The sequence below is a fragment of the Electrophorus electricus genome, chromosome 2 (genome assembly GCF_041902795.1).
Source record: "Electrophorus electricus isolate QZ-2024a chromosome 2, ASM4190279v1, whole genome shotgun sequence".
NCBI lineage: Eukaryota > Metazoa > Chordata > Actinopteri > Gymnotiformes > Gymnotidae > Electrophorus > Electrophorus electricus.
In genome coordinates this window covers 1,747,203-1,815,000 of record NC_137498.1, presented here as the reverse complement: position 1 = coordinate 1,815,000, position 67,798 = coordinate 1,747,203, and the positions used below count along the sequence as shown (strand labels likewise).

The following is a 67,798-nucleotide window of genomic DNA, read 5'->3' as shown; positions in this document are numbered from 1 at the left end:
AAAACTGCATTTTGTGTTTACTTGTGTTATCTTTGTCTAATATTTAAATTTGTTTGTTGATCAGAAACATTTAAGTGTGACAAACATGCAAAAAAATAAGATATCAGGAAGGGGGCAAACACTTTCACACCACTGTGTGTATGTATATGTATGTATGTGTGTATGTATATATATATATATATATATATATATATATATATATATATATATATATATATATATATATATATAAAACATCCAGCCAATCACCAACCATATGCATGTTCATCATCACCGAACTTTAATATCACCTGCTATTCATCTGCACTACCTATTTTTACATGTTATTACCAGACACACTCTGTGAAGTATTGCTACTTGAACTGTCAGTGCATACCGAGCATTATTTCTGATTGTCTTATGGTATTCCTATTCTTTGTCTGATTACTCTTCTCTGTTTTTTCCTGCCCTGTTTGGATTTGTCTGCCTGATTAGATATCTGGATTTCAACCTTGGACTGTTTATACCCTGTTTGTGATGCAATCTGGTTCTGTTACCTCTATGATTCAAGTTCTGACCTTTGCCTGTATTTTGGTTACACCAAGATTGAAGGAACAAATCTGCCTGGAGGTTGAATGCGGAAATTTTATATGTATATGTAGCCGGGAGAAGAATACGAAGAGTACGTGAGCCAGAACATGAGTGTAGCAATAGGTTTCGAGGATGCAACTGCATGATGTCATCATTCCCCGTGATGTTGTAGGCCTGACAGAAGGTGGAAATGGGATTGATGGTTGTTTTATAAGTGTTATCAAATGTCATCCTGACTAGACGTGGCTAGAAGTAGGTAATAAAATTGGATGATGTGATACTGCTTGTTTTCTTTTCTTTTTATTGTTTTTTTCATTTCTATTCAAAATCAGTTAATGGGATCTGTTGGGATGAAGACCCAAAAGTGTTCATAAGCTGTTTGTGTGGGGGGGGTTTTTTGCCAGTGACTACAAAGTGGTACCAGGAATGGGGTAGTTGTTCTGACAGTTAGCTTAGCATGAGGTTGTGTGTGGGGAGGCACGGATCAATAGAGTGGTAGAACTAGTGGAGTGGAGATGGACCAGGAGCCAAGGTGAGTGGCAAAGGGTGCACAATGAACTAGCTATCGGAGTGCAGAGTAACAGACTGTGAGGCCAATGGGACCACAGAGGAGTTTGTCTTCTTCAGAGTCTAGAGGACAGCCATCAAACTTTATCCTTTGCAAAGTTTTCATGCACATAATTTTATAGAATGTCTGAACATCCACATGAGGGTGTGGAATTAATCCTGGCCATGGCTGAAGAAAGAGTAATAGACATTCAAGTCCAGACTGAGGAACTAAACAGGAAGCCTGATATGACCATAGAGACTACACACTCTATATAGGGCCCAGGATCTTTTGTATGTTTAGCACCTTTCTCTGGCAATTTAGCTAGAGACAGGAGATCTGTAGAGTTCTTCATTGAAGAAATTGAGCATGTGCTCTGTGCACGTAATTAATCTGAGTGATCAGTATGCTTTTTGTAGCAATATTGAGAAGTGCTGCATAAGAAAAATTTGGTTACAAAGTGACAGCAAAATGGATCGGGTTCATGATCTTTTCACTTACTTACAGGAAGCCTTTGGTGAGAGACGTAACGGTGCCCAGCTGTTATGCAAGTTCTATAGCCACAAGCAGCGAGAAGGGGAAGACTTGCTCAAGTTTTCTCATGCCTTGTCACAGTCTCTTAGTAAAGTGGTGAAAAGGGCACCTGATGTGGTATCACACATGAAACTGTTGTTGAGAGACCACTTTATGGAAGGGGTTCATGGAAGAGTGCTCCGTAGATATGTGAGGGCTGGGCCTTCTTCTTCACTGGTGGAAGCGCATGAAGAAGCTTATTTGGGGAGTGGCGAGGAACCCTCCATAAGCTCAAGGGTTTCCAAATCTAGAGGTAAGAGCACTGAGCAAGGAGAGATGACTCAGTGTGCCATAGGCAGTGCCCACAAAGACCAGCCATGCACCTTGGAAGACGTTGTGTTAGTGGTGTCAGAGTAAGGGAAGCAGCTCCACGAGCTGTTACGCTAGTGGTAAAAGAGTTGGTCTTTCAGCAATCAGCTGTGAGCAAGCCAACTAACAGTAAAGCACAAAGCCAACTCCGTTTCTCTGGTGATGGTAGGGCTATATGCTTGAACTCTCAGAAGGAGGGGCACATAGCGAAAAATTGTCCCCAGTATGTAATATAAAAGGACAGGATAGTTCTAGGGCTCAAGGAAGTGAGATGCTGCAGGTGGTTGTGAGCCGGGCGATTCGAAGGCAAAGCATAGATTCCTATGACACTAGACCATGTCTAGTGTCCAGCTCTGTGTAGGAGTAAGCAAACTAATGCAGGTCAGCATTCAGATCCTGAATCATGAACCAAGGTCAGTTGTAGGATCTTGTTCAATAGACCCAATGATGGTTTCACAGATGTTAGCTAATCTAGGTATGGTATTCTTCAGAGAAGCTGTGAACGAGGTTTGAAGGTCCCACGCAGGCTATGAGGATGCTGACTGATGGGCAGGGGAGAGTGTAACTGGGTAAAGAGCACGAAGTGTGCATGAACCAGAACTAAAGTGTAATGATAGGTTTTGAGGACACAATTGCATGTCGTCATTCCTTGTGACGCTGGAAGCCTGACAGAAGGTAGAAATAGAATTGATGGTAAAGGAAGGATGGTTGTGCTATAAGTGTTATCAAATGTCTTCCTGACTAGATGTAGATAGAAATAGGTAATAAAATTGGATTATGTGTGTGTAAAAGGGTAATGAACTTCAGTATCTGTGTATATTTGCATATAATGCTTATTGATGGGAATTATATGAGTGAAGGAAAAAATGATCAAGTACCTCAGGAGTGGTGCATATTCATTCATGTGGCTGACTATGTTGTATGTTTGTGGAGTACAGAGTGAGATTCTGCTGGAGCTGTGTGAACATTGTGTGTGCATGTAGGGATTGGGAGTGGTAGCTCACTGGTTAAGGTACTTGCTTTGTAATCAGAAAGTTGCTTGTTCAATCCCCACTGCTGCTAAGTTGCTAGTTTTGGGTACCTGAGCAAGGCCCTTAACCTTCAGTTATACTTGTAACTTACTTTGGGTAAATGTGTCCAGGAGAGTATAATTATTGTGTGTGTTTCAAACTCCCAGCAGGTTGGCACTACTGCCCTATTGTTCCATGCACATCTATGGAAGCGTGTGTGCATATTTCCCCATGTATGATGATTATTCCATGCTAGCATATGGTATCATGCAAAATTGTGTAATGGGAGGGTACCTAGCTAGGGGGATAGAGTTCCCTTGGGGAGGTTATTTTCTTTTCTGTGTTTTGGGTGGATTATACAATGTTGGACCATGTCTGATGGGGAAAGGGAGCTAATTTTGTTGGGTTTCACTGGTTGGAAGAGAATACCATGTGGAGTAGCACCATGCACAGGCAGCTGAGTAAGACCTACCTCAGAGGCAGGTGATACTGATATGGAGTGTTGGCAATAATAATATGGTATTAGGGTTGTTTTCCTTATTTTGATTAAGGGTTTTTGACTTAAACTCACTAGAGAAGTGAATGATTAATTTAGATTTTCCAGGTGTATGGATCCCCTGAAATAGACTGACACTACTTGTTTTATTTTTGTTCTGTTTTTTTTTTTTTTGGTTGTTGTTGTTGTTGTTTTTTTTCTTCTAGAATCTGATTCAAAATCCAAGTTAATGGGATCTGTTGGAATAAAGACCCAAAAGTGTTCATAAGATATTGGTGTGGTTTCTTCACATATCCCAGTTTCTTTGTGATTTTCTATTTATCTTTTAATTGTATGTCATCATGTAATGTAAAACGTCTCAATATATTTGTTAAAATGGGTAAATGAAACTGCTCACAGTACAATGAAACTGGCACTTTTGCCCACATTTACCAATGAAAATAATGAATCATGTTTGTTTTGCAGACATAAACAACATAATGAAGTTTCATCTGAATTCTTGTTTCTGTTTTCTTGTGTGTATGTGGAAAACATGATCAGAAATAACCAGTAAGACCTTGTACAGACAGACACCCAGATAAGGATGCAAATGTAAGGAGTTTAATAAAACCATGCTGGACTGTGAGAATGACCTCAGTTAAACTCGACCCAACACTGGGTTAGTTTTTCAACCTCATAAATGTGTACAGAAAAAATGGAGGATTATAGGGAACTGGCATTTGCACTTTTTTAAAACTTTAGCTATTGTATCAAGAAACCCTACCTTAATATCAATTTTGGATGTTATCAATTTTATTAATCAAATTAATTATAGATAAAGTCAAACAAACAGTAACATTACAAAGTGTCAAAACTAAATAGGCTAACAAAATTGAAAATGACATATACAAAAAATATAAGGCTTTGCAGAGCATTGCAGGATACAGAACCTCACTTGTCAAGCACTCTATGTGCAGCACGTATACTCCTAGTTCACAACATAATAACAACTGTCACAGAAGCACGCAAAGAATCACAAGTGGGGAACCACAAATTTGGGGATTAGGGCTGGCTCACCATTTTTTTTTGGGGGGGGGGGGGGGGCGGTTACACTACATATGGAATCAGACTCAAATATCACTTCTGTTCAATAACATGCATTTGATCGTTTTGTTTGGGTGGTGAGGGTGAACTGTAAGGGATAATGTATAAAATATACAGATTAAGATTAATTAATCTATTTGACTACAAGTCTATTGTTGTAAAGTTGCTCCTAAACCTTTGCCACATAGAATAATTCTTAGAGCTTTTCTAAACAAGGGGTAGAAGAATGTATACACAAGAGGATTACATGCTGAATTTGAATAAGCGATCCACCCAAGTACCTCAAACAACTGAGGTGGACCGATAACACCTAAATATGAAATGATGTTGATGTAAATACAAAATGGCGCCCAAGACACTAAAAAAGCTCCCATAATCATGGCCAGTGTTCTAGTGGCCTTTCTCTGTGCCTTAGTAATAGTGCCTTTACCTCTAGATGTGTGGATTGAATGTGACTGTCGCTTAGCAACAAGGAATATTTTTAGGTATAGGCTAAGCATGACAACGGTGGGGAAATATAAAGAGATCACTGATACGGTCAGAGTCACCGTGGGGCCTACAAACACTGGGCAGCTTCCTTCACAGTTGACGTCATCGTAGTGATCATAAACCTGAGTCTGGTAGTGCAGAAATATCAACAGAAACCCCAGAAGAAAAGAAATGCTCCAACAAGCAGTGATCATCAGTGAAATAGAAAAAGGAGTCATTTTCTTGTGGTACAAGAGAGGGTGACATACTGCATAATATCGATCAACAGAGATAAATGCAAGGTTTAAAAGAGAGGCGGTACACATTGTGGTGTCAAGACTGGTGTGTATTTTACAGAATAATGTCCCCAAATACCAGCAGGTTTCTACAGTGTATATCATCCTGGGAGGCATCACAACCCCTCCTACAAGCAGATCAGCTACAGCCAGAGAAAGAACGAGGTAGTTAGTTGGAGAGTGGAACTGCTTGTGATGAACTATGATTGTGATCACGAGAAGGTTTCCAAATAATGCAATAAATACAATAATGCTTATAACAAAATAAGTCACAATTCTCATAGGCAGGGGATAAATCAGCTTCTGACATGAGTTCAGATTATTTTGATAGCAGAAGGAAATGTTTCCTAACTCCCCATTTTGGCTTTGGTAGTCAACTGATCCCATTCCTTCATGGATGTTCTTCCACTGTGAACAGAAACTGTTCTATTAGAAGAGATTTTTTTTTTTTAAATAAAATAAAAATACATTTTATGGCATATCCAGCACAGCCCTGTTGAAGTTTATATCATAGAATATTTGTCAAAACATTACATTTTTATTCAGTGTTGTACATACAGATATTTTTAATTATTAGTTATAAATGTCCCTGAAGGTTAAATGAGTTTTATTATAGTCTTGATACTAAAGGGCTGAAGGATCTCTGTCAGGCCTTACCTGTGTCTGTATGAGAGGCCAAAAACCACACAGAAGAGAGCGCAGCTGTCATTTATAGATGTGCACTGCTCTCTACTCAAACACTCCTCCCTGCTCCCTGATCAACTAATCCCCATATGATTTTACAACCCCATGGAATGAAGTTTATGGTTTAAACATCTACTTTTTCTAACACAAACCAGTTTCACCTGCTACAATTTTAGATTGTTTGCACAGCTGTCCAACATGTTCTGTTTCTCTGGAAACCTTGTGTACTTAACTGCAGTATATATATTTTTGTTTTTCAGGGGTTGGAATAGGCCCTTTATTACCAGTGAAAGGAAATCTTAATGCTTCAGCATACCAAGACATTCTGGACAATTGACTGTTCCCCTGGTGCAAGGTCCATAAAGGCATTTTAGGTGAGTTTGATGAGGGAAAACTTGGCCTGCACAGAGCCCTGACCTCAACCCCATCGAACACCTTTGGGTTGAACCAGAACAGAGATTACGAGCCAGGCGCTCTCATCCAGCACCAGTGTCTGACTTCACAAGTGGAAGAGTAGAAGCTGTTATAGCTGCAAATGGGGGACCAACTCTATAATGAATATGGATATAGAATGGGATGACAGGTGTAACGGGATGACAGCTCCTGTAGGTGTAATGTGTAGATGTCCCAATTCTTTTGCCCATATGCAGTGTAGTATGAATAGGTAAACAGTATTTTAATGTATTTGTTCTATGTTCAACTACTCTTTTTTAGATCTGAATCAAGAGTTGAAGTTCACACACTTGAAGTTCTTCAACACAGACTTGTCACTGAATTTATTTTAGTTGTTAAAAGCGTCTTTGTTCTGTGACCAACGTTAGAACAAGCCAGAAACTGGGCACCATTTTATTTTCTTTGTTATTCATAGGAGAACCAAGATATCACCTCCCCTTTTTCACACACACACACACACACACACACACACACAATGTTGTAACACTGCTGTTTATGTCTTAAAGTACTTGTATAATTTATTCTCACCAAGTTGTTGCTATCATACTGGATTCTGGTTGTTACCAGTATCTTCAAAGAAATCAGTTATTTAAATCCTTCAGAGATCAAATCATTAATGTTACTTTCTTTCAGTTAGGAATTGTGATGATTCTGACTTCATTACCGTGATGTGACGGATGAACTGAGACTTATTAATCAATGGGATTGATTATAAGCCATAATAACTATAAGACATAATAATTATGTGATTTAGTAGGTAAAAACTACTAAAACTTTTGGACATAAATAATAAATTCTATTTTTGGACATAAATAAGAAATTCTATTTCTTTTATCTCATGTCAGTGTTACCATTTGACATTTATTATTTTTTCCAACATAAAATATTGCTATTATGTGAATTATATTTTATACGTGATTATTAATAAGAACAAACAGAGTTCAAATCATGGAACAAAGATAAAAGATTTTACAGATACTCAAAACAATTTTATTCTGGATGAATCAGACTGAAATATTTGACCCATGAGAATAATTCGAAATGACTTTCTAAACCAGCTATAAAAGAATGCATACACAACAGGATTACATGTGGAATTGACATAGCCAACCCAAGTAAAGAAGTCAAACAAAATGGGTGGTATTACATGCCCAATAAAAGGATCAATCAAAGCACAAATAAAAAATGGGGTCCAAACTACAAGAAAAACCCCGATGACAATTGCTAATGTTTTAGTAGCCTTCATCTCAGTCTTTCTCACTGTGTGTTGTTGAGTCTTGATTTGGCTGCACTGAATCACCCGTGCTTGTCTTTGAGCAATGTGGAATATTTTCAGGTATATGCTGACCATCACAACAGCAGGGATGTAGAAACAAAGCACTGTGAACACAGCACCTGCTGTTTTACTGAGAAACAGGACACAGCCCCCCTCACAGGCAATATTATTGTAGTAAAAATCTTCAACTCCCAGAATACCGAGCTCCAGAAATATCATGCCAAAACCCACAAATACAGAGAGGGTCCAACTAACAATAATCATAAATAGAGTCATATTTGTAGTCATTTTACTGTGGTACAGAAGAGGGTGACACACTGCATAATATCGATCTACAGAAATTATGCACAGATTTAAAATAGAAGCAGTAGACATTGTGACATCAAGACTGGTGTGTATTTTACAGAATAATGTCCCCAAATACCAGCAGGTCTCCACAGAGCGTATCATACTAGGAGGCATCACAAGTCCTCCAATAAACAAGTCAGCTACAGCCAGAGAGAGAACGAGGTAGTTAGTTGGTGTGTGGAGCTGCTTGAAATGAATGATGGTTATGATCACCAACAAGTTTCCCAAAAATGTGAGAAGTGATACAAAGCCAAATAAAACATAGAGCACTGACTGCACCTCCTTCGGGTAAACAGTCTTTAGGCACGATCCAGTGACAGATGCATAGCAGAGGGTGGGAGTTTCCAGGATTACGCTGTGGTTAAGAGTCGACTTGTGGCCCATGGCGTTTTCCTAATTATGAAAAAAAGCTGAATTCATGTAATTAATTCAAATTCATACGTTCACATCCACTACATTAAAAAAAACTGCTTATCAGCCCATCGAGCATAACTATAATCTGAACTGGCTGGTAGTAATAAAAGTTACTTAAGAACACATTGCAAACTAAATGCATTCATGTTACTTTAAAAAAGACAGAAGTTATGCTGCATATTGTCCTATAATTGTAAACAGGACATGTGTATGGAACACGAGCTGAGTCAGACCTTACCTCTGCTTTCCGAGGGCAAAGCTAAAGAGAGGACAGGAGACCACCGATTTATAGGCTGACACGACTACATCTCCTGTGCCCATTCAATCACGTGCTTTGAATTGTCTCTTGATACTCCCTTTGGTTCGTAAACATTAAAGTGTACTTCTGTGAAACAGAAATTCTAAGTTAATAATCACCTATGTTAATTTATTTTCAATCAATAGTCTTCATAAACATGCAGAATTTTGTAACAGCACATCATGAATTTACGTTTGTTATGCATTCTGCTTAGGTTAGGAACCACTTTGTAGTATAACGTTTAGGGCATTGAGGCAGGGGACAAGTGCAGAGCTGAGCAACGTTTTTTAACGGTAATCTCAAAACTGTCGACTTTGTCACAGTTAATGGTCAGTGAGTGGGACAGTTATTATGCTGTCACTTCACCTCTCTTTTGTCATTCAAGTTTGCTGACTGAGAGCGGTGGAGTGCTGATGCTCCAGGGTGTCTGCAAGTAGATCATAAAACGCCTGACTCTACAGCTAGATTTCATCCTACCCTTAAATATTGAGACTGTGTCTGAGTCTCAAACATTTACAGGAAGGTTATTCCATAGTGTGGGAGCTTTATAGGAAAAGGCTCTGTCCCCTGCGGTAGATTTTCTTATTATAGTGAAGAGCTGCACCTTTTGATCTAAGCAGACATGGTGGGTCGTAATGCACTAGGAGTTCTCTAAGGTACCGTGGAGTAAGACCGTTCAGTGTTTTGTAGGTTATTAGAAGTATTTTATAATCAGTACGAGATTTTACTGGGAGCCAATGTAAATTAGCTAAAATAGGAGTGATGTGATCAGATTTTTTAGTTTTAGTAAGAACTCCTGGCTGCTGCATTTTGAACTAGCTGAAGCTTGTTTAGGCACTTGTACAACCTGATAGTAAGGCAGTACAGTAGTCCAATCTTGAAGTAATGAATGCATGGACTAGCTTTTCTGCATTATGTGAGGAGAGCATGTTCCTAATCTTTGAAATGTTCCTAAGGTGAAGAAAGGCAGTCCTAAAATATAATTTACACAAGCTTCAAACAAGAGACTCTAAGATCTTTAACTATTATAGAAGATGTGATTGGGAGACCATTGAGGTTCACTGAGTAATTGAAGAGTGAGAACTTAGCTGTCTCTGGGCCTAATAGAAGCACCTCTGTTTTGTCAGGATTAAGTGAAAGAAAGTTCCTCAACATCCAGTGTCTGACATCCTTTTTGCATTCCTCAATAATACTAAGTTGATATAGGTCCTCTGGTTTGGCTGAGACATATAGCTGAGTATCATCAGCATAGCAGTGGAAACTAGCACAGTGTTTACGTATAATGTCACCTAGAGGTAGCGTATATAAAGAAAAAAGCAAAGGTCCTAGAACAGATCCTTGTGGGACACCATAGCTAACCTTGCTGTACGCTGAAAAGTCTCCATTTATATTAAAAGAAATTGGTAGTGGGCAGCTCAATAAGATTTACACCAGGAAAGGGCTATTCCCCTAATGCCAACAACATTCTTGAGTAAAATGTACTCAGATCAAGCAATATAAGCAAAGAGACATAACCCTGATCAGAAGCCAACAACAGGTCATTAACTACTTTGATCAGTGCTGTCTCTGTACTATGATGAGGCCTAAACCCTGAATGAAAGACTTCATGTATCTGGTTTTGATTCAGGTATGAGCTTAGCTGCTGAGCTACAGCTTTTTGTAGGATCTTGCAAATAAATGGAAGGTTTGAGATTGGCCTGTAGTTTGACAGCTGATATGGGTCGAGGTTAGATTTTTTGATAAGTGGTGATTTGAGTGATTTTGTAACGTAGCCAATGTATAAGGAGAAGTTTAAATTTTTAATTTAGTATTAAATATTGCATTTAATATTAAATATTATGTTTAGTAAAGGCTAAATTACTTCAGGTAGGATTTCCTTAAGAAGGTGTGTGGGTGAGATCAGAGAAATAAGCTCTGATTCTTGGAGAGGTGTGAAGGATTCTGGAGTTGTTTTTGGCTTGGTTGTTTTGATCTCTAAGTAGCTGCCCGATGTCACGTTAATACTCTTAACGTTATCTCTAATGTGCTTAATTTTCTCATTACAGAAATTCCTGAACTCATTAGTACTGTGTGATGTTGTAATCTGAGCAATGGTGTCAGTTTTATTCCTAAATAGATGTGCAATTGTACTAAAAAGAAATCTAGGATTTTTTGTTGTTGTTGTTATTTTCTATTAGTTTCGAAAGATAAGCTGTTCGAGCAGTAATAAGTGCTTTTCTATACTTGAGAAGGCTCTCCTTCCATGCAAGCTGGAAGACTACAAGCTTAGTGTGGCGCCATTTACATTTATTTTGTTTTAAATTGCAAATGTGATCATTATACCAAGGTACTAATTTTTTGTCCCTAATTTTTTAATCTTAAGTGGAGCAACATCATTGAGTGTGCAGCAGAATACTGATTCTAAGCGTTCAGCTATTTGATCAAGTTCCGTGTGGTTTGATGGTATTATAGTCGCAAAGGATAAGTCTGGGAGATTCGCAATAAATCATGATTGTGTGTCTGGTATGATAGCGAGGTGATAGCGAGATGGCATATGACTCTATATCTACACCATATGTCAGTACTAAGTCAAGCGTATGTCCACTAGAGTGTGTGGGTTCTCTTATACATTGGGGGAAACCAACTGATTCTAACATAGAATTAAAGGCAGATCTCAGAGGGTCTTGGGCACTATCAAAGTGAATATTGAAATCATCAACAATAATGGCGCTTTCTACTAGTGTGAGGATAATAGTTCCTCTATTAGAGAGGAAATCTGCAAATTCCTTAATAAATTCTGAGTAGAGTCCTGGTGGCTTGTAGATGCCAATTATTGGAAGAGGCTGGGTGAGCTTCTTATCGCTGGATACATAATTTATGCTAGTAAAAAATCATTTTTCAAAAGGATTTGAAATCATGTTAATAAACCTCAAACCAGAATAGTTAAGAAAGTGAAAATGAGGTTTTGGCTTTCTTAGGAGAATATCCATGTGTGCATGATTACTGGGCAACTATTAGTGTGCAGAATTATTATGTAACTAAATGAAAAAATGAAAGTTTTCCAATCTCACTGGTTTATTTTCATCTGTTAAAGTGAGAATAATAAACAACTCAAAATGTACAAATAAGCATTTCTGACATAAACATTTCTCAAATTAAAAAATCTGACCAATATAGCCACCCAAATAACAATCATAAGCCTTCCATTCATGGAATCTGTCAGTTTCTTAATCTGTTGACGATCAACTTTTTGTGCAGCAGCGACCACAGACTCCCAGACACTGTTCAGAGAGCTGTGCTGTTTTCCTTCACTGTAAATCTCCCACTTAAAAAGGGCCCACAAGTTCTCAATAGGGTTTAGGTCAAGTGAGGAAGGAGGCCATGTCATTATTCTTTCATCTTTAAGGCCTTTACTGGCTATACATGCATTGGAGTACTTCAACGCATGCGATAGAGCTTTGTCCTATATAAAAATTAGGATCTTCTTGAAAGACTTTTTCTTGTACCAGAAAGTGTTTTCTAAAAACTGGCAGTAGGTTTGGAAGTTGATTTTGAGTCCATCTTCAACCTGAAAAGGTCCAACTAGCTCATCTTTAATAATACTAGCCCATAGCAGCACCCCACCTCCACCTTGCTGGCATCTGAGTCAAAGTGGGGCTCTGTGCCCGGTACTGATCCAGCCACGGGCCCATCCATCTGCCCTGTCAAGAGTCACTCTTGTCTCATCAGTCTATAAAACCTTTGAAAAATCTGTCTTCTGATATTTCTTGATCCAGTCTTTAAGTTTCACCTTATATGTCTTATTCAGTGGTGGTCAGGTTTCAGCCTTCCTTACCTTGGTCATGTCTCTGAATACTGAACACCTCGTAGTTCTGGGCACTCCAGGTAGGTTGCAGTTCTGGAATATGACAGTATAACAGGTTCCTGGTTGCTTCACATTTGATTCTTCTCAAATCTTTGGCAGTTAATCTGTGTCTTTTTTTCTCAACACGTTTCTTGCGAACCTCTTGACTATTTGCAACAAAGATTTTGATGGCTCTGTGATCATGCCCAAATATATTAAAAATTTTAAGAGTGCTGCATCCCTCTGAAAGATGTTTTACAATTTTTGACTTTTCAGAGTCAGTTAAATCTCATTTTTTGCCTGAAGAAAAGAAGCAGCCTAATAATTATTCACACATGGATATAGGGTGTTGATTTACTTAGGCCACACCCTCCCTCACTACACAAATACACATCACCTGATATGCTTAAATCCAATAAGCATTCAAGTTTATATAGCTTGGAGTTGGAAAATATGCATAAAAATGATTTAGTCAAAATACTCTCTTGCCTAATAATTATGCACACAGTGTAAATACCTGACACCAGACATACACACCTGACCATGTGCTAAAATGTGCCATGTCACATTGAAAAGACAGGTGTACCCATGATAATTAGGAATACCTACATTATAGGTGCCTCTAATTGGCCACAATACTATGCATAACAAATAGTGTGTTGTAATACATGAATAAAGCTTAAAGCATGCAATGTGTTGTGTCACTATCTCACCACTAGGTGGCATGAGAGTTTTTATATTTGCAAGTAGAAGTAAGCTGCTGTTGTAAAAGTGCACATAGTTTTTAGTAAAATAAGGGTCCATCATCTGTTGTTTCTGTTCTCCATGTTATTCATAACACACTGGTAATGAGGTAAACAGCAATCATCTGAGCCAATATGGCGACAAAAAATAACATGGATAAAATTGTTACGTGAGTCCTCCATGCTCATACTTTCCAAAGGAGCCCAAGCTGTTGGACTGTCTCCCTACCAGAGATGGGCAGAACGTTGGAGACTGGCCTTGTTGCCATGAGTAATCACATTGCACCTGCTGTAAAGCCAACTGTGGCATGTTATACTTTACATCTGCTGTAAAGGCAGATGTGAAATGTCATTGTAACAAAGGCTAAAGGCCCCCACTTGAACCCAGGGCCAACAGGAGGTAAGCATGAGACCAGCTCTCTAGCAAAACAGCTAGATTACCCATGTAACTTTAAGTGATAATCTCGGTCACAGTCCTACTTTCTAAGATGTTGATTCAGTCTACTCTGGTGGCTGGAGAAAAGAGAAGTTGAATGCATCTTTCAGTGCTCAGACAAACACACTGGGCCATTTTGTGTACAAAGCTATTAATAGTCAGCTTCCTTCATATTTATGTGTATTTTCATTAACAAATAAGACTTCTTATAATTTTATCAATTTGCTCCATCAATTTGGATGCACTGAAGCAAGTAATTAAAAAATTAATTAATGTCTTTTACTGATTTGCTGATTGCATTTGTTATTAACTGATAGGTGGCCTCCCTACACCTCTTTATTATATTGTTTTCTTAATTGCAATATTTGGTTCATGGTGTGCATCCAGGGCTGATTGGTCAAAGATTTTAATCTCAGTATGACTACCCTGGCTAAAATATTTACATACAACTAAAAAATAACTTATTATTCATGTTGTTGTTGATGATGTTGCTGTTGTTCCTGTTCTTGTCAGACACATTTGTGAATGGTCACTGATTAACAAAAAAATTATTCCAACATACTAAAACTCATATGTCTAGTAATATATACATGCAAGTAAAGGTACAGAGGTTATTATGAATATCATCTTACAACAACACATTTCCTCGCTTATGGAAATTGCCTGAATATATAATTTTGACTTCAGTGTCTGAATATCTGTGGGGAGCACTGTGATGTGTGGGTTAAGTGTACAGAGAAGAATTTGCCAGGCCATTGCATAGGGACAATGTAGTCTTCTTACAATTAAATCCAGTCAGCAAGGATTTGTCATGGTAACTATCTGTGTGCATGAAGTGCAAAAGTGCTGAGCTTGACACCTGTGTTATACTGTGCATTCATAGGGATGTCAAAGAAATAAACACAGGCATAGATGTGTAAAATAATTACATATTTTAACATCATAATTATCTCAACCTAGAGGTATGTTCTTTGGAATAAGTACTCTCACAAAGAGTTTGTCAAAAGGACTTGTTCTGAATCAGCATTCAGAAAGCACATGGCTTGAAATCCCATCACTGATGAGCAGTCAGATTAAAACAGTTAAAAGTTTGTAATGACATGGCAGAACATTCTGCAGAGAAAAGTAACATAACAGACATTCAAAACAATTTAATTCTGGATGAATTAGGCTGAAATATTTTTCCCAATAGAATAACTCTAAACGATTTCCTAAACCAGCTATAGAAGAATGCATACACAAATGGATTAAATGTAGAATTGGAATAACCAACCCAAGCAAATAAATCAAATACAATGTTTGGAATTATATATCCAATAAAGGGATCAATTAAAGAACAAATAAAATATGGGGTCCAAAATAAAAGAAAAACACCTATGACAATTGCTAAAGTTTTGGTGGCTTTTATCTCAGTTTTCTGCTGTGAAGGCTTCTTTTGGATGCACTGAATCGAGCGTGCTTGTCTTTGAGCAATGTGGAATATTTTCAGGTATATGCTGACCATCAGAGCAGCAGGGATGTAGAAACAGAGCACTGTGAACACAGCGCCTGCTGTTTTACTGAGAAACAGGACACAGATTCCCTCGCAGGCAATATTACTGTAGTAAAAATCTTCAACTCCCAGAATGCCGAGCTCCAGAAATGTCATGCCAAACCCCACAAAAGCAGAGAGGGTCCAACTAGCAATAATCATAAATAGAGTCATATTTGTTGCCATTTTACTGTGGTACAGAAGAGGCTGACACACTGCATAATATCGATCTACAGAAATTATACACAGATTTAAAATTGAGGCAGTGCACATTGTGACATCAAGACTGGTGTGTATTTTACAGAATAATGTCCCCAAATACCAGCAGGTCTCCACAGAGCGTAACATACTGGGAGGCATCACAAGTCCTCCTACAAGCAGATCAGCTACAGCCAGAGACAGAATGAGGTAGTTAGTTGGTGTGTGAAGCTGTTTGAAATGAATGATGGTTATGATTACCAGGAGGTTTCCAATTAATGTGAGAAATGATATCAGGCCGAAAATAATATAAAGTAATAACTGAGCCTCTTTTGGAGAATCAAGTTTTTGGCATGAACAGAGTTGAGGGTTTTCTTGTATTACACTATCGTTGAGACTTGTTTTGTGGCCCATATTGTTTACCTAAAAATCAAGAAAAGAAAATTAACATCTAAAGTAAATGAATATTTTCAAACTGTTTAAACATATTACATGCTAAACACATTCTGTTATTTAAAAATAGAAAAATCCGAGGCTATATCACATATTGTTTTGCAATCTTATGCAGGACATGTGTATGTAAAATAAGCTCTGAATCAGATCTTACCTCTACTTGCAGTGGGCAAAGCTGAGAACAGAGGACTGGAGAACTCAGATTTATAGTCTTTACACACCTGCATTAAATCACATTTAGACCCCTCCCTAGACACTCATCTCAGCTGGTGAACACAAACATGTGCTTGTATGAAACACAAATAACTTTTCTGCTCCTGTTCTGCACCCCGTGGTGTCAGGTTTCCCTGCCCCAAACTCTCAGTTGGATAAAAGAGGTTTAGAAAATGAATGAATGAATATCGCTACAGGAATGCGAGTGCATGGAAGGTTTCTGCTTGACTCCTTACTTGTTCTGGAAATACATTCTACCTTATGTCACCTTCTAGATAAATACTACAGAGTAGAGTTCAGCTTTTTACGTATATCCTAGTATACAGTTCAGTACTTTACATATAGAGTATATGTACAGAGTTCAGTACTTTATGTTTAGAGTATACTTATAGAGTTCAGTACTTTATGTATATCCTAGTATAGAGTTCAGTTCTTTATGTATAGAGCATAAATTCAGTACTTTATGTATAGAGTTCAGTGCTTTACTTATATATTAGTATAGAGTTCATTTCTTTATGTATAGAGTATAGAGTTCAGTACCTTAAATATATATCCTAGTATAGAATTCAGTACTTTACATATAGAGTATATGTATAGAGGACAGAGTTCAATCATTTATGTATAGAGTTCAGTACTTTGCATATAGAGTATAGTGTCCAGTACTTTGCATATAGAGTTCAGTGCTTTGCGTATAGAGTATAGAGTCCAGTATATTTTGAATAGAGGTCAGTACTTTGCATATATCCTTGTATAGAGTTCAGTACTTTACATATAGAATATAGAGTTCAGTACTTTACATATAGATTAGTTTGTATAGGATGCTTTAAAGCATTTGCACAAGAACAGATTGGTAAAAAAAAAAAAGTTCTAAAAAGTTTGGTTCTTGAATATCTGTGCATCATCTACTTTAAAGTATGTTTGAATAATTATTCGTTAAATATCCTAGTGTAGTAGTGTAAATGTTTCATTGTAACTTCACAGGAAAAATATGTAAAAGTGTTATTTTCAGGAATTCAAGCAATTGTGGTGCTAGAGCCCTGACATTTATAGCCTTTTTGTGCTTTATTTATTTATTTCTTATTTAAATAAAGATCCAGCTCTCTAGCAAAGCAGCCAGATCATCCATTTAACCTTCTTAAGTGACGGCCTCTGTCAGAGTCCTACTTTCAAAAATGTTGATTCAGTCTACTTTGTTGGCTGGAGAAAAGAAAGGTTGGATGCAGCTTTCAGTGCTCAGACAAATACATTGGGCCATTTTGTGTACAAAGCCATTATAATAAGCTTCCTTTATATTTCTAGGTATTTTGATTAACAAATAAGACTATTCAATTTAACTTCTTATAATTTTATCAATTTGCTCCATCAATTTGGATGCACTGAAGCAAGTAATTAATAAATTAATTAATGTCTTTTACTGATTTGCTGATTGCATTTTTTATTAACTGATAGGTGGCCTCCCTACACCTCTTTATTATATTGTTTCCTTAATTGCAATATTTGGTTCATGGTGTGTATCCAGGGCTGATTGGTCAAAGATTTTAATCTCAGTATGACTACCCTGGCTAAAATATTTACATACAACTAAAAAATAACTTATTATTCATGTTGTTGTTGATGATGTTGTTGTTGTTCCTGTTCTTGTCAGATACATTTGTGAATGGTCACTGATTAACAAAAAAATTATTCCAACATACTAAAACTCATATGTCTAGTAATATATACATGCAAGTAAAGGTACAGAGGTTATTATGAATATCAGCTTACATCAACACATTTCCTCGCTTATGGAAATTGCCTGAATATATAATTTTGACTTCAGTGTCTGAATATCTGTGGGGAGCACTGTGATGTGTGGGTTAAGTGTACAGAGAAGAATTTGCCAGGCCGTTGCACAGGGACAATGTAGTCTTCTTACAATTAAATCCAGTCAGCAAGGATTTGTCATGGTAACTATCTGTGTGCATGAAGTGCAAAAGTGCTGAGCTCGACACCTGTGTTATACTGTGCATTCATAGGGATGTCAAAGAAATAAATACAGGCATAGATGTGTAAAATAATTACATATTTTAACATCATAATTATCTCAACCTAGAGGTAAGTTCTTTGGAATAAATACTCTCACAAAGAGTTTGTCAAAAGGACTTGTTCTGAACCAGCATTCAGAAAGCACATGGCTTGAAATCCCATCACTGATGAGCAGTCAGATTAAAACAGTTAAAAGTTTGTAATGACATGGCAGAACATTCTACAGAGAAAAGTAACATAACAGACATTCAAAACAATTTAATTCTGGATGAATTAGGCTGAAATATTTTTCCCAATAGAATAACTCTAAATGATTTCCTAAACCAGCTATAGAAGAATGCATACACAATTGGATTACATGTAGAATTGGAATAACCAACCCAAGCAAATAAATCATATACAATGTTTGGAATTATATATCCAATAAAAGGATCAACTACAGCACAAATAAAATATGGGGTCCAAAATAAAAGAAAAACACCTATGACAATTGCTAAAGTTTTGGTGGCTTTTATCTCAGTTTTCTGTAGTGAAGGCTTGTTTTGGATGCACTGAATCGAGCGTGCTTGTCTTTGAGCAATGTGGAATATTTTCAGGTATATGCTGACCATCAGAGCAGCAGGGATGTAGAAACAGAGCACTGTGAACACAGCACCTGCTGTTTTACTGACAAACAGGATACAGATTCCCTCACAGGCAATATTACTGTAGTAAAAATCTTCAACTCCCAGAATGCCGAGCTCCAGAAATGTCATGCCAAACCCCACAAAAGCAGAGAGGGTCCAACTAGCAATAATCATAAATAGAGTCATATTTGTAGTCATTTTACTGTGGTACAGAAGAGGATGACACACTGCATAATATCGATCTACAGAAATTAGAAACAGATTTAAAATAGAAGCAGTAGACATTGTGACATCAAGACTGCTGTGTATTTTACAGAATAATTTCCCCAAATACCAGCAGGTCTCTACAGAGCGTATCATACTGGGAGGCATCACAAGTCCTCCTACAAACAGATCAGCTACAGCCAGAGACAGAATGAGGTAATTAGTTGGTGTGTGGAGCTGTTTGAAATGAATAATGGTTATGATCACCAGGAGGTTTCCAATTAATGTGAGAAATGATATCAGGCCAAAAATAATATAAAGTAATAACTGAGCCTCTTTTAGAGAATCAAGTTTTTGGCATGAACAGAGTTGAGGGTTTTCTTTCATTACACTATGGTTGAGACTTGTTTTGTGGCCCATATTGTGTACCTAAAAATCAAGAAAAGAAAAGTAAATGAATATTTTCAAACTGTTTAAACATAATGCATGCTAAACACATTCTGTTATTTAAAAATAGAAAAATCAGAGGTTATATCACACATTGTTTTGCAATCTTATGCAGGACATGTGTATGTAAAATAAGCTCTGAATCAGATCTTACCTCTACTTGCAGTGGGCAAAACTGAGAACAGAGGACTGGAGAACTCAAATTTATAATCTTTACACACCCGCATTAAATCACGTTTAGACCGCTCCCTTGACACTCATCTCAGGTGGTGAACACAAATGTGTGCTTGTATGAAACACAAATAACTTTTCTGCTCCTGTTCTGCACCCTGTGGTGTCAGGTTTCCCTGCCCCAAACTCTCAGTTGGATAAAAGAGGTTTAGAAAATGAATGAATGAATGAATTATTTATTTATTTATATTTATACAGGAATGCAAGTGCATAGAAGGTTTCTGCTTGACTCCTTACTTGTTCTGGAAATACATTGTACCTTATGTCACCTTCTAATAGATAAATACTACAGATTACATTTCAGTACTTTGCATAGTTTAGACTAGAGTTCAGTACTTTATGTATAGAGTATTTGTATATAGTTCAGTACTTTACATATATACTAGTATAGGGTTCAGTACTTTATCTATAGAGTATATGTATAGAATATAGAGTTCAGTACTTTACATTGTGTATATCCTACTATAGATTTCAGTACTTTGCATATAGAGTATAGAGTCCAGTACTTTATATATAGATTATAGACTTCAGTACATTTTTTATCAAATCCAGTACTTTTTGCAGAGTTCAGTACTTTCCATATATATCCTAGTATAGAGTTCAATATTTTACATATAGATTATAGTTTGTATAGGATGTTTTAAAGCATTTGCACAAGAACAGATTGATAAAAAAAAGTTCTTTCAGTGCTCAGACATCAGGCTACTTTGTGCACAAAGCCATTATTAATCTGTTCACTGTTTACATATATCCTAGTATAAAGTTCAGTACTTTATGTACAGAGCATAGGTACAGAGTTCAGTACTTTATGTATAGAGTTCAGTACTTTATGTATATCCTAGTATAGAGTTCAGTACTTTGCATATAGATTTCAGTACTTTATGTATAGAGTTCAGTATTGTACATATATCCTAGTATAGCGTTCAGTACTTTGTGTATAGAGTTCAGTACTTTACGTATAGAATATGAAGTTCAGTACTTTATGTATAGAATATATAGTCTGTGTAGGATGTTTTTAAGCATTTGCATAAGAACAGATCAATAAGTTCTAAAAAGTTTGGTTCTTGAATATCTGTGAATCATCTACTTTAAAGTTCGTTTGATTAACTACTCATGAAAAATCCTAGTGTAGTAGTGGAAATGTTTTATTGTAATATCACAGGAATAATATGCAAAATTGATTTTAGGAATTCAAGCACTTGTGGTGCTAGAGCCCTGTCATTTATAGCCTTTTTACACCTTATTTATGTATTTATTTATTTATTCCCTTAGATGGCAAAACATGAGGTGTTTGTGGTTTCTTGGGGTTTGTATGTATCAGACAGGAGACATACACCTCAGTTCACCATTTACTGAGAATGCGTGAAATTACACTAAATTCATCCAGTGTGTCACCATGTGACCTGGTAGGCTAGGCAGACAGCTCTTCCAAAGATGATCACAGGTAGCTGATTAAAAACTAAAGATATAGCAGCAACTGAGCAGCTCTGTCAACACGGGGACGCACTGGTTGAGGTTGAGGAGGAGTTTTCTTCCTGATAGGACAATAAAATGGCTTTGATCAGTGGGGATGTAACACATTGTTTTATGCTTTGACAAATGTCTCTAAAATAATACTGCATATTTAAACAAAAAAAAATGAATATGCCATTCAATTGATCTCCATTAAAATCAGCTCTAAAGTGTGTGAATCCTAAGTGTAACCTTAAGTAATGAACTGAGAAGGTCTCATAGATAAAGGGAGAGGATATTTTATTAAAGTTTTGATATAGACAAAGCTGAAAGAACAGTGTACCACTGTTAAAGGAGCAATACATAATTTTTCCCACCAATATGTAGCAATATTTAATAAAGTGGTTATTTATTATTTTTATTATTATTCTGTTGTCCTCAAATGAATCATTTTACGCTCCACAGAGCAGGTCCCCGAAATTGAGGCGGCCATGTTAAAAAATTGATTTGGTACAGAATATCTGACACATCCAAGTCACTAGGTGTCAGTACAATACAGTACAGTATAGTACAGGAAAATACAGACACAAACACTCTAATATAATAATAATAATAATAATAATAATAATAATAATAATAATAATATTGTTTTGTGTATTTTCCTGTACTGAATTGTGTATTTTCTTGTACATATCTGTGACAAGCCTCAAGCTTTATGATATGCTTTCAAATGAAAAGCAAAGGCACATCAAATTCAAAACAATTTCATTCTGGATGAATTACGCTGAAATATTTTCCCCAGTAAAATAAATCTAAATGATTTTCTAAACCAACTATAAAAGAATGCATACACGACAGGATTACATGTGGAATTGGAATAACCAACCCAAGAAAAGAGATCAAATAAAACAGATGGAATTACAGATCCAATTAAAGGCTGAATAAAAGCACAAATAAAAAATGGTGCCCAAAATAGCAGAAAAACGCCAATGACAATGGCTAAAGTTTTGGTCGCCTTTATCTCTGTCTTCCGCACAGATGTCTGCTGGTGGCTAGTCTTCACCTGGCCATTTTGAATCAAATGTGCTTGTCGTTGAGCAATATGAAAGATTTTCAGGTATATACTGATCATAACAATAGCAGGAATATAGAAACACAGCATAGTGAATATAGCACTTGCCATCTTGCTAAGAAACACAGTACAGCCCCCCTTGCAGGCTACATTATTGTAGTAAAAATCTTCAACTCCCAGAATGCCAAGCTCCAGAAATATCATGCCAAACCCCACAAAGACAGAGAAGGTCCAACTAACAATAATCATAAATAGGGTCATATTTGTAGTCATTTTACTGTGGTACAGAAGAGGGTGACACACTGCGTAATATCGATCTACAGAAATTAGAAACAGATTTAAAATAGAGGCAGTGCACAATGTGAAATCAAGACTGCTGTGTATTTTACAGAATGTGTTTCCCAAATACCAGCAGGTCTCCACATAGCGTAACATACTGGGAGGCATCACAAGTCCTCCTACCAGCAGGTCAGCTACAGCCAGAGACAGAATGAGGTAATTAGTTGGTGTGTGGAGCTGCTTGAAATGAATGATGGTTATGATCACCAGGAGGTTTCCAATTAATGTGAGAAATGATACACCACCAAATAAAACATAGAGTAAAAACTGAGCCTCCACTGGATAAACAGTCTTTACACACGAGTTGTTCAGAGATGCATAACAGAGTGGAGGGTTTTCCTGTATTATACTCTGGTTAAGAATCCATCTGTGGTCCATAATTGTTCCTAATAGTGAAAAAGTTCAATTGCTGTAATCGACTTAAATGTGCATTTTTAAATTCTTAACAAGCAGAGTGGCAACAAATGGATTTGAAAATTGCTTGAGCATCACACATAGGCTTCTGTCATCTGAAATGATGTCCAGTAGTAAAAGCTCACACACTGCATTTTAAATGTATTCACATTACATTAAAATGTAATACTACACATTGGTTTAAAATCATTTACAGGACATGTGTATGTAAAATGAATATCTGAAATGCACATTTTCAAGCTTCCTAAACACATTTCACACTAAATGCTTCCTGTTGTTTTTAATAACAGAACTTAAACTGCACTTATTGACAAATAAAATAAATGCTGTTATATGCTGTAAACGTACATATTATTTCAAAAGAGGAAAATCTGACATTGTTACATATCGTTTTGAAATCATATGCAGGACGTGTATGTAAAATAAACTCTGAATCAGACCTTACCTCTGCTTTCAGTGGGCAAAGCCAGGAACAGAGGCCAAGAGATATCTGATTTTATAATATTACACACCTAAAACTAGCACACCCATTGAATCACGTGTAGACTTGTCCCTTGGTGTTCCTCTTAGGTCATAAGATTGAAGAACACTTGTATGACACACAAACATCAATCTGTAGGTAGCAAAGAACATGGAGGATCTCTGCAAATTTTCCAGTATTGGAAGTGCATCTTATGTCACAAACTGTTGAATAGTTTCTTTATTTTCTTCAGTTCTCATTACATCAATAGAGATTTTGTACAAAATAGATCATCGTGTAAAAAGTTTTGGAATTGACTGTAAGAATCACCCCTCAATCACCTGTTTTATGAATCATGAGGATACGGGGATGAGTCGCGTATAACAGAAACATACTGTCATGGTACGCTCCCCCCACAAGTCACGTGGTACGGCCTGCCTCGTGCTGGGCGGTTCATTTAAGTTTGTAGTCACACCCACGTGAAGGCACGCACCTGTTTAGGGTTAAGTGTTAGTGTGTCTGTCTATTTAAACCCCCATCAGTGCATGCCTCACCGTTGGTCATTGTTTGAATGTAATATCAGTAATCATGTTTGTGTAGCCTGTGTTAAACGTGTGTGTGTGTGTGTACGTACGGCAGCCTGGAGTTCACTATCCTGGAAGGGGAAAGCATCGGGAACCATGTCCCTAGGGAGCGTTTGTTATCGGGGAGTGTCTCGCCCCGCCGCATGTTTCACAGAGCTGGCCAGACTGCCCTGAAGGAGGCAGAGAGCCTGCCTACTTCCCTCCTGTTGGGAGGTCTCTCGCGACATCAGTTCCTAGGCCGGCTCATGTTGGGTGGGCACCAGCCAAAGCCGTTCTGTGTCTGTGTACATGGTGGCCTGGGGTTCGCAGTCCTGGGATGGACGTGTCGGGAGCCGCGCCCCTTGGGAGGGGGTTCTGTCACGGGACGCTCCTCCCCATGAGTCACGTGGTATAGCCTGCCACGTGCAGGGGGGTTTATTCATGTTTGTAGCCACACCCCGTGAACGCACGCGCTTGTACGAGATTAAGTGTTAGTGTGTCTGTCTATTTAAACCCCTGTCGGTGCGTGCCTCATCGTTGATCATTGTTTGAATGTAATATCAGTAATCATGTTTGTCTAGCCTGTGTTAAATGTTAAAGTCGTTACTGTTAAGTATGTCTGTTTTCATCGTTAATGTTATTTGTGAGTGCCACCATCATCTTAATGTTTTTGTATCTTTAAATGTTTCACTCTCACGAGAGAGTCTGTGCGTCCTGCTCCACGCCCTTCGGCACTTGGGCATTTGTTACACATACGTTTATTCACACGGAACATAAAGACTACATAGCACATAGGCTAATGTATCGTTAAACACCGACAACAGACAACAAAACAATAGATGAACATAATTACACATGCAAATGATGAACATAATTACACACAGGTGTGATACATGGGGGGGTGTGGCCACACAGATGAACATACACACACATACACAAACACATACAAACACACATGCGGATACATTTGGGAGGAGGGGCCGTGCCGTGACAGAGCCCTCCCCAACTCCCAGTGTGCCAGCCTATCGGGCTACGGCCCCAAAACCAACGCCAAATGGCGAAGCCAGAGGATCAAGCGACCCGACACAGTCCAGCGCAAGCAGGACAGAGAGGGAAGGACAGGGACCAGGACGACAACTGACACAGTGACGGGCACAGTGACAGGCACAGGCACCAAGGGGAACAAAGCATCTGGCACAGGCAGCGTGACTGGGACAGACACAGTGACAGGGACATGGTACAAAATGACACAAGCGACTGTTAAGGAGTACAGGTAATCCGGAAAGAGCCCCGGGCTCCATTGTCGGCTGGGCGGGAGTCCTACACGCCTGTGGGGGATCGCCCCTCGCCGGTTTGCGGAGGTGATGACTTCCACGTATCTGTTTCAGGAAGTGCACCAGCTACTCTGCCCATCTCTTGGGTTTGGCACTGCTTCACTTCCCTCTTGCCTCTATTAGACTTGGTTATGGTCGATAGCTTTGTGCCTTAGTGAAGGGAGATTCCTCCTCAGATGAGGGTGCCTCTAGATGTGCTGCACAGTAAGGCATGCTGGTGCCCAAGTGATACCTCCTGGGTGGAGCTTTTGGTGGTATCTTAGGTACCAGAGGCTTGTCCTTCTTGGAGATGGGAGACTGAACGTCACTGTCAGTGGGAGGGTCCCCATGGAGGACCTCCTCCACCTCCATTGGCGGATCCTCCACATAGTTGGACTCCAAGTCAAACCGGAGACTGACGTTGCTCTGTCTCCATAGTCTGTGTAACCCTCATAGTAATCCATGTAGGGGTTGTAGGACCCAGTGAAGTCTACATGCCAATGGACCCAGCGGAGTCCAAGTGCTGATCCTCATTGTCTAGCTGGGTTCTGTATAACTCCGCAGAGTCCAACCTCAGACTATACCCAGGACCCCCCTAAATTCATCCAGTGGCCTCCTCCTCTGTTGTGGACTCATGGAGCGAGGCCAGGATGACTGAAGGTCTCTCTGCGGGGTAGCAGGACCCTACAGAGTCTGACTCTCAGTACTGGAGATTATTGTACCAGTCCCGGTAGCCCGACTTGGGTCCATATGACTCCACCAAGTCCGCACCTCGACCACATTCGGGGCCAGCCCCAACTCCCCCAGTGGCACTCTCTCCTGCTGTGGGAGTCAGGATTGTGCCCAGGAATATAGAGGGCTTTCCTGCGAGGGCTGTGGGAGCTTCCTTTTTTCCCTTTCGTCCCAGGCATCCTTCAGTGGTCAGTGTTTCTCTAACACAAGGAGGCTAAGCAGGCTGCGGGGATGAGTCGCGTATAACAGAAACATAGATTTATTCGCATGGAACATAAAAACTACGTAGCACATATGCTAACATAACATTAAACCCAGACAACAGAACAATAGGGTTTTTTATGCACACATAAATGATGAACATAATTACAAACAGGTGTGACACATGCGGGGCGTGACCACACAGACGAACATACACACACACACAAACACAGATGGGTTAACATTTCAGAGGAGATCTATACTGTGACATTTTAGGATAAAAAACAAAACTGATTCACTGAGCAGCAAACAAAAGGAGTTGGTGAAAAGGACAAAAAGAACTAATTGATAAACAAACAGGCTCAGAAGCTAGCAGTAGGAGTGTGACTGTAACCCCACTAAGGGCTAAAGTCCAGGAGTGGGGGCAATCTGGACATCAACGTACGACCTTGAAAGGTGAGCATGGTGGAAGTACCTGATGAACGTCTTGCTGGCCAGGACCCAGCTTCCTTCACTGGGTCTGTACACTTCCCAGTCCACCAGGTCCTGGAGCTGGCCTCTGGGCCACCTGGAGTACAGCAGGGTGTTGACAGGATAGGCAGGATGTTCTTTTAATGTGCAGGGCCAACAGAGGGCCAGAGGAGGGGCATTGGCCTCCAGTGGACCCATGAATGACAAGCTTGAGGGCTGAGATGTCGAAGGCTTATGATATATGGCTGCTCCCAGGCAAGTTGACCCTGTACATGGCATCATTAATATGCTACTGGAAGGTGTATGAACCAATATACCAGGGCTGTAGTTTCCCACTGGGACTGGTCTTGCCATCCTTGGTGACCACCAACACTCACTCTCCTGGGTGGTAAAAGCGGGTCTTGAGCACTGTAGGAAGATCAGAAAGGGCCAAAAATCTGAGAAGTGGTCAATGACAGTGAGAATGGTGGTAAACATATCCAGTTCCAGGAGATCTTTCATGAAGTCAACAGCAATGTGTGACCATAAATGGTCAGGACTGGGCAGCAGAAACTGCATGTCTGCATGGCATCTTAGTCTGGCCACATGAACCAGAGGACATCCCTCTGAATAGACAGCCACCAGTAGTGGTTGGAGAGGAGTTAGCCAGTCAGCATGGATCTCGAGTGACCTGCCCTGACCCAATGAGTTGGGTGGATAGGTGACTAGAGAGGAGTGGCACAGCAACAGTATATACAGTTTGTTGCCATGGCATAGAGGATGCGGGTTGGCTTGGGTGATGTAATGGTCCAGATCCCACTCAATAGTCCCTAGGAAGCAGGAAGGGGGCAAAATCTGGATGTCTGGGTCAGCATGTGATGATGACATTGAAACAAGAGAAGAATACAGATCACCTGGCTTGCTGAGAGGTAAGCCGGGTTTTTGTGATTGGAGATGACCACAAAGGGGTTTTGGGTAACCAGTGCTTCCACTCCTTGAAGGCTAATTTCAAGACCAAAGAGAGCTCTATCTTTCTCCTTAAAGGAGTCACTGGCCAAAGCACGAGAGATGGAGGAGTTAATACCCCCTGAATGTACTGCTCCATGATCTGATTTTCCTCCTGGGAGAGGTGATTAGTCCAGGCACCAGGTGATGGTGACGGTGACATTGAAAGGGGGGATAGGGATGTCGGAGTCTGCATTCAGGATCTTGACAGGTGGATCGGAGGGGGATGTTCCCAGACACAAGACAGTGTATGCAGCAGAAAGGGACCTAGCAGATCATCTGTTTGTCTGGACAAAAAATAAGGGGATTGTGTAGCCTTAGCAAATGGAGCTGTATTGTTTGTAACTTCAGAGCTGGTTTGTAACAGAATCAGGGGGGTCTGGTGTGTGTCATTGGCATGGGTAACTGGAGTGCTGCCACTGACCAGTCCCCAGGTCATAAAAATCTCTGCTGCACAGAAGTCATCACCACAAGCAGACACATAAAGATGTGTACAATTTCTCACAATAGGATTTTACCATAAATATCACTAAAATATGTCAAGACAAAACAATTATTGTTTCATTAAAAAAATATGTTATGACTACTAAATATGAATCAGACAATCAGCATGTCATTAGAGATGGAAAATAACACAATCTGCATAATTTAAATTGTCATACCACAATTATAAATATTTTAATTGTATCCTCATCACAGTGAACAACAATAATAATATGCATTCTCATCAGATGTCATATATTGCCATGGCAACTCTGTACATTTCTGATAAGTATGTCTGTTTCCTGTGGTTTTTTTTTGCTACCATTCCTGCACTCTTACCGCCAAGATTAAATTGTCACTGACTCATGACCAGTGTTTAACGGGACTGAGGGGAGTTAACCTGCACTGCTCCACCACTCTTCACTGGATTAGTGTCTATGCTGCTGGTCAGGAAAATAACATACATTCCTAGATATGCCTGTGCTGCAGACTTGTGTCTCATTTCTGTACTTGCAGAACTTCTGAGGGACAGACAGGGGGTGTAACATGTTTACACACTTCAAAGGCCCACGACTAAAAAGCAAAAGTACAGGAGTTTCAGTGAAAAACATGTATGACTTATAAAAGCATATAACCACAGTGCCAGTTATTCAGGAGTAAAGATAATAATCTTGCACACACTTAAAATAACTTTAATCTGGATGAATTAGCGTGAAATATTTTCCCCAGTAGAATTACTTTAAATGATTTTCTAAACCAGCTATAAAAGAATGCATACACAATGGGGTTGCAAGTGGAATTGGAATAGCCAATCCAAGAAAGGAAGTCAAACAAACCACGTGGAAATACAGGACCGATAAAAGGATCAAACAATGAACAGATGAAAAATGGTGCCCAAAATAGCAGAAAAACACCAATGACAATGGCTAAAGTTTTGGTCGCCTTTATCTCTGTCTTCCGCACAGATGTCTGATGCTGGCTAGTCTTCACATGGCCACTTTGAATCGAGTGTGCTTGTTTTTGAGCAATGTGGAATATTTTCAGGTATATACTGATCAGAACAACAGCAGGGATATAGAAGTACATCATTGTGAACACAACACTTGCAGTTTTACTGAGGTACACAATGCAGCCCCCCTCACAGGCAATATTATTGTAGTAAAAGTCTTCTGCACCCAGAATGCCGAGCTCTAGAAATGCAATCCCAAATCCCACAAAAGCAGAGAGGGCCCAACATACAACGATCATAATCAGAGTAATATTAGTAGTCATTTTAACAGGGTACAGAAGGGGGTGACAGACAGCATAATATCGATCTATAGAAATTAGAAACAGATTTAAAATTGAGGCATTGCACATTGTGACATCAAGACTGCTGTGTATTTTACAGAACAGGTTCCCCAAATACCAACAGGTCTCTGCAAGGCGTAACATACTGGGGGGCATCACAAGTCCTCCTATAAGTAGATCAGTTACAGCCAGAGACAGAATGAGGTAATTAGTTGGTGTGTGGAGCTGTTTGAAATGAATGACGGCTATGATCACCAGGAGGTTTCCAAATAATGTAAAAAATGTTATGAGGCTAAATAAAATGTACATAAATGTTCGAGTCTCCATTGGATAAACAGTCTTTACACACGAGTTGTTCAGAGATGCATAACAGAGTGGAGGGTTTTCCTGTATTATACTCTGGTTAAGAGTCCATCTGTGATCCATATTGTTTTTCTCTAGCATCTGCAGTGAAAGAGAAAATTAGTATTTTAAAAACAGTTTAACAATATCATGTGGACTGAACTGTTTAAAAATATTTATTTAAGAATATTTTTAATTTTAAATGAAGCTTAATCTGAAATCCTGATTTTTCATATTATCTGGCATTACAGATTACTTCTATAAAAAACCTCAGTCACAATAGAAATCTAAACAGTTAAACACTTTACATTTAAACATGCATCACATGAATGTGTTTTATGCAATAGTAAAATTTAAACTTATATTCATTATTTTCAAAATTACAAATATTTGTATGCTTGTGTGTAAAATTACTGTTGTGTCAGGAGACTTACCTCTGTGTGCACTAGGGCTACACAGAGGACGAGTCATTTATAGTTACACACCTGTACATCATAATCATGTGTTCACAATTAGCCAATGACAACATATTCCTCAAAGCAAGCATGCTCTCAATTGGGAAGCATTAGTATGCTTAAATAAAACTTAAATCCCCTTATTTCTGCTTTTGCAATACTAAGACACTGGTTTTAATGTGCACTCTGCTTTATACAAATGTGTTCAGTGGGTGCAGATCAGCTGCTGATATGGCTGAAGAAAGAGCTCAGCAGAGGATATCAAATGTTTGTGTTTTTATTAATGTACTAATTTAAAGTAGTAGATTCATGTAGAACTGACAGCACTGAGTACTCAATGGTGCCAGTGGGCCTGGGTGGTCTTAGTCCCTGGGAAGGTCGTCATGGAAGTTATGGTGGTGTTTGCTGGTGGCATAGTGCTTATGATGTGTAGTGGTGTTTGCTGGTGGTATAGTGCTTACGATGCGTGGTGGTGTTTGCTGGTGGCATAGTGCTTACGATGCGTGGTGGTGTTTGCTGGTGGTATAGTGCTTAAAGGCTAAGCACCAGCTAATATGAAAGTGTTACACACAAATAAAGCGAAAGCTGATTTTCTATATTGTGATTATCGATAGTTAGAAAACTTTTTTTTGTTGCTTTGCCTTGCCAGTAGGTGTAGGTGATGCAAAATGACAAAAAAGGTGTGTTGTCTTTGGCTGCAGTAATTCAATGTACAGTGGGACCTCCATGCACAAGTAGCCCAAAGACCCAAAAATATCCACAAAAAGGTCAAAATTTGGCAACTATACAAGGGCACATTGGAATGGACCATCCGCTCACCCCGTTATCTGTAGTGCTCGTTTCATGCCTGCTGGTTTTCTACCTGCACACTTGTACAAGACCAGACTTGCAGACAAGCTGGACAGGGAAACGGACAGTAACCAGGATGGAACAGGTACACTGAGGCACTCGTCCTGCCCAGTGTGACTGGGACAGACAGGGTGATGGTGATGGGTAAAGGGATGACCACAGTGACTGGGACAAGGGAAGGAGGCCAGGCAGGTGTCCAGGCCAGGAAAAGAGGCACAGGTCTGACGGCAGGCTAGGAGTCGGCACCGTTCAGGCTCCCTGATGCAGCACTGCTGAGAGTGGTGTAGTGCCCTCTGGTGAGCAGTGCGTGGGTAATGTGCCCTCCGATGAGCATGGCACAGGAGGCACAGGGTGATCTCCCTCAGGTGCCAGCCATGTCCTCGGCCATCACACCTGGAACAGCAGAGAGCGAGAAAGACAGATAAACTGGTTGGGGACTGATCAACCCTGCGATGACCTGATCCACGAGCCCCAAGCCTCCCACAGGATATTCCAGGGAGGCCTACCTCTTCTGGGTATAAGGAGAGCGGAGCCACCAGGAGATGGGCAGCAGGGGGCGCTGAACTGGAAGCCCTCTCAGGGTGGCTCTTCCTTCTGTGTTTTTATTGCATTGCTGGCTGGGAATGCCAGGGCCTCCATAGTAGGAGCACTCAGGAGAGGTGACGGGTGTTGGGGGGAGTCATTGCTCCAGGCCAACTCCTCCCTCCTCAGAGGAGCAGTTTCTGTCTGGGCCAGGCCTCCCTTATACAAGTCCAAAAGTGCAGAGTGGCCAACTAGCTATCTCCCCAACTGGTGCAGTCCCCTCCATTTAGAAGGTCAATTGTGTTAGGCAGATGATAAGACATGTGCCCTTTAACCTCAGGAGTTTGCTGGAGGTCATTGGGAAAGTCCATCCAGTAATGGGCTCCCTTTATCAGTGTGACCAACAAGACTTGCTGCATCCTTGTTGTGAGGCCCATGCATGCAAATTTATCTACATAGCAAATACGTTACCTACATAGCAAAACCTTAGTAATCACTAACCGTCACGGAAGACAGGAAATAAGGAATATATACAGGTTGGGATTAGGAATAGAACAGGTGAGGCTGGGAACAATGTAAACACGGAAAAAAGCGATACCACATGATGTGTGGCACCAGATGCATGAGGGCATAGCGGAGGGGGCTGTCATAGAGGTAACTGCCTTAACGACTGCAGTTTTGAGAAAAAGGGGTTCAATTAAAAAAAACGTTTTCACTGTTTGGGATTAACTTTGCCTACAGTCTGTATTTGCTGTAATTTTGTGGGAAATTCACTGTAATAGTTCAGCAGCTGATGTTGCCAGTGTGAATGAAACACTAATAATTTTGGTGTGTACAATAATTAGTGTTGAATAGATCAAAACTTTTTACTAAATAACTACTCAATGTAAGATATCAATTTCATACCCATGTCATGCATTTTATCATAATACTTGTATAATTTATTTTATTTTTTATTATTAGTTACACTTATACAGCACATTCCCAGTACCCAAGGATCAACACACTGCATCTGGTCAGGACAATGGTGGGAAAACAAAATTTTCTATTAAAATTTTATATTAATTGACAATCAAAATTCCATTTTTGTCTGAAACAAGACCGAATGTGAGAATACATGGCTCAGGAAAGACCAAGACCAACCAAAATCCAGAAGATTAAGGATACCGAACCAATATGTACATCACATCAGTACTAATTACAAAGTTAAAACAATAATGAATATTGCTGAAAGAAAAACATAGCAGACTCAGTTTATTTTGAATTAACATGTTGGCATGTCTAAGATCTTGGCAGATTTTGAAGCCCACCACTAAAAAGCAAAGGTACATTATATTCACTGAAATAACTGATTCATAAAGGCATCACAATGCAGTACCAATTCAGCATGAAAAAAATAATGACCAACACTTACAACAACCTTAATCTGGAAGAATTAGGTTGAAATATTTTCCCCAGTAGAATTACTTTAAATGACTTTCTAAACCAGCTATAAAAGAATGCATACACAATGGGGTTGCAAGTGGAATTGGAATAGCCAATCCAAGAAAGGAAGTCAAACAAACCACGTGGAAATACAGGACCGATAAAAGGATCAAACAATGAACAGATGAAAAATGGTGCTAAAAGTAGTAGAAAAACGGCAATGACAATGGCTAAAGTTTTGGTCGCCTTCATCTCTGTCTTCCGCACAGATGTCTGATGCTGGCTAGTCTTCACTTGGCCATTTTGAATCAAACGTGCTTGTTTTTGTGCAATGTGGAATATTTTCAGGTACATGCTGATCAGAACAACAGCAGGGATATAGAAGTACATCATTGTGAACACAACACTTGCAGTTTTACTGAGGTACACAATGCAGCCCCCCTCACAGGCAATGTTATTGTAGTAAAAGTCTTCTGCACCCAGAATGCCGAGCTCTAGAAATGCAATCCCAAATCCCACAAAAGCAGAGAGTGCCCAACATACAAAGATCATAATCAGAGTAATATTAGTAGTCATTTTAACAGGGTACAGAAGGGGATGACAGACAGCATAATATCGGTCTATGGAAATTAGAAACAGATTTAAAATTGAGGCATTGCACATTGTGACATCAAGACTGCTGTGTATTTTACAGAACAGGTTCCCCAAATACCAGCAGGTCTCTACAAGGCGTAACATACTGGGAGGCATCACAAGTCCTCCTATAAGTAGATCAGTTACAGCCAGAGACAGAATGAGGTAATTAGTTGGTGTGTGGAGCTGTTTGAAATGAATGATGGTTATGATCACCAGGAGATTTCCAAATAATGTAAAAAATATTATGAAGCTAAATAAAATGTACATAAATGTTCGAGTCTCCATCGGATAAACAGTCTTTACACACGAGTTGTTCAGAGATGCATAACAGAGTGGAGGTTTTTCCTGTATTACACTCTGGTTAAGAGTCCACCTGTGGTTCATATTGTTTTTCTCTGTAGCATCTACAATAAAAGAGAAAATGAGTATTTTAAAAACAGTTTAACGATATCATGTGGACTCAACAGTATTTAAAAAACGGAATATTGTTCATTTTAAGTGAAGCTGAAACTGAAATCCAGATTTTCAAATTCTCTAGCATTATTATAGATTACTTCTATAATAAATCTCAGTACCATAATTGTAATCTAGACAGTGAAAATACTTTACATTTAAAGATGCATCACATGAATGTGTTTTATGCAATAGTAAAATTTTAACTTATGTTCATTATTTTCGCAATTACAAATATTTGTATGCTTGTGTGTGAAATTACAGTTGAGACAGGAGACTTACCTCTGTGTTCACTAGTGCTACACAGAGAACGAGTCATTTATAGTTACACACCTGTATACTGCCCTGTTCATCATAATCACGTGTTCACAGTTACCCAATGACAACATATTCCTCAAAGCAAGCATGCTCTCAATTGGGAAGCATTAGTATGCTTAAATAAAACTTAAATCCCCTTATTTCTGCTTTTGCAATACTAAGACACTGGTTTTAATGTGCACTCTGCTTTATACAAATGTGTTCAGTGGGTGCAGATCAGCTGCTGATATGGCTGAAGAAAAAGCTCAGCAGAGGATATCAAATGCTTGTGTTTTTATTAATGTACTAATTTAAAGTAGTAGATTCATGTAGAACTGACAGCACTGAGTATTGCATTAATGGTGCCAGTGGGCCTGGGTGGCCTTAGTCCCTGGGAAGGTCGTCATGGAAGTTATGGTGGTGTTTGCTGGTGGCATAGTACTTAAAGACTAAGAACCAGCTAACATGAAAGTGTTAAACATATAAATACAGCAAAAGCTGATTTTCTATCTTGTGATTTTGATAGAGAACATTTGTTTTACAAACTAACTCATGGAATACAAGAATACCCTGTAGCTGTAGGTGATGCAAAATGACAAAAAGGTGTCTTGTTTTTGGCTGCAGTAATTAAATGTACATTAAATTTACCCAAAAATATCCACAAAAGTCAAAATTTGTCAACTATAAAAGGGCACATTGGTACCATCTGCTCACGCCGTTATCTGTAGTGCTCGTTTCACACAACTACCACAACTATGGGATGTGGAAAACCAGGCTCGGATGATGACATGATCTTAGGACTGCTGCCTTTCTAACAATATGGGCATGTAAAGAAACTAAAGAGGCTTTAAGAGTCTCTGTGTGTATGGAAGTAAACAGGGTAAGTGCAGTTACTTCACCCATTATAGCTGACATTAGCTAACAAACTGGGAAAATGATAAATATATTCAGTAGCTACCCAGCTAATCAAACACCCCTGTTATACATAATTGTCAATAGACAAGAAAAGGTTTCTTTTAGTGACGTGACTTTTTGTTTGTTTGTTTGTTTTTACTTTTCAGTAGCTAAGATAATGTGAAATCTTTAAGAAAGAATGTTGTATTTGCTTGTGGCATCGTGTTTAAGAGGTGCAGCTTGGTTTAAACTGGGCTAGGAGGGGGTGAGGCTGGGATGCGAGACTTCACTCTTGAGCCTCCTGGAAGTGTTGCGGGCCTAATTCAGTGAAACGCTGATTAAGGGGAGTACCTACCTGATGACCCCCGAGAAGAACTCATGATGTTGTTGCTGTAGTGAAGAGATTAAGGAGGTTATTATGAGAAGCTCTAATGGTGTTCTGTTGACATATGATATTCAACATCCTATTCTATTTATAATTGCGTATGCTTGAATAGAACACAAACATAAATCTCTTTTGCATTTTTCCAGTACCAAGAAACACATTAAAATGCTCTGTACATTTTATAAATGTTCAGTTCAGAACAGCTGATCATTTGGCTGTAGAAACGAACCAGTGGTGGGACTGAGATCTGGGACTGCTATGCTAATCATCAGCTTGTAATGGATACATACTCTGATTCATCTGGTACTTTGTTTAATTTGTTAGTGTTTGGATCAGGCCACAGATGGATTGTTTGTTTTTGCTGACTAAGCCCATGGTTTTGCTTGCGGGCCTGGAATTGCATTGCATTGATCCAGTAGTTGATGATGGGGACAAACTTCCTGCTTTCTCCAAGCTGGAACCTTTCAGGGATACTGGGATGTCTACATTGATTTCATAGTCAAGCGCCTGTATGCTGTATGTCCAAAATGGGATGTTGATCTTTTAACTACATAATCTAAAGGTCTGAGGCTAATTGTCGTGGCCAAGCGACAAACATAAATGGGTTTGCTTAATCAAAAACGTACATCTTTGTTAATAAGTCAAACAAGAAAATTCAAATTCAAATTTGTTCAAATCTTAGTGAGAGGCTGTTAACTTTTGTATTTACCCTTTAAATGAGCACAACAGTGAGCTGCCTTAAAATGACAAAAAAGCAAGTTACGGGCTGTAAGCACTTGACACACTAACTGTAGAAGAGCATGATAGCAGGGCACTCAATTGGTACATGGGACCTCCTCCAACTTTTACTGGTGGTGGTGGAGCTCTAGCAGTGACAACAACTTTGTCAAGGGACTGCGTTCAAGGTAGACACACGAAAGGCCGACAATGCACGACCGCTCCCTGGCAAGCTGACCCTGTACATGAAGTCATTAATGAGGCGCAGGATGGTGTAGGCACTGGCGTATTTTGGGTTGAGCTTGATTGTAGGTCCCACCCGGCCACCTCGTAGCTAATAACACCCGATCCTCCTCAACTCTTCTCCAGTCCACCTTGCTCTTGGAGACAGCGATGGATGATCAGAACGCCGAACGCCGGGTGCATGCTGTCTGCTGTCTCCAGGGCTGTAGGAAGCACCGGGAGGGAGATGAAGAAATCCACCACCACGAACACAATGGTGTTTCTGTCTAAAGCGAAGATGTCTGTTACAAAATCCACAGCCAGGTGAGACCAAAGACTGTGGAGAAGGTCAAGGGAGCAGATTACGTCCAGGTGGATATACGGTGTCTTACTGCAAACGCACATGATTCCACATGCTGGACAATATCCCAGTGCATCTAAAGCCTCCAGTAGTGTGCCGCTATGAGCTAGGCGGTATGTGTTGATCCAGGGTGCCCTGACCTGAGGTATGTTTGAGCCCAGACTCTGAGTGCCATGCAGCACCGCCGACGGATGTAGATCTGATTTGGTGTGCTGTGAGGATGTGGGTTAGCTGCAGTGATGTCACAATCCAGGTCCCAGCAGCCAGATCTCACAAAGCTGGCAAGAGAGACTGGCTCTTGTCTAGTAGGACATCTATCAAGTTGGCTGTTATGGAGCAGGCGTCATTGGCTGGAGGGTCCATCAATCCTTTCAGCATTTACACAGACTGTAGAAACCTAGAAAACTCTACATTTGGCCACAAATAAGGATATGTAAGCAACTGTCTTGTGAGACTTGAATGACCAGTGGTCAGCTAAGACAGTTAGCTATAGACTCCACTTTGTAGGTGGAGGTGGTGGAGGGGCAGCAGAGCATTGAGGGCAACAATGAAGAGCCTGATCTCAGTCAACAGCGCAATTGTCCAGACATGGATGTGGTGGCGTTTACCAAAGGAAGCTTCCACCTGGCACCTGAGTTATGCTAAAATCCAAGATTTCTGTCTCATGGGGATGGACTTCCTCTTATGATGGGGGTAGTGCTCAGTACTACACTCCAATGATAGAACGTGGATCAGTGCTTACTGAAGGCATCTGGAAAATAACAAACATTGTCGGGATTAAATCTGTTAATGGCTCAGACCAGGCATACGTCTATGAAGCAATACCCAGCACTTGAGTCAATTACACCTGAAATTTGAGGAACATCAGGGCCCCAGTTCAAGGTGACATGTACAGAAAATGTGCAGGAATAAGAGGTAGACACTAGCTGCAGGTTTGTAGTGGGCACGGGCTGCTCCAGGACAAATGGTGCAGCCAGAGCAAGTTGTGCTAAATCCCATCTGTACGGACAGAGGACCCGTCATACCCTCCACTGGTAGAGGAAGGGTCTCTACCCACCTACTTGTGTTCCAACTGGGCAGGTGTGAGCAGCTGCTGGCAGTATCCTGTATGTAATGGTTTATTCAGAGACTGGCACACTTCCTTGCAAGAGCCTAAGTAGTTATTCTCCTGATTCTCTTCCATCTGGTATGGAAAAAGACTTTGAAATTGTTCAAAGAACTGAGTCTTTGCCCCCTACTGCTTTCAAGCCCTTAAGAGGGAAAAGATGATAAACAGTACTTTAGAATGGTCCATAGAAAGATTGTTGATAATGACATTAGCTACAGGCTCCAGTTTAGAGGTGGGGGAGCAGCATATGACCGTAATAATGGCTGTCATGGCTAACTGCACAGGACACTTGGCTTGGGGCCAAGGAACTGACCAGGACCAGACTCAGGGCTCTAGTGCAGGGCAGGCATGGGGCAAGAGAGGAGACTGGGTGACCGAGGTTGTGGCCACTGGTACAGGACCGGACTTGCAGGCAGGCTGGATGGGGACAAGGACAGTGACCAGCACAGAACAGGTACACTGAGGCACAAATCCTGCTCACTGGGACTGGGACAGACAAGGTGATGGTGATGGGTAAAGTGAGCTCTGGTGAGCAATGCATGAGCAGTGCGCCCTTTGATGAGCGAGGCACGGGAGGTGCAGGGTGATCTCCTTCAGGCGCCAGCCATGCTCTCGGCCATCACACCTGGAACAGCAGAGAGAAAGAAAGACAGATAAACTGCTTGGGGACTGTTCGACCCTGCGGTGGCATGATCTATGAAACTTTTAGCCGTGAATAGTGTCTGAATACTCAATCTAATATATCAATTTCACATCTATTTCATGTGTTTTATTGTTATAGAATAATAATAATATTTTTATTATTTATTTCTTCTTGTTTCAAGTTTCAAGTTTGGTTTATTTGTCACATACGTAGTCATACACAGTATAGCTCGCAGTGAAATGGTTGAGGTACACTTGTACTGCACCCTTCTCCGTACCCAAAGATCAACACACTGCATAATGACTTTGCATCTGGTCAGGACAACAGTGGAGAAAATGAATGGAAATTTTATTTTAACTGAAACTCAAAATTCCAATTTTGTCCAGAACAAGAAAGAATGTGAGTATGCATGACTCAGGAAAGACCAAGACCAGACAAAACCCACAAGATTAAGGATACCGAACCAATGTCCCATCAATAGTAATTACAAAGGGAAAACAATAATGAATATTATTGAAAATGAATATCTTATTACTGAAAAATATACCAGACTCAGTTTATTTTGAATAAACATGTTGGCAAATTTCAAAGCCCACCACTAAAAAGCAAAGGCACATTATATTCACTGAAAAAACTTTGATTCATAAAGGCATCTCAATATAGTACCAATTCAACATGGAAAAAATAATATGACAAACATTTAAAACAATTTTAATCTGGAAGAATTGGGGTGAAATATTTTTCCAAATAGAATAACTTTAAATGATTTTCTGAACCAGCTATAAAAGAATGCATACACAATAGGGTTGCAAGTGGAATTGGAATAACCAATCCAAGAAAGGAAGTCAAACAAACCACGTGGAAATACAGGTCCGATAAATGGATCAAACAATGAACAGATAAAAAGTGGTGCCCAAAATAGCAGAAATACACCAATGACCGTGGCTAAAGTTTTGGTCGCCTTCATCTCTGTCTTCCTCACTGATGTCTGATGCTGGCTAGTCTTTACTTGGCCATTTTGAATCGAGCGTGCTTGTTTTTTTGCAATGTGGAATATTTTCAGGTATATACTGATCAGAACAACAGCAGGGATATAAAAGTATATAATTGTGAACACAAAACTTGCAGTTTTACTGAGGTACACAATGCAGCCCCCCTCACAGGCAATATTATTGTAGTAAAAGTCTTCTACACCCAAAATGCCGAGTTCTAGAAATGCAATCCCAAATCCCACAAAAGCAGAGAGCGTCCAACATACAAAGATCATAATCAGGGTAATATTAGTAGTCATTTTAACAGGGTACAGAAGGGGGTGACAGACAGCATAATATCGGTCTATGGAAATTAGAAACAGATTTAAAATTGAGGCATTGCACATTGTGACATCAAGACTGCTGTGTATTTTACAGAACAGGTTCCCCAAATACCAGCAGGTCTCTACAAGGCGTAACATACTGGGAGGCATCACAAGTCCTCCTATAAGTAGATCAGTTACAGCCAGAGACAGAATGAGGTAATTAGTTGGTGTGTGGAGCTGTTTGAAATGAATGACGGTTATGATCACCAGGAGGTTTCCAAATAATGTAAAAAATGTTATGAAGCTAAATAAAATGTACATAAATGTTCGAGTCTCCATCGGATAAACAGTCTTTACACACGAGTTCTTCAGAGATGCATAACAGAGTGGAGGGTTTTCCTGTATTACACTCTGGTTAAGAGTCCATCTGTGGTCCATATTGTTTTTCTCTGTAGCATCTACAGCAAAAGAGAAAATTAGTATTTTAAAAACAGTTTAACAATATCATGTGGACTCAACAATATTTAAAAATGGAATATTGTTCATTTTAAGTGAAGCTGAAACTGAAATCCAGATTTTCAAATTCTCTAGCATTATTATAGATTACTTCTATAATAAATCTGTCACATAATTGTAATCTAGACAGTAAAAATACTATACATTTAAACATGCATCACATGAATGTGTTTTATGCAATAGTAAAATTGTAACTTATGTTCATTATTTTCAGAAGTACAAATATTTGTATGCTTGTGTGTGAAATTACAGTTGAGACAGGAGACTTACCTCTGTGTGCACTAGGGCTACACAGAGGACGAGTGATTTATAGTTACACACCTGTACACTGCCCTGTTCATCATAATCATGTGTTCACAGTTAGCCAATGACAACATATTCCTCAAAGCAAGCATGCTCTCAATGGGGAAGCATTAGTATGCTTAAATAAAACTTAAATCCCCTTATTTCTGCTTTTGCAATACTAAGACACTGGTTTTAATGAGGATATCAAATGTTTGTGTTTTTATTAATATACTAATTTAAAGTAGTAGATTCATGTAGAACTGACAGCACTGAGTATGCATTAATGGTGTCAGTGGGTCTGGGTGGTCTTAGTCCCTGGGAAGGTCGTCATGGAAGTTATGGTGGTGTTTGCTGGTGGCATAGTGCTTAAAGACTAAGAACCAGCTAACATGAAAGTGTTAAACATAGAAAATCAGCTTTTGCTGTATTTATATCTTGTGATTTTGATAGAAAACATTTGTTTTACAAACTAACTCATGGAATACAAGAATACCCTGTAGGTGTAGGTGATGCAAAATGACAAAAAGGTGTCTTGTTTTTGGCTGCAGTAATTAAATGTACAATGGGACCCCTGTGCACATGTAGCCCAAAGACCCAAAAATATCCACAAAAGTCGAAATTTGTCAACTATAAAAGGGCACATTGGTAAGGACCATCCGCTCACGCTGTTATCTGTAGTGCTCGTCTCACACCTGAAGATTACCACAACTATGGGATGTGGAAAACCAGGATCACATGATGACAAAGGACTGCTGCTTTTCTCACAATATGGGCATGTAAAGAAATTAAAGAGGATGTTTGAGCCTCTGTGTGAATGGGAGTAAACAGGGTAAGTGCAGTTACTTCACCCATTATAGCTGACATTAGCTAACAATTGCTAACCTTGCTAGCTAGGTTAGCAGCTAACTGACTCTAAGCTCGGTGGCGCAAACCATACTAGACTAAAACTACTCCACGTAATTGTATTACGGAGATTTATAGTTAGAGTATCTTATGAATGTGAATTCGACGTAGATCATGTTTAAAACAATAAGGATCACTGAACATTTGCGTTTAGCTAGATACTGTCATTAATAGCTCAGTGTGAAGTTTCTAACGTTTGTTATTTATCTAGCTAGCTACATTTCCCATAATGATCCAGCATCTTTATAAACACTTGAGTGGTTAACACTTTGTTCAATGTACAGAGTTATCACTAGAAATTCACTTACGTGAGCCATGCAGAAGAGAAGGTAATGATAATGCAGACATTTTAAGGCTAGACGCATATAACCTAGAAACATATGAGTTAACATACCAAACACATTAGACCACTAAAGCTAATGTATTAGCTATCTTAGCTAAGACAATTAGCAAAAGGGAGCACTTCTAACTAGTTAGTTAGCCACATACATGACAAGCTAATAAAATGAGAAATACTCCAGTAGCTAGCTAATTAGCTAATCAAATGTTACTGGTATAAAAATTGTTAATAGACAAGATTACCTTTAGGAATACGTTTTACTTTTTGGCAAGCTTCCTTGCAAGAGCCTAAGCAGTTATTCTCCTGATTCTCTTCCATCTGGTATGGAAAAAGATTGAGAAATTGTTCAGAGAACTGAATATTTGCCCCTGCTGCTTTCAAGCCGTTAAGAGGAGCAAGATTATAAACGCTACTTTAGAATGGTTTGTAGAAAATTAATTGATAATTCCATTAGCTACAGGCTCCAGTTTAAGACCAGGATAGAACGGGCACACTAAGGCACATGTCCTGCCCACTGGGACTGGGACAGACAGGGTGATGGTGATGGATAAAGGGATGACCACAATGACTGGGACAAGGGAAGGAGGCCAAACAGGTTCTAGGCCAGGAAAAGAGGCACAGGTCTGATGGCAGGCTAGGAGGCAGCACTCCTGAGAGTAGTGTAGCACCCTCTGGTGAGCAGTGCATGAGAAGTATGCCCTCCGATGAGAATGGCACAGGTAGCGCATGGTGAGCTCCCTCAGGTGCTAGCCATGCCCTTAGCCATCACACCCGAAGCAGCAGAGAGAGAGAGAGGCAGACAAACTGGTTGGGGAGTGGTCAACCCTGCGATTACCTGACCCATGAGCCCCAAGCCCCACACAGAATATTCCAGGGAGCCCTATCTATTCCGGGTATAGGGAGAGTGGAGCAACCAGGAAAGGGGCAGCAGGGGGCTTTGAACCAGAAGTCAACTCAGGCTGGCTCTTCCTTCTGTGTTTTTACTGCATCACTGGCTGGGAGTGCCAGGCCCTCCATAGTAGGAGCGCTCAGGAGAGGTGACGGGTGTTGGGGAGAGTCATTGCTCCAGGCCAACTCCTCTCTCCTCAGAGCAGCAGGTCCCATCTGGGGCAGGCCTCCGTTATACACATCCAGAAGTGCAGAGAGGCCAACCAGCGATCTCCCAAGCTGGAAGTCCCTCCTGCTTAGCAGGTCGAAACCTTGAAGCCACATGGTGTGTGGCACCAGATGGATGAGGGCATAGAGGAAGGGGCCGTCACAGAGGTGACTGCCTTAACGACTGCAGCTTTGAGAAAAAGTGATTAAATAAAAAATAAAAATTTTGAATGGTTGGGATCACATTTGCCTACAGTCTGTGTTTGCTGTAATTTTGGGGGAAATTCATTGTAATAGTTCAGCAGCTGATGTTGCCAGTGTGAATGATACACTAATGATTTTAGTGTGTACAATAATTAGTGTTGGATAGATGAAAACAAACTTTTAGCTGTGAATAGTGGATGACTACTCAATCTAATATATCAATTTCATACCCATTTAATGTGTATTTTATTTTTTATTATTAGTTACACTTATACAGCACCTTTCTCAGTACCCAAGGATCAACACACTGCATCTGGTCAGGACAATGATGGGAAAACTAAATTTTATATTAATTGACAATTAAAATTCCAATTTTGTACAGAACAAGACTGAATGTGAGAATGCATGGCTCAGGAAAGACCAAGACCAGACAAAATCGACAACATTACCGAACCAATATGTGCATCACATCAATTCTAATTACAAAGGTAAAACAATAATGAGTATTAGTGAAAGATGAACATACCAGAATTGGTTTATTTTTAATTAACATATTGGCATGTCTAAGATGTTGGCAAATTTTGAAGGCCACCACTAAAAAGCAAAGGCACATATTCACTGAAATAACTTTGATTCATAAAGGCACCTCTACAGTACCAATTAAGCATGGAAAAAAAATAATGACCAACACTTACAACAACCTTAATCTGGAAGAATTAGGTTGAAATATTTTCCCCAGTAGAATTACTTTAAATGATTTTCTAAACCAGCTATAAAAGAATGCATACACAATGGGGTTGCAAGTGGAATTGGAATAGCCAATCCAAGAAAGGAAGTCAAACAAACCACGTGGAAATACAGGACCAATAAAAGGATCAAACAATGAACAGATGAAAAATGGTGCCCAAAATAGCAGAAAAACACCAATGACAATGGCTAAAGTTTTGGTCGCCTTTATCTCTGTCTTCCGCACAGATGTCTAATGCTGGCTAGTCTTCACATGGCCATTTTGAATCGAGCGTGCTTGGTTTTGTGCAATGTGGAATATTTTCAGGTATATACTGATCAGAACAACAGCAGGGATATAGAAGTACATCATTGTGAACACAACACTTGCAGTTTTACTGAGGTACACAATGCAGCCCCCCTCACAGGCAATGTTATTGTAGTAAAAGTCTTCTGCACCCAGAATGCCGAGTTCTAGAAATGCAATCCCAAATCCCACAAAAACAGCAAGGGCCCAACATACAAAGATCATAATCAGAGTAATATTAGTAGTCATTTTAACATGGTACAAAAGGGGGTGGCACACTGCGTAATATCGATCTACAGAAATTATACACAGATTTAAAATGGAAGCAGTGCACATTGTGACATCAAGACTGCTGTGTATTTTGCAGAACAGGTTCCCCAAATACCAGCAGGTCTCTACAAGGCGTAACATACTGGGAGGCATCACAGCCCCTCCTACAAACAGATCAGCTACAGCCAGAGACAGAATGAGGTAATTAGTTGGTGTGTGGAGCTGCTTGAAATGAATAATGGTTATGATCACCAGGAGGTTTCCAAATAATGTAAAAAATGTTATAAAACTAAACAAAATGTACATAAATGTTTGAGTCTCCATCGGATAAACAGTCTTTACACACGAGTTGTTCAGGGATGCATAACAGAGTGGAGGGTTTTCCTGTATTATACTCTGGTTAAGAGTCCATCTGTGGTCCATATTGTTTTTCTAAGAGTGAAAGAGAAAAAATACATTTTCAAAATAATTTAATGTATTAACATTCATTAGATTATTTTGTATTACATATATATTAGTCATCTGAAATAGTAATCTAAACAGTTAAAAACCCATTGCGATGTGTGTTTAATCACATAAGTGTCTTTTATGAGAATAGTACATTTTGAACTTAAGTTTAATATATTATTACAAACAGGGCATTTATATGTAAAATTACTGTTGTCTCAGGAAACTTACCTCTGTGTGCACTAGGGCTATACAGAGGATGAGTGATTTATAGTTACACACCTGTACACTGCCCTGTTCATCATAATCACGTGTTCACAGTTAGCCAATGACAACATATTCCTCAAAGCAAGCATGCTCTCAATTGGGAAGCATTAGTATGCTTAAATAAAACTTAAATCCCCTTATTTCTGCTTTTGCAATACTAAGACACTGGTTTTAATGTGCACTCTGCTTTATACAAATGTGTTCAGTGGGTGCAGATCAGCTGCTGATATGGCTGAAGAAAGAGCTCAGCAGAGGATATCAAATGTTTGTGGTTTTACTAATGTACTAATGATCAGCACGTAATGATATTTTGACATATTTTAGGCTTTTAGATTACACGTGTAACGACACCTGTCTCGTGTTGCTTTGTGTCGGCTCATGTTCATAGTCAAGTTTTTCCAACTTTTTACCACCAGGAATCCAAGTAGCATGGTCAATACTTCCTGAATTCTGTTCAACGCAGTTTTAGGCAGGTTTATTTCGTCGGTTTGTCGTGTGCCCACATGTCGGTTGATCCTGTCTAAGGTGAACAGTTAATTCCCTTAGAATTTTCATCAGGCCTGGATGTGTAACACACAGATGTGCGAGATACAAGGGCTTCACATGTGCAGACATGCACTCTTACATGGAATGTCTCAGTAGGTGAAAGAAGATAGACGTGGGCTGTGGGTATGTTATACCGATGTTGCAGTGGAAACGTTTTTCACTTTTCTTTCTATAATTGGTATTTTGTATATCAGCTATTTCCAGAAGAGAATAAACTTTGAATGCTTTCCTCCTGCCTTCTGCTTACTAATTCTGATCTAGCTTTACTTCTTTTCTATTTTGCCAATTCTCCTTTTCTATCAATTCAAGCAGTAAGAACTATTTATTATTTTAATTCATATAATTACTTTTAACACAGAGCGTTACTGTGCATGTTGGTATGCGAGACATCAAACAACAATAAGAAATATTAATGGAAGACTTTAATCATCTCTCAATTTTCCTGCAATCATGTTCATTTTAGGACCTACTCCAACTTTCAGATGGAAAATTTAAAATTTTAGTCAACCTATGGACTATTTCTCATATTTTGGCAGTGTGGTGACCTTTTTAAACCAGATCAGATACACCTCAATTTCTTTGGGTCTCGGACGCTACACTCAAATATACTCCATGTCATCGATCACACACCATGGACCAACATTAACAACAGACCAGGAGGTCCACTGGACTGCAGTACACCAGGAGCAGAAGGAGTGATGTCAGAAACCTTGCAAAGACACAGTCTCTAATTCCATTCTTATGCAATAGTGAAATGTGGAGCAATCATGAGGCGGACACATACGCTGAAAATAGTGAGATTTATTAGGGACAAATCTATAATTCGAGTCGTAGTCACGGTCCAGGGTCATAGAGCCAACACACAGAGAATCCAGGAATGCATCTTAAACTACACGAAATGCAACACAATGACAAAATATGAAGTAGGCTATAACAATGACACAAGCAACAATAAGAATAAACACTAGAGATCACAAAACATGACACAGGTGCTACAAATGATGGGAGAAGAAAATGAAACATGGAAGCAAAACACACGAGACATGACAATAAGGATGCTAGGAGGGGCCAACTGTGACAAATAGCCGTTGGCATGGGCCATAAGATCCATAAGACCAGTAATTAAAGTCCTGTTAGATCTAACTTGATTATGCAAAAGCTGAGTAAACAAGTCAAGGTATCACATCTTAAATGCTGCTAGTTGGCTAACAAAGCCTTCTGTATATTGCAAGTTGCTGAAAACTATGAGCTGGATATCATCTGATTGAAACCTGGTGCAGCAGTGATGATATTGCACTACATGAGTGGACCCCACTTCAGTATTTTTTTCTCAGTGTTCCAAAAGCTCCTGGGGGGGCGCTGAGTCTTCGTTCTTCTCAAGGTTTCTTCCTCATGCTCTAGGTAGTTTTTCCCTGCCACTGACACCCTTGGCTTGCTCACTGGGGGATTTGGACACAGGTAAAGCTGCTTTGTGGCAACATCTGTTGTAAAAACTGGGAAAACAGTCTAATGATTCTCATATCACCCCCAAAGACAGACCTGAAGATCTGCTACTAGTGATTTCACTATGAAGGGACATTTGTTAATATTAATATATTAATATTAATAATATATTAATATTACCACTCAGTGACTTTAACAAGGAATCTACCCACAGAGACTCAGAACAGCAGTTATCAGGAATCAGGTTGTCAGGTCTCTTCTAAAGAAGAGATTCCATTTTTCTATTTTCTGAAATTCCATTTTTAGGAAAGATTACTGAGAAGATGGTCTCTCTTCTACTTCAAGAATATTCAATACCGAATTTAATTTAGTATTGAAATAAACGTGAGCCTTCAGTCTGATTTTAGAATTTATGACAGCACAGATCTAAACTAAAGTCCTGAACAATCATAGACTAAAACCATGATGCTGGTAACCTGTGTCTACAAAGTAGACCACTGTATACTACTAAACTGTCTAAGAGCATGGTTTGCTCTAACTGGTATTGCGCTGAACTAAATCCAGTCATATCTGACCAGCCGTGAGTACTATGTCATATTACTATGTGTAAGCAGCTGTAAAGGCCACACTCTCTACTGTGGAGTCCCTCAGGGTTCAGTTATGGGGCCACCTCTCATTAATCTCTGTATGCTGCTGTTAGCCACGGTTATCAGCAAATATCTCATCCTACCCATATGCAGATGGCACACTGTTATATATGTCTCTAGTCACTGACCATAGGGGTTCCACTGACTTGATTTTTAACTGTCTAGATGACATAATGTCAGAGTCATAAAGGAGAGTTCAGAATGCAGCCTTTTGCTGCCATGGCCCCAAACTCTGAAATTTGTGACTACTTAAGCACTTCCAAGAAGAAAGCTAAACATTCTGCATTCTTCTGCAAGGTCTTTAAATAAGCTACTGTGTATCAACGGTTTGTAAAATAATGTTTTCACTTTTAATATGCCCTTTAATCCTACTCAGTGCATTTTATTTTGTTTTTATTTACTTTGAATAATTCATTCTTTTAATATCTATTAATTTTCTTTGCATTTTTAGAATGAATTAATTCCTAAATGAATCATATTTACATTTTGTTTTCTTTCTTTTTAGATTTTTGGCTTTATACTTTCCTGAAGGGATAGATTTCAGGATAAAATAATGCATAATATTCTTCTATTATTTATCAAATAAACTGTTAAAAAGTAGCTTTACTCAGACCAGCCATGTCCTTCACATACTCCAAAATACCAGAACCATCTGATCACACAACATATGACAGTATATCCCTTTAATTATCAAAGTCCTTACAGGTGACTGTAGATGCTTTTGAACATGTGGTAATGTGTTCTTTGAACCTCTACAGTAGAGTGCACACACCATCATTATTTTCTGCAAATTCATGCTAGATATTTTATCTTCTTTTAGTGTGAAAATAGATTAACTCTTGAAGAACCTGGATGAAAAATGTTACCCGTTACAAGCATCCAGAAGGCCTTCCTAAACCATTTGTAGAAGAGTGCATACACGATTGGGTTGCAGGTTGAGTTTAAATATCCAATCCACACAAGCATATCAAAGAGTACCGGGGGAATTGAGTAACCCACGAAAGGATTGATGACATTACAGATGAAAAATGGGGTCCAGAGTGAAAGGAACACCCCCATAATCACAGAGAGAGTCTTTGTGGCTTTTCTCTGCTCTTTGCTTATCAGGGACTGTGTGTTGCCTTTATATTTCATATCCTGAATAGATTTTGCTTGCATTCGTGCAACATGGAATATTTTAGTGTATATACTGAGCATCACAAGACCAGGGAAGTAGAAAGCAAGCACAGAAGTAAATGTTGTGCAGGCTGCACTTTGGAACAACACACAACCACCTTCACACTCCACGTTCTCATAGTAGAAATCCTCACTGCCACGGATGTTAAGCTCCAGAAATATTATCCCAAAGCCGACTATAACAGAGACACTCCAGCAGATGGAAATCATGACCAGTGTGACGAAAGAGGTGATTTTACTTTGGTAGAGCAGAGGTCTACACACAGCATAGTATCTGTCAATCGATATGAAACTAAGATTTAAAATGGACGCAGTGCACAACGCAACATCAACACTGCTGTGTATTTTACAGAACAAGTTCCCCAAATACCAGCAGGTCTCCACAGAGCGTATCATACTGGGAGGCATCACCAAGCTTCCCAGCAGCAGATCTGTCACAGCCAGAGACAGAACGAGGTAGTTAGTTGGCATGTGCAGCTGCTTGAAATGAACGATGGTCAGGATGACAAAAAGGTTTCCAAATACTGTTAAAATCACCATTGAACCAAAAAACAAATACAGTGGCACTCTCACAAACATTGGATAAGCAAATTTGGGACAAGATCCATTTAAAGATTCATAACACAGAAGGGTGATGTCCACTGTTGGGGTCGAGTTCATCCTAATGTCAAGATGTTGAGATGCTCTCTTCCTGAAATACCTGAAAATAAAATAATTAGGTTCCACCTTTTTCATCAAACCAATAAGTATAGTTAAGACCACCACTAACATAAAACCCGTAAAGATTATAGAGTTGTCAAAATGACAGCAACAATGTCTTTGAAAGATCTTTGGCATTTAACAGAACAGCGTGTAGTCTGTAAACCAGTAGAAGTTTCCTCAATCGGTGTCTCACCACAAATCATCCACTAAGTGATGTCAGAGTCACAGAGCCTAGTACAGAGTGTCTCTTTATACCCTAAACACACACTACCGTAGGTGCAATGCCTGTGACTCTGTCACCCTCCCTATGGAGTTCAGCATCAACAGAGGCACACATCAGGACAAGCTCAGACCACTTGACAAAGAGTGGACTGTGTTGTAGAAAGTCCTGCTTTAGTAAGGTAATGTAGTAATGTGTGTTGGGTCTATATATCAGGTGGAAGACATTCGTCCATATACTGCTTTGATAGTAGGGTGGTTAATGTGAATTTCTATAATGCTGGGGCTAGTTTCTTTCTCAAACTCAGGGCAGATATCATTATAATATGTTGAAGTGGCCCTAGGAACTCATCCTCTGTCAGATACTCCTCTGTCAGATTCCACACACTCATAGCTCATAGTCCTTCATCCTGCCAACCAGTCTAAATGTAGCTCTAGCCCAATCAGAAAAGAAGAGTCCAGATAACACCAACCTCCAGTCCTGTGAGAACACTGGATCGTCTCCTGCCCATGCTTTGATCAGCTTTGGAGTTAGAGGTAAATCTGTCCGGCAAGAAATACCATTTTTGCAGGTGTGTATGATGTGTTGGGCTTCTCAGGAAGAGAACTAAATATGTCAACATTTGCAATTTTCACTACCAGCCCAAAACACTATGCTATAGGCTAGCAACTATGTAAGAAATGCATCTGGATTAACTGAACAGTCCCATTATGGGCTCATGGTCTGTATTAATAGTGACAGGGCAACCATAAACGTATTTATGAAACTTTCACTGAAAGGACTACTGCTATCTCTTCAATCTCAAGCTGTGAGTAGGCTCTGCATGGAAATGGTTTTAGTCTTATCTGGAGGGACAGTCCTATTAGGTGACATGGAGAGGATCAACATCCAATCCATGTAGACTCTCCACCGGTGTTCCACAGGGCTCAGTATTAGGCCCTATTCTCTTTGTGTACTCTTGATGATGTAATATATTCTCATGGCTTCTCCTACCACTGCTATGCTGACAACACCCAATTAATTCTTTCTTTCCCACCCTCTGACACGCAGGTTTCGATACGCATCTCAGCACGCTTGACTGACATTGCATCATGGATGATGGCACATGACGTCAAGCTCAACCCCAGAAAAACTGAGCTTCTGTACATCCCAGGAACTCCCAGCCCTTACCATTACCTCACAGTTTCCTTCGAGAACTCCCTGGTATCACCCTATGAAGCTGCCCGTAGCCTGAGCATAACTCTGGACAACCAGTTGTCATTCTCAACTCATGTTTCTAATCTAACCCAGTCTTGTATATTCCTCCTTTGTAACATACAAAGGATTTGGCCCTTTCTCTTGCAGGACGCTACCCAGCTGCTTGTGCAGTCTCTTGTGATCTCAATGCTGTAACTCGCTAAGTGTTGGTCTTCCTCTAAGAGCCATCAGACCTCTACAACTTGTCCAGAATGCAGCAACCTGACTGGTCTTCAGTCTTCCAAAGTTAATGTATCACTCTGCTGCTGCACTCCCTTCATTGTTTTCCAGTAGCTGCACGCATCAGATTTAAAACCTTGATGCTTGCCTACAACAGCAAAAATGGACCAGCCTCTCCATACATGAGATCAATGGTCAAAGCTTGATCTGTATCTCAGGTAGTTCAAACTGAAATATGATGCTTCAAGTCTCGTGGAAGACAAGTATTGAGACTGTTCTGTGTCTTCCAGATGGTGGAACGAACTTACACTGGCTGTCCGGACAACAGAGTCCCTTGCAGTCTTCAAATGTAGACTGAAGACCCATCTATTTGTGGAATATTTAAATGACCACTGATCCTGCAGCTATGTTGAGTAATTGAAACTGTAGTTCTTATTGTAGAGTATAGTTTATTGCACTTATTGTTGTCTGTCATAGAGGTTATGTGTTTTGCAATTCTTGGTATCAGCATTGATCCCTGTCTTTAAACAGTATTCTAGTTCAATGGTATATTGAATTCAGAACTAGTGTATTGGCTAGGACACATTCTGTGAGTAAATGATGCAACTTTTGTAAGTCACTCTGGAGAAGAGCATCTTCTAAATGCTGTCTATGTAAATGTAAACATAAACGTGAGTAGCTCTTCTCTGCTGACGTGAGTGTATGTGAAACATACCTAATGCACATTTCTGAGTCCTCTCCTTTATGGTTGGAGAAGGTACATCTATATGGTCCCATATGTGTCTCAAGAGAGAATGATGTCTATGTAAAGGTCAAAGTGCAGTAGATTGTAGCACATTGTCCACAGTGCGTTGGAAAACCACTGGACATGAGGCCACCCCAAAAACCAAATGGTTGTACTTGAAAAGGCCTTTGTGAGTTAATTTTCATGTCCTGTTTAGAGTTGTCACCAAGTAGCAGTCTCTGGTATGTGTGGCTTGTGTGCAGTTTTGTGAAAGTTCTACCCTAAGTAGAGGGTATACATCAAACTCTGAGGCCTGGTTTGTTGTTAACTTGTAGTCCCCAAATATCTGTACTGAGCCGTCCTCTTTCACAACTGGCACTATTGATGCCCAATCTGAAAACTCCAGTGGCTCAGTGATTTCTTTAACATGCACTTAATGATCTGATAACTGCAGAAAATCATATTTTGTCAGTAATCCGATCAACATGTTTACATGCACTTGGGTATTCGGAAAATGAGAAAATACAGCTTTACATGAGTCAGACCATGATTGTATAGCTACTTTGCAGCCAGCCAATAATCTCCCAGAATGATGTGATGTAAACTTCAAAGTTCCTGCTACATTTTTTTGTAAACTTGGACCCAAACATGGATCTTCCTTTTTTTATGGTTACTAATAGTATGCTAATCAGATTCTGCATTTCTTCAAGCATGTACTGCATTTCAGAATTTCCCCAAAAGTGTTTGATAGCCATTTTGCAAATGCGGGTCCTGCATTTAATTCTGGTAGCTGCATCCAGAACAGCTTCGGTTACGATTGTGTCTACATATATGACTCCAGGTTTATGTATATGACTTTATTACATATATGACTCCAGGTTTACGTATATGACTATATTACGTATTTGACTATGACATTTGAAATGCTGCATGATAGCCAAAGGCTTAGGGTTGTGAAGATACTGCACCAGCTTCACTAAGTCCTTTTGGACTTCAGGCTTTAGCTGCATAACCAAGTGCTGCGTAACTTCATTGGCATTCACTAGCAAAATGTGTTGCAATTTGTCTTACTCAGCCCAGTCACCAAGCTCCTCAAAAATTCGCCAATGGTGTCGAACATAGCCAGACTTCTGTCAGTGTTTTGTCTCATCACCAATAAATGTTACACACTGGCAATAGAAATGCAGACCAAATGCTCTCAAAGTGACGAACCATATGGCCATAACTTGCTTTAATTTAGTCTATCAACTCTTTCAATGAATACTAGACCATCACTAATTACTGCACAATAGTGACCCTGAAATGTTCCGAGTGTAGCTACGTTTAAGTGGCCAGTATAAGAATTGCCCTCTGCAACAGTGACACATTTAGGCTGTAAAGCATTAAACTTCAATTGCTCAGTAACTGGGATTATTTAAGATATGTGTTCTTAACAGTTCCACCCCCAACCCACGGACCAGTTAGACATTTTGAACAGATGTGCTCTGATACTCACCACGTCTGCAATGACCCTGCCCCCACAACTGAGACAAAACCACACACTGTACAAGTTCATCTCCAGCTTTAATGAGTTAACGAGATAACCAAATAATGCAAGGCCGTCCCCATGGAGGTGGAGTGATATGTCTTGTTAAAGTCCTTAGGAATGTTTAGCCTCGACTTGTTGCATTAACACAAAAGCAGAATATGTCCAACATACAAAGATCATAAACAAGGTAGTATTCGTATTCATTTTACTGTGGCACAGAAGTGGGTGACAGACAGCATAATATCAATCTACAGAAATTATACACAGATTTAAAATTGAGGCATTGCACATTGTGACATCAAGACTGCTGTGTATTTTACAGAACAAGTTTCCCAAATACCAGCAAGTTTCCACGGAACGTAACATACTGGGAGGCATCACAACCCCTCCTACAAGCAGATCAGCTACAGCCAGAGAGAGAGTGAGGTAGTTAGTTGGAGTGTGGAGCTGCTTGAAATGAACGACAAATAAGTAATGTTAAAATGTTATGAAGCTAAACAAAATGTACATAACTGCCCGATTCTTCTTCTCATACACACAAATCATTCTGAGATGCATAGCAGAGTGGAGGGTTTTCCTGTATTACACTCTGGTTAATAGTAATCTGTGGTCCATAGTTTTTCTCTGTAGTATCTATTAAAAGTGAAAATGGCATTTTCAAAATAATCCAATGTATTTAAAAACATATATACCAATACGTGTTCACAGTTAGCCAGTAATAACATACCTGTGAGGAAGTGTGCCTTTAATTAGTAAACATTAGTATTACTATATAAATCTTAAAATGTAAATCTCCTTGTTCCTCCTTTTCCAATACTAAGACACTGATTTTAACATGTAATCTGCTTCATACAAATGTGTTTAGTGGGAGCAGATCAGCTGCTGATATGGCTGAAGTTATATAGATGTTTTATATACATGTTATTCTAGATTTTAACTTTTTCCAATTGGTTTGCTGTTTCAGTTATTTCCATTTGTGTTAAAAACCCCAGGAAAACATTCAGGAAAGCAGAAGTTTTTCAAATAAACTTCAGTTAAAAAAATAGCTACAATTACTACAGCAGATTCCCCACACAACCTTTACTCAGTCCAGCCATGTCCTTCTCACACTCCAAAATACCAGAATCATCTGATCACACAACATATGACAGTATATCCCTTTATCTTCACAATTTGTGCATTTTATTCACATGGGGCCTTTTTAAAAAAGAAACTCTACATATTGCTGATTAGTGTTTGTCAGGTTGAATATGAAGCTGATAGGGGGTGGATGGTTGCCTTAGAAATGTCCTGCAGCTGAATATATAAGGTTGCAGTCTCGGGAGCTAAAGTCCACTGTGGAAAGGACGGACTTCAGTTATCAAAATCCTTTCAAGAGACTGTAGATGCTTTTGAACATGTGGCAGTGTGTTCTGTTTGACACAATTGTTATTTTCTGCAACGTCTTGCTAGACATTTTTGTATTATTTTTTTCTTTGTTTAGTGTGAAAATAGATTAACTCTTGAAGAACCTGGAAGAAATATTTCACCTGTTACAAGCATCCAGAAGGCCTTCCTAAACCATTTGTAGAAGAGTGCATACACGATTGGGTTGCAGGTTGAGTTTAAATATCCAATCCACACAAGCATATCAAAGAGTACCGGGGGAATTGAGTAACCCACGAAAGGATTAATGATATTACAGATGAAAAATGGGGTCCAGAGTGAAAGGAACACCCCCATAATCACAGAGAGAGTCTTTGTGGCTTTTCTTTGCTCTTTGCTTATCAGGGACTGTGTGTTGCCTTTACATTTCATATCCTGAATAGATTTTGCTTGTATTTGTGCAACATGGAATATTTTAGTGTATATACTGAGCATCACAAGACCGGGGAAGTAGAAAGAAAGCACAGAAGTAACTGTCGTGCAGGCTGCACTTTGGAACAACACACAACCACCTTCACACTCCACGTTCTCATAGTAGAAATCCTCACTGCCACGGATGTTAAGCTCCAGAAATATTATCCCAAAGCCGACTATAACAGAGACACTCCAGCAGATGGAAATCATGACCAGTGTGACGAAAGAGGTGATTTTACTTTGGTAGAGCAGGGGTCTACACACAGCATAGTATCTGTCAATCGATATGAAACTAAGATTTAAAATGGACGCAGTGCACAACGCAACATCAACACTGCTGTGTATTTTACAGAACAAGTTCCCCAAATACCAGCAGGTCTCCACAGAGCGTATCATACTGGGAGGCATCACCAAGCTTCCCAGCAGCAGATCTGTCACAGCCAGAGACAGAACGAGGTAGTTAGTTGGCATGTGCAGCTGCTTGAAATGAACGATGGTCAGGATGACAAAAAGGTTTCCAAATACTGTTAAAATCACCATTGAACCAAAAAACAAATACAGTGGCACTCTCACAAACATTGGATAAGCAAATTTGGGACAAGATCCATTTAAAGATTCATAACACAGAAGGGTGATGTCCACTGTTGGGGTCGAGTTCATTCTAATGTCAAGATGTTGAGATGCTCTCTTCCTGAAATACCTGAAAATAAAATAATTAGGTTCCACCTTTTTCATCAAACCAATAAGTATAGTTAAGACCACCACTAACATAAAACCCGTAAAGATTATAGAGTTGTCAAAATGACAGCAACAATGTCTGAAAGAACTTTGGCATTTAACAGAACAGCATGTAGTCTGTAAACCAGTAGAAGTTTCCTCAATAGGTGTCTCACCACAAATCATCCACTAAGTGATGTCCTAGTACAGTGTCACCCTGTGTCTCTTTATACCCAAAATACACACACTCACACCACTGTAGGTGCAATGCCAGTATCACTGTCCCCAGCCTCTTGTCCCAGTGGTCAGTAAAGCCCAGACCAGGACAGTATTCCCAGTCTTATTAGTTCCCTCTCCCTCAGACTCCCAGCCACCTTCCTCATGGAGTTCAGCGGCAACAGAGGCACACATCATTGTAGAATGTCCTGCTTTACTATCCTGTTTTGGGTCTATATATCAGGTGTAAGATATTTGTCCATGTACCACTTTGAGAGTATGATGGATTATGTGGTGAATATTTATAATGGTGGTGGTATTTATTTTTTCAAGGTCAAGGCAGATATGGTTATGAACTGGTGAAGTGACACAGGCAATCTTTTTGTTTTTACAGATGAACCAATCCTACTCCTGTGTCAGATTACACACACTGCCCCCTTGTGGCCAGGCCCCAGGTTGGAAGAACTAGTTCTTGAACTAGAAATAATACGAAATTCCAGTATCTCAAAATGTTTTGTATTTTCGTACACTTGACGTGTAATTTAAAAGCCACCAGATTCCAGGCCAGGTGGTTTATGATGTGTGAACCAACAGGATGTAACAGGTGTAGCTGAGAAATGCAGGTTGAAGCAACTCTACATGTGGGCCTCAGCCTATATACCCATCACCATATGGATTTAGTCTTGTTTTTAATCGATTTGATCAAGTTTTTTCAATTTTTTTAACAGAAGAGTGCCATGGTTGTTCCTTTTATTTCATTAGGTATTACACACACAGACATTAGGCAGCCCATGTTACCCACACCTAAATCCACAAGTGTGAGTCTCTGTGTGTGTGTGCAGACACTAACAAAACATGCCCTTTACCCAAGATCTCAGTATGAGGCGGGAGGCCACCTGTATGTGTGGATATCAGTCCCTTCGTTCTCTTATCTGTAATGCAGCTGTTTGGCTCTGTGCCCTGCACAGTGTGCACCAGGTGATCTGCTCATACCTCACCACAAAGGCAATGGTAGCTCAGTGGTGAAGGTATTGGACTAGTGGTCAAAAGGTTGTCAGTTCACGTCCCACCACTGCTGGGCCCCTGAGCAAGACCCTTAACCCTCAGTTGCTCAAGATGTATTCAGTCATAATTTTAAGTCACATTAGATAAAAGTATCAGATAAATGTACTACATCATAGCTGTGTTCTGTGCAGTATTGTCAAGTTCACTCATCTTAAATCAAAACTCAAAATGTCACTGTATTAAACCTCCTGAGTCTGGGCACAAATGCACCCGTGGGGTGATAGCATGAGGCAGGTTAGTCATGTTGCAAACAGCCACACAGCAAACGGATAAAGCACTTTTATTCAAAGGCCCTTGAAGGCGCTGAGTGGTACCCTGAACAGCATACTTCATGTAAGAGGCTCCCATACTGCAATACAGGGTTCTGTTACCCTTCACACGAAAGAGGCCTCGATAGACATTTGCAAGGGCAGAAAGCCTTTTCAAATCAAATATTCTGTATTAGGAGTGTGTTGGGTAATATGGATAGTTAAATGTTAATCCAATAGTTAAATGGATAGATAAATGTTCTGTTCCTCTAATGAAAAATGCATTAGTCATGTGCATAAACAAGCACGGAATATCCTAAGAAGTGATCTGTTTAAGAAATGAACTGTTTAAAAAGGAAGAAAGAGATCAGAGATAAATTAGTACATTGCCATCTTTGACTTACAAACAAAACTTCATGTAAAAGGGACTACTTTTAGTGGCTACTGCACTTTCTCTATGCACACACCATGTCTCGTGGTTGAAGGCCTAGAAACTACAGAAACTACTGAAACTACAGAAACTACTGAAACTACAGAAAAGGCTGTTAGGGAAGAGGGGGAATAAAATACTGCATAGACAAACATTTTATACACATGTACTAAACAGTGTTGCACTTGTGTTTTTCCTGGCTACAAGATAAGATAGTTTTCCTAACACGCAGATGAAGCCATGATTGCCAGTTGTTATTGAAGCAACATTGTACTTATGTAGTTTTGTGTTTAATTTTTTTGTATTTTCATACACTTGACGTGTAATTTAAAAGCCACCAGATTCCAGGCCAGGTGGTTTATGATGTGTGAACCAACAGGATGTAACAGGTGTAGCTGAGAAATGCAGGTTGAAGCAACTCTACATGTGGACCTCAGCCTATATACCCATCACCATATGGATTTAGTCTTGTTTTTAATCGATTTGATTAAGTTTTTTCAATTTTTTTAACAGAAGAGTGCCATGGTTGTTCCTTTTATTTCATTAGGTATTTTGCTCCTACTGGTCACTGATTGAATGGTTGATGGTGACACATTTACGTTGTAAAGCATTAAATTTAAATAATCCCAGTTACTGAGCAATTGAAAATATGTCAAAACCACACACTGTACAAGTTCATCTTCAACTTTAATGAGTTAACTAGATAACCAAATGATGCAAACCCCTACAGGGCCGTCCCCGTGGAGGTGGAGCGATATCTGTCTCGTTAAACTCGTTATGAGTGTTTGGCCTTGACTTGCTGCTTTCACACCTCTCTGAGCAGAGGGAGTCGTTATGTCGGAAACAGACAGGCTTTCACACCTCTTCTCTTTAAGTTGTTAATGAATGGCAGATTAATGCGGCCTGGACTCCTCCCACAGGACCCAGATAGCCCTTGTTTTCCACTGAACTGTGTCATGTGACAGGCTGCTCAGTTGGGGCCCAAGCAACAGGTGTTCTCTCTGTATTCTTTGGACTTTTAGAAATCACAGTGTAATTATGTTAGATGTGGTCAAATGCCTTGTAAGACATGTATTAAAGAAAGGGAGCGAGAGAGATGAAGGTTTTCTATGTACAATCTCTTCTGACAGCAAATAACTGCAACACTAGAAAACAGAAAACACAGGAACCTTATAACTGTCAGTTCTCGGATCTGTAATCTGATGACAGCCAGTTCTCCATTCTGTAACCTTTGAATTTTCAATAGAATTTTTCAGTTACTGCTCCACCACTGCCATTTTGCCCATCAGTATAATCTGCAGGGTGGCATTTCTTCAACCTTCAACTCAAATTTAACATGACAATCACATGACTTGCTCTGAGTAGACCTGCTTAGGCAACTCAGACCCAGTCTGAGTTAGACCCATTCTGCTTAGGCAACTCAGACCAAGTCTGAGCATGTGCAATGCTACTGAATGCAGAAGTTAGATTTGTGGTATGCATTCAGTATACACTGTTAAAAATTATTCCAGATGGTCTGTATGTGCCTCTGAAGGTCACTGCTTGGTTTAAATAAGAGCGATCGATCTGCTACTGAAAACTAGACTAGATTTTCAGATAACTGAAACAGGCCAAGGTGAGGTCATTTCAGCGAGGCCGTCAGAGCCGATGCGGGGGTTAGAGACCCAACACAGAAGTCTGTGGGGCAGACAGTTCATAAGTCTTTCCGCAGCTGGTGACAGATGCACTGATCAAAGTCTGTTCAAACACCAGGACGCCCGCGCTGGTGCAGTCCTGATAAGAGCCCAGGGCCTCTCCTAGTTCCTGCTCAAAGTCCTTCCCAGCCCTTTCTATAAAAGCTACCTCCGAGCTCCCAGTCCATCCACGGCTCCCGGCATGCACTTCTTCAGGTGGGCGCTGGCTCTTGCCTCGCTGGCTGTGCTCTGCGGGGCAGCAGTGGTGATGGAGAACGGCCTCCCCATTCTGTGGGGGAAGACATCCAGCTTGCTGTCCAACCTGTCAGGGTCCAGGGAGACGGTCACACTGGACCCCTGGGACTACCCACAGAGGATGGTCATGTACAGGCTTTTGATTAATGCCTCTGACCCCTACATGGGCTCCATGGGTCCAGGGACCAATCAGAACCCTCTCTGGGGGCTTCCTCTGCAACTTGCCTGGAAACTCAGATCAGGTAGGATATAAACTTCAGTGAGCCTCAGTGCCATATACAGTGAGCCTCAGTTCTGTTGAACATGCCGTCATAAATCACCTGATGGAGGACTTCTCCCTCCACATTTGCACCATGCATCACCCTACAACCTCCTGTGGGGTGTTTGTCAACAACACATTGTTAAATATTATTATTATTATTGTTCTCGTTTTTAATTGTTCTTTCATACCCATGTCCTTTCAGGCTATATACTTTTTGGCCTCCAGAATCAGATATGAACACGAATAAGATTTGGCATGCGCTTTATGCAGGCCGACTGGTGGATCCAACAGGTGCGGACTCTTGTGGCCAGGAGGGATCAGAGCATGTGTGCATCGCAGCCAGCAGCTGGTGGGGGTGTGAGTGTGTTCATTACCAAGATGACTAGGACCAGAAATATAACACAATTCAGAAGGTCTTCTGATATCTGGCATCTCGTGCCTCTCCGTGACATCGGCCAGGTGTGAACTACTACCTGTCCGTCATCCCGTTCCTGGCGGCGGTGGAGGCAGGTGTGGTGGGGGAGGGGCTGCCTCGGATAGAGATCCAGGTACCTGCCCAGGTGGCCCAGGATTACTGTACCAGCACCAAAACCTGTTCCAGCCTCCACGCTGACGCCATGGCCAAATGGGTCACCTTCTTCCAGGTGTGCACATGCACACCATATACACACACAAACACACCACACATCAGAGCCATCTGAAATCTTTTCATTGATCATAATGATTTCTTATGTAAATCGCCTACTGACATCAGTGTTTTGGCCAAAAACACAGCCTATACCTCTATTTAAAGATATAATCAGATTTTTGTATGTTTGCTTATTAAGCATCAGATTTCTCACAGTCTCTAAAGGACATAAGTGCATCAGACATGAGGGAAGATGAGAAGAAGGATCAGATTCTGGGTCTGATGTGGGCAGCTGAGCTGGCTTCTCTTAGCACGGCGTCTAACACCTGCGCTGAGAGGCAAGTTCTCGGACAGGTGATCACATGTCTGACAGGGGTGTCCCCAGACAGCCGTCTGATCCTGATGTGTCCCCCACGCAGGCAGAAACAGTACTCCGGCCTGGAGGGGTCCTTCAGCGAGAGCTGGCTGAGCTCCGCCCAGTACTTGGCCTCCACCCACTTCTTGTCCAGCGTGGAGATGTCCGAGCTGCTCATGGCCCCTCTGCCCGGCCGCGTGCTGCTGGACTCGGACAAGCCGCCCAACATCGCTGATCTCAGCGCTGAGGAAAACCACACCCTCTACGTCTTCAGTTGGATAAACTCGGTTAACAAATGGCTCGGTACGTGACGCAAACACCCCCCCCCCCCGTCACATAACAGGGAGCTAAAATGGCCTTATAGCAATCCACTTCTTCATTACTGTTTCGTTCAGTCCATCACTTTTATTTGACTGTTCGGATCAGAGTCCTGCTCTAGACAATGACCTGCACCATCCCAAGATATTTTAATTTATGTGATGAAAGAAATGCTTCTCATCTGGACGTTCACGTGTGGGACAGACAGATGCAGGCGTGAAGCGGAGGGGATCAGAGGACACATGTCTGGGGTGGGAACAAAAACAGGCAAAGGATGAAACAGACGCACATGGAGCGATATCTAGTGGGGAGGCGCGGGGGACACATGCTAGAAGAAGGTATCTATCCCCCTCTAGTGGGTGTTTTGCAGAAGTGCATGAAAAGCCAAGCGGTTAGAGTGGGCCATGGGAAAAATCCAGATATATCAGCTAAGGTGCTTCAAAAACCATAACCACTGTGACACAACAAATACATTGGAAAAGAGCAGACAGAATTCTAGTCAGGCAGGAAGAGTTTGTGCAGTACGATCCGTCACCGTTCTCACAGTATGTTGCCCTTTACCAGGTGGGTCCCTAACCACGCTGTGGCAGCGAGCCATGTGCTCGAGCTCCGCCCGTGAGAAAGGTCGCGCCCTCCTGCAGGACGTTGCCCTGAACCCACGGTTTGCCTTGGCTAGTATTTTCTCCATTCTGACCGAGATGGCCATGGGCTGCTGAGAAGAGTGCATGCTGGGAAATGAAGTCTGCTACCCTGATACTCAGCAAGGGCATGTGAAGCACACAGACTGTTCTGGAACTACCGGGGGGGGGCTTTGGGGAAACATTCGATTATTGATGTTTGTTGGGAAATGTTAGGTCAGTGAATAAACACTACAAACTTTCATCAAGTCTTTATCTGACAAAGACTTAACACTACTTCAATTTACTGCCATGACAACACACGTAAAAATTGGCTCTTTTAAATCCCACTCTTGTTTTAGTTCATCTTTTAACTGTTTATTTTAGTATTTCTATCTATGCTTAAACATAAACAAATCATCCAACATCTTGCAGTATGTGTGCTATAAAGGCTACACAACATTTTGGTCACAGTATATTCAGCACTTTACTGCTGTATAAAACCTTAGTCCTTCAATCGTAACAGTATCAAAAGTATTTTTGGAGGCATGTTATGTTGCTACCTTCATAATAGTGAACAAAAACATGTCATGATTATATGGTGTTACTGGGCTTGGCAGGCAGGTTTGAGCCGTGATTGGCCAGCGTGATGACGGTGTTACTGGGCTTGGCAGGCAGGTTTGAGCCGTGATTGGCCAGCGTGATGACGGTGTTATTGGGTTTGGCAGGCAGGTTTGAGCCGTGATTGGCCAGCGTGATGACGGTGTTATTGGGTTTGGCCTTGGCGCTGAGGCTCATGGCCTGTCCCTGCCACTGTCTCCTGATGTTCTCCAGTTCTTCCTCATCGATGTATTCGTAGTCATGCGGGTCCGTATCATCGGGTGTGGTGACGCACACCTCGTCCAGGCTAGTACCCCTTGGGATAGCTGACGGTGGGGGGGGGATAAAGATGAACACACACACACACACACACACAGAGATCACTGTAAATCCATGTATGCTTGTAAAAGTAATTCATTACCTGAAAATGCTGAGTCCAACTCATGTGGACCAGGCAACGGGGGGGGGATCTTTCTACCTGTCTCCAGGGCCAGTCTGGGTAAGGTAACGGGACTTATGGGTACGCTCCTCTTATTTACTGTTGGCGAGGTGCTTCGGTCTGTCGAGCTCTCTCTGCTGACCACTGCAGCACGAGGACTCTGGGAGGAGATACACAGAGCTCGATATTCTGACATTTTTACAGGACAAAGCTGCCGAGGTGAAACACCTGGTTTTGGCGGCATATTAAGAGCAGTGATGGAGGACAGGAGACTAGAAAAGAGAGACTTCAAGATTACAAAAAAAAACACACCAGCACTTTTGAAGCCAAAACACTCGAGTTCACTACAGGGGCACAGAAACCTGCCTGTGTCAAAGGAAGCCGGTACGCAAACACCTCTTTGCATAAGAACTTTTCTTAATTACTGTGTGTGTGTGTGTGTGTGTGTGTGTGTGTGTGTGTGTGTGTGTGTGTGAGAGAGAGAGAGCGATATTCCATTATTGGCTACTAGATGGCAGCACCACCTACTCTATGAGTCATTGCTTCTAATGACCCTCCTTTCAAATTAATTCTCTCGTGACACTGGCACTTCAACAACCTTCAGACAAATTGCACATTTTTCTAGATCTTCTGATACAAATATCCTGGTTTATACTTCTCAGTGAACACAAAAGTGTTAAAACGTGTTTCGCAAAATGTTTACTTCCCAGAATAGATTTAATACTCAGTAACTGGAGCTGGCGACCAGCACCATAACCACACAAACATCATCTCAGTTGCTATGAGTCTGAATTAATGAACGGGGCAGTGAGCTGGACAGGATGCAGCGTTGCTCACCTTGGGTGAGCAGCGCGGGGGTGCTGCCGGGGAGTTCTCTGGTCTGACGGGCTGCGGCCTCGCCGGTCGTGCCGGAGGCACTCTGGGTTTTTTTGGAGGCCGCGGAGGGGGCGTTACAGTAGTGACAGCGTACCGCCGCATGGTGTAGTAGCAGTCCTCGGATATGTCCTCGATGGCCGACCTCTGGCCGCAGCCGGGCGGCCCGCCGGTCCACGCTTTGTCTGCGCGCACGGTCATGTGTGTACGCTTCACTGCCACCTCCCAGCAACTCGAGAGGTCGAGGGTCGAGACGAGGAGGTAGGGCTCGGTGAGCTCCTCCTCGATGCGGAGGCCAGGCAGGCTGGCCAGGACGTCCTCCTTCAGCGAGAGGTCGCGTACCGACACCTTGACGTTGAATGGGAGCGGGAACCAGTGGCACACCTCCACGATGGAATACTGCCGCTTGTCGTGGACCACCTCCATGAAACCTCCGTCTTGGTACATGGGGATCTGCACAGGCTCCCGGTTCTTCCCCTTTATCCTCTGGCAGGACAGGGTGTCCGTGGCCTCCCCGATGGCATCGCGGACCTCGCCATGTTTGTTCCTCTTGACGACGAACTCGTCGCTGGTGTGAACAGACGCCAAACCGTCGTAGGGGGACTCGAAGCCCCGTGTCGCCACCACGTGCAGTGTCTCGGTGTCGCTGCACGCTCTCTCCAGGTCGTAGGCGGTGGGGAACTCCCTTGGCCGCCGCTTCAACCGCCCGTTGTAGCTGACGGGGATGAGGAAGTGCCTGGGCGCTTCCAGCCGCGTCTCCGTGGCAAGGACACGCTTGGCTTCGTAGGCCTGGTGGATGACGACTTGCGGGGAGTGGAGGAGTAGGCAGAGCTCCTCTGGCATGTGCCTGTCCATAACAGGCTTCTCAAGCACTTCGGCCACGATGGGGAAAAAGTCAGCGGGCTTCTGGAACACGTCGAGAAGGGAAAGCGGTTGGATGAAGGCGTCCATGTCGTACTGCTCCGTCACGTCCATCACCTCCACATCCAGGTTGGATGGAATCAGGACTATGCTCTTCCGTACTGTACGACAGAAGAGTTAGACAAGAGAAGACTACAGATACTGAGCAGAATTTGTGTAACTTCTTTGAAACAGTGGTTTTATGGGAACCGGGATGGTATATTGAAATCATGAGTACAATTAGCTTTTTACGAGAAATTAATTAACAGTGGCAACACACCATGAAAACATAACTACATTTTGTAACTCCAGGTTAGAAGCAAATATCTACTAATAAAAAATAAAACTATTTATGCTGCTCATTCAACAGAAACACAAAGGAATGAACACGATAATGGAAAATATTTTTTTCATTAAATGCATAAAGAAATCTTCCTTGTTGCATTTTTGTAATAAATATATACCATTGCAGCATTTTACTAAACAGACACTGTTGCAGTTTTGTAAGAAACAAACACTATTGCATGGTTGCAATTAAAGGCTTTATCCACCAGAGTCTTTGGTCATGAGCTGGGACACTTACATTGCATCACAGCTTGCAGCACATACACGGGTGTTAGCGTCATCTGCCCACACACATTTTCCAGCAAGCCAGGAAACAGGGTGTCCATGGTGGGCAAAGATTTGGCAGCGGTCACCATCCTCGTTCTGCCCTTGGGGAACCTCCACTGGGCGAGCTCTCGCAGCGTGTAGAACTGGTCATCGTCGCACTCCGTGAACTGGCCCTCCTGCGAGAGCTTGAGTCGGAAACTCAGCTTCGGCTCTCGGTGAAGTACTTCGCAGTCGACGTAGCCGTCACCGTCGGGGCCGAGTATAACGGACTTGATTTGAAAGCTTTCGCCCTCGTTCACGCATCCCTCGGGGGGGTGGAGCTGAGCTGCAGTGAAGAAGGCCGGCTGGGCCAGTCTATGCGAGCTGATCTTCAGTGAGTCTGTGATCTCCCGGATGCTCAGATACGGCTGACTGTCTGCTTCAATCCTAAAGAGGCCTGTTACACAGATGAGACAACATTTATTTAATTTATTTAAAATTAAGCCCATTAACTGTACACATGATGCCCACATGTGCCATAGTTCACTGACCTTTAAACAAACACCTGTCTTTTACCTGGTTAAAAAGTTCCTCCCAGAGTAGAAGGATCAAAGTTAATTGTCACTGTTAGGTTTAACTTGGGCATTTGAACAGCTTCAGTGTATTCTACCACCAGTAGAAGCACTTGAACCTGGAGCATTTAATGTTTGGAGAAGAGCTTTAAAGGTAAACTTAAAAAAAACCTTAAAAAAAAAACAAACAAACAAAAAAAACTCTTTAAGCTGGTTTATGTGCTTCAGGGAGTTGTGACCTTGCTGGCCTCATGCTTTCATCTCGGAATGGTGCTTTGAACATTCTATCTCTAACATGCCTGTAGAGCTCGACTGAAGGTTGGACGTTTTTTCTCTGCTCGTTTAGTTCAAATCCTCTCTCATTAAGAAGTGTCACTTTATCCCTATAGAGAAACAAGTCCTGAGACTTCAGAGCGTTCGACGTGGTCTCTGGCATGTCTGTACACGCCACATGTTGGATCAGCTGCAGCGGTTAGCAGTGTGTTACCATTTAAGGTGCCAAACTCTTGACCCACTGCGTTCAAAACTCTTCAGAGCCACCAAGCCTTTTCCCTTCCCAAATCTCCCAAAACTGTACTTCTGTAGCAGTGCTGGAAACTTTGGGTTTCAAGAATAAAAGAGCTATAATAATACAAGTGACATAAAAATCTAAATTATGTAATAGTTCTCTTAGTTTGCACTACATTGGCTATTTTTTTTTTTTTATACTGAAATATTGTAGAATTGTAGCTAAATTACAAAGCTGGTTTCAGACTTTACTGCTGCACCAGTAAATTTTATTTAGGTTTGTTAGAACGATTCATTATCAGGTTCAGATAAGGTGTGTATCTGTGCTTACTGGCTAAGTTTCAGTTGCTGTATCTCATATTTTATATATATTCACACATACACAGCTGTAGTTATAATAATTTATTGTTTCTTTATTTTAAGTTATTATTTATTATTTTATTTACATTTAGAATGTATTATTTTAAATGATTATTTATTTGAATAATTTATTATTTTAAAATAAAGGCTTTTTTTTTTTTTTAAGACATGTCACCAATATTCAGCTATAAAGACATGTCATGATTCAAACACCCAATGACAGGTATGTCTCTTAAGATCAAGTGTTTTCAGTGTATACAAGTCATTCAGGTATCATGTTTCTCTTCAGTGTCTCATAACTTGCACATCTTTGCACAATGCTGTCTTCAGACAGCTGCCAAACAAGACAGGAATCACACAGAGCAACTCACATTTACATCCATCAATCACACAGAGCAACTCTCAAATTTAAACCTTGAATTACAGAGAGCAACTC

At 40.5% G+C, this 67,798-nt stretch overlaps 12 protein-coding genes across 13 annotated transcripts in view; 1 reads left to right on the top strand and 11 right to left on the bottom strand.

Annotated features, from left to right (window-relative positions):
• Positions 1-7,456: 7,456 nt before the first annotated feature.
• Positions 7,457-8,501, bottom strand: LOC113587396 (trace amine-associated receptor 1-like). Its single transcript, XM_027026034.3, has one exon. It carries the CDS (start codon positions 8,495-8,497, stop codon positions 7,469-7,471), a length of 1,029 nt encoding a protein of 342 aa, XP_026881835.1. The 5' UTR covers positions 8,498-8,501; the 3' UTR covers positions 7,457-7,468.
• Positions 8,502-14,844: 6,343 nt separating this feature from the next.
• Positions 14,845-15,973, bottom strand: LOC113587400 (trace amine-associated receptor 1-like). The gene has a single exon (XM_027026038.3). The coding sequence runs from the start codon at positions 15,968-15,970 to the stop codon at positions 14,969-14,971; it is 1,002 nt and encodes a 333-aa protein (XP_026881839.2). The 5' UTR covers positions 15,971-15,973; the 3' UTR covers positions 14,845-14,968.
• Positions 15,974-18,495: 2,522 nt separating this feature from the next.
• On the bottom strand, positions 18,496-19,497 carry LOC113587382 (trace amine-associated receptor 1-like). Its single transcript, XM_035529041.1, has one exon. The coding sequence runs from the start codon at positions 19,495-19,497 to the stop codon at positions 18,496-18,498; it is 1,002 nt and encodes a 333-aa protein (XP_035384934.1).
• A 2,003-nt stretch (positions 19,498-21,500) lies between these two features.
• Positions 21,501-23,483, bottom strand: LOC145659898 (trace amine-associated receptor 1-like). Its single transcript, XM_081723324.1, has one exon. The coding sequence runs from the start codon at positions 22,994-22,996 to the stop codon at positions 21,962-21,964; it is 1,035 nt and encodes a 344-aa protein (XP_081579450.1). The 5' UTR covers positions 22,997-23,483; the 3' UTR covers positions 21,501-21,961.
• Positions 23,484-28,455: 4,972 nt separating this feature from the next.
• Positions 28,456-29,955, bottom strand: LOC113587380 (trace amine-associated receptor 1-like). The gene has a single exon (XM_027026024.3). It carries the CDS (start codon positions 29,953-29,955, stop codon positions 28,921-28,923), a length of 1,035 nt encoding a protein of 344 aa, XP_026881825.3. The 3' UTR covers positions 28,456-28,920.
• Positions 29,956-32,674: 2,719 nt separating this feature from the next.
• Positions 32,675-34,142, bottom strand: LOC113587398 (trace amine-associated receptor 1-like). Its single transcript, XM_081723316.1, has one exon. The coding sequence runs from the start codon at positions 34,140-34,142 to the stop codon at positions 33,108-33,110; it is 1,035 nt and encodes a 344-aa protein (XP_081579442.1). The 3' UTR covers positions 32,675-33,107.
• Positions 34,143-39,292: 5,150 nt separating this feature from the next.
• On the bottom strand, positions 39,293-40,576 carry LOC113569164 (trace amine-associated receptor 1-like). The gene has a single exon (XM_035529031.2). The coding sequence runs from the start codon at positions 40,571-40,573 to the stop codon at positions 39,539-39,541; it is 1,035 nt and encodes a 344-aa protein (XP_035384924.1). The 5' UTR covers positions 40,574-40,576; the 3' UTR covers positions 39,293-39,538.
• A 3,173-nt stretch (positions 40,577-43,749) lies between these two features.
• On the bottom strand, positions 43,750-45,204 carry LOC113590312 (trace amine-associated receptor 1-like). Its single transcript, XM_035529032.2, has one exon. The coding sequence runs from the start codon at positions 45,202-45,204 to the stop codon at positions 44,458-44,460; it is 747 nt and encodes a 248-aa protein (XP_035384925.2). The 3' UTR covers positions 43,750-44,457.
• A 3,610-nt stretch (positions 45,205-48,814) lies between these two features.
• On the bottom strand, positions 48,815-50,100 carry LOC118241820 (trace amine-associated receptor 1-like). The gene has a single exon (XM_035529055.2). The coding sequence runs from the start codon at positions 50,076-50,078 to the stop codon at positions 48,948-48,950; it is 1,131 nt and encodes a 376-aa protein (XP_035384948.2). The 5' UTR covers positions 50,079-50,100; the 3' UTR covers positions 48,815-48,947.
• A 3,859-nt stretch (positions 50,101-53,959) lies between these two features.
• Positions 53,960-57,583, bottom strand: LOC113590318 (trace amine-associated receptor 1-like). Its single transcript, XM_081695344.1, has one exon. The coding sequence runs from the start codon at positions 56,637-56,639 to the stop codon at positions 55,377-55,379; it is 1,263 nt and encodes a 420-aa protein (XP_081551470.1). The 5' UTR covers positions 56,640-57,583; the 3' UTR covers positions 53,960-55,376.
• A 2,640-nt stretch (positions 57,584-60,223) lies between these two features.
• leg1.1 (liver-enriched gene 1, tandem duplicate 1) lies at positions 60,224-62,761 on the top strand. The gene is made up of 6 exons (XM_081695343.1): positions 60,224-60,582; positions 60,873-60,959; positions 61,062-61,246; positions 61,447-61,572; positions 61,654-61,888; positions 62,468-62,761. Exons 1-6 carry the CDS (start codon positions 60,288-60,290, stop codon positions 62,617-62,619), a joined length of 1,080 nt encoding a protein of 359 aa, XP_081551469.1. The 5' UTR covers positions 60,224-60,287; the 3' UTR covers positions 62,620-62,761.
• A 39-nt stretch (positions 62,762-62,800) lies between these two features.
• themis (thymocyte selection associated) overlaps positions 62,801-67,798 on the bottom strand; it is a 7,320-nt gene continuing 2,322 nt past the window's right edge. Inside the window, exons 3-6 of one of the 2 annotated variants that reach the window (XM_027030407.3) lie at positions 65,916-66,380; positions 64,397-65,454; positions 63,542-63,719; positions 62,801-63,446 (exon numbers count right to left, since the gene is read on the bottom strand). In XM_027030407.3, the coding sequence (XP_026886208.3) occupies positions 63,115-63,446; positions 63,542-63,719; positions 64,397-65,454; positions 65,916-66,380 (2,033 nt within the window). In that variant the 3' untranslated portion in view covers positions 62,801-63,114. The remainder of the gene's footprint in view (positions 63,447-63,541; positions 63,720-64,396; positions 65,455-65,915; positions 66,381-67,798) is intronic. The other variant, XM_027030406.3, reaches the window with a different exon arrangement.

What these genes read in the sequence shown, in the direction of transcription:
- LOC113587396 (XM_027026034.3), bottom strand. Translation starts at nt 8,497, where the DNA reads ATGGGCCACAAGTCGACTCTTAACCACAGCGTAATCCTGGAAACTCCC.
- LOC113587400 (XM_027026038.3), bottom strand. Translation starts at nt 15,970, where the DNA reads ATGGGCCACAAAACAAGTCTCAACGATAGTGTAATACAAGAAAACCCT.
- LOC113587382 (XM_035529041.1), bottom strand. Translation starts at nt 19,497, where the DNA reads ATGGGCCACAAAACAAGTCTCAACCATAGTGTAATGAAAGAAAACCCT.
- LOC145659898 (XM_081723324.1), bottom strand. Translation starts at nt 22,996, where the DNA reads ATGGACCACAGATGGATTCTTAACCAGAGTATAATACAGGAAAACCCT.
- LOC113587380 (XM_027026024.3), bottom strand. Translation starts at nt 29,955, where the DNA reads ATGGATCACAGATGGACTCTTAACCAGAGTATAATACAGGAAAACCCT.
- LOC113587398 (XM_081723316.1), bottom strand. Translation starts at nt 34,142, where the DNA reads ATGAACCACAGGTGGACTCTTAACCAGAGTGTAATACAGGAAAAACCT.
- LOC113569164 (XM_035529031.2), bottom strand. Translation starts at nt 40,573, where the DNA reads ATGGACCACAGATGGACTCTTAACCAGAGTGTAATACAGGAAAACCCT.
- LOC113590312 (XM_035529032.2), bottom strand. Translation starts at nt 45,204, where the DNA reads ATGGACCACAGATGGACTCTTAACCAGAGTATAATACAGGAAAACCCT.
- LOC118241820 (XM_035529055.2), bottom strand. Translation starts at nt 50,078, where the DNA reads ATGTTAGTGGTGGTCTTAACTATACTTATTGGTTTGATGAAAAAGGTG.
- LOC113590318 (XM_081695344.1), bottom strand. Translation starts at nt 56,639, where the DNA reads ATGATTTGTGGTGAGACACCTATTGAGGAAACTTCTACTGGTTTACAG.
- leg1.1 (XM_081695343.1), top strand. Translation starts at nt 60,288, where the DNA reads ATGCACTTCTTCAGGTGGGCGCTGGCTCTTGCCTCGCTGGCTGTGCTC. An exon ending in TGCCTGGAAACTCAGATCAG is followed by an intron (nt 60,583 to 60,872) that starts GTAGGATATAAA and finishes CGCTTTATGCAG; the next exon opens with GCCGACTGGTGGATCCAACA. An exon ending in ACACCTGCGCTGAGAGGCAA is followed by an intron (nt 61,573 to 61,653) that starts GTTCTCGGACAG and finishes CCACGCAGGCAG; the next exon opens with AAACAGTACTCCGGCCTGGA.